A 72,089-nucleotide genomic window follows, 5' to 3' on the forward strand; every position below is an offset into this window, starting at 1 on the left:
GATTAAAAGTGAGGATGCCAACAAATGAATTGAGTCTTTACATTGATTGATTTGTAAATCAACAACAATAATTAATTTAACAATAATCTCTAGATAACCAATGAAGAATCTTATTTAGAAAAAGCAGTGGAATTGACCTATTTACTATTACTGTGTTTACAATGTTCCGTGTCATTTTCTTTGCACATCAAAATCCCCCTATTTTTATAGTTGCTAGTTTTAATTGCATTTTTAAGAATCAAATATTTGAGATCAATTCCGTATTCGTTGTGAGACGACTCAGGGTTATCTTAACCCTAACTATTTTGTTCACTACTAACTAGCAATACTGAAGTTGCTAAAGTAGTGGTAATTTGATCGCCTAACGACAACGATAGGCTTATCAGGCTTGTCTAGATCGTCGAGCCAACCCAACCTAGCCCGTTTGAGTTTCCCGGCTCGGCTAAGTCGTCGTATCGGTGCAACCCATTTGGGTAGTCGAACTCGTTTCCAAAATTATCATGAACTCAAAACATAATTACGCCTAAAATAAATATTTTTAAATGAAATTTTATCTCACATGAAATTCAGTTGTTTTATCCAAACAATAAATTGAAATGTAAGGTATTTTAATTTCTTTATCCAAACAAGTTATTTAGACAATGAAGGGAATTTAATTGCAAGCAATTCAAATACAATGCATTTCAATTTCTTAGCATTGTTGAAATGCTCCATCCAAACACAAGGTTATAATACAGGAAAGTTAAAATTTCACTACTTTTCACTCCACTATCACTACACTCACAAAGGTCAAACCAAGTTGACCAGGCCGAATGTTGAGCCAAGTTGACTTGGACAAAAGATCGAGCCAAGTCGGTCTGGTTTGCGTCCAAGGTCAAACTGAGTCATCCATTGTTGATGGTTGAGTTGACTCAGCTCGTGTCAAAGGACGTGATGAGTGCGTATTTTTGCCCTCATTTAGTGTTTAATTCTGGGTATTTCATTGAATTTGTATGCTTAAAGAGTGATTTAATTGACAGTTCTAATAATTAGGCTATTTGAGCTTGTGTGATAAATGTCTTAAAAAGTGATTTTTAGCTGCATAAATTATTTTTGGATATTTTAACGTTTTTTGATACAGTTGAAGTTAAGATTAAGCTCTTTGAAGGTGGGAAAATAAATTGATTGAAGTTACAGAACACCTTTAAATAAGGTTGAAATTAGCAAAGTTTGGAAAAATCACTTCTGCACCCTAGTTTTTACTTATACACTCCCCTCTTTCTAAATGGGTCTTACCAAAAACCTCTTCTGCACCCCCTAACATGTCTATTTACACCCCTCCTACCACTTAAACCCAACTCACTCAGATCATGCCATGTGGCAATCCCTAACTTTTAAATTTGTTCAATTAAAACATTCCACGTGGCATTAATCCTTACACATGCATATGAACCAATCAGAGCACGCCACATCATCATCTTCAACCCTAGCTTCTTCTCATGGAAACCCTAGCAGCCTCCATCACGTCAGCCGCGGCAGCCGCCACTCTCGCCGGAACAGACCCTCACCTTCACACATCCATGGCAGTACCACCATCTTCATCACCGTTCCACCTTCGAGAAGATCTACACCACCATTACTGCAACACCCTCGTTTATCATCACACAACAGTAGTCCAGCACCTTCTTCAACCTTCATCTCTGTCAACAACACCACCGCGAGCCATAGGAGAGGAGACGCGCACCAACCATGGCAGCTTCACGCACATGGACCAGCACCGCATCTGCACTGCATTCATCAACACAGATCGCGTCCATGGCAGCAACACTCTCCATCTTCTGCAACAGCGAACACGAATCCCATTGCTGCACCTGCACCTCAACATTGCGCAGCCGTGAAACGAGAAGAAACACCAACATGCACCAGATTCCATCACCTTCATTGCAGCACTTCGTTGAAAAACATGAATCAGTCGCGGCACCAGCAACCATGGCATCCTTCAACCATGGCATCCTTCACTGCACCTACATCATAAAGCACACAGATCCACGCGTGCAAAGCAATTGCTCGCCGGAGTAGATCAGAAAACAGTCACCAACCTCGCCGAAAACTGCACCACACAGCCGTCAGCCTCAATCTCGCCGGAGTAGATCAGAAAACAGTCGCCAAATTTGATAATGTTGTCGTTGACGCGATCAAATTAATACTACTTATCTATAACAACTTTAGTATTGTTAAGAAAATAGTCAACAAAATAGAAAGGGTAAAGTAACCCAAAGTCGTCTCTCAACGAACACGGAATTGATTTTTAACAAGTTAGTTCTTATAAAATCTATACAAAACGGTTAGTCGAATAAAATAATAAGAATATGAGAGGATTAAGATAAAAAGATAAAATAAGATAGAAATAATAGTAAAGAAAAATAGATTGATTCCATTGCTTTTTCAAAATAGATTCATCATCGGTTATCTAAAGATTATTGCTCAATTAATTATTGTTGTAGATTTACAAATTTATCAATGTAAAGTCTCAATTAATTTGTTGGCTTTCTCACTTTTAACCAAAGTACAGTCTCAATTAAAAGTGAGAACTTTTAGATTATCCACAGTAAATTCAACCAAAGTACAGTCTCAATCAAATTTTACTATGCCTAATCATGTCTATTCTTTTATCTCCTTACCAAATAAAAAGCTTAATTAATCAAAGTAAAGTCTCAATTAATTTTCGTTAGAGTAAATACCTTTAATCAAAGTAAAGTCTGAATTATTGGTAAAACTCATTTAATCACATGAAAGTTTCTAAATAAAATCAAAGTAAAGTCTTAATTAGATTTTAAAACCCTTATACTCATATGATCAACATGCATATAGATTTAAAATCATTACTTTTTATGTGATTCAAAGGATTTAAAATAGAAGAATGGAGAGAGAGAAAGGAAACGAAATTAGGCCCCCCTAAGGGTTCCAAACTCCGAAGTCCCGAACTTTTTTTTTCTACTTCTCCCTTGGTCTCTTTATATAGGAATTGGACTAGGTTTTTCGGTTGCTAAAACCTCTCAAATATCTTTTAAAATACAGATAAAGATAAATATTCAAAGATATTTGGAGAGATCTAAACTAATTGACAAATATAGTTTGGTTAATAATTTATGATATAATTAAATAAATTAATTATTTAAAGATATCTGATAAATTACCACCAAATAATATTTGAATTAATTTTCTCAATAAGCCATTTTTAATCATGTAGTCCAAATTTGCAGAGACATCCAAAAATATCAATATTTGTAGTTAAACCCCTATTGTTTGACTGTGTAATGAGAAGCTAACACATGGCAGTGCACTTGCTCTCTCCAAAATTAGGGTTTCTGCATATTGGAGATGCAATGATGGCTGCTCCTCTGTTGTCGGCGCTGGCTCGTGGTTGCCATGGCTGCACTTCCATTTTATTCTCCAGCGAGGTGAGTGAACGTTGTAGTGTGATGCAAAGACGAGGTGTTATCTTCTTCTTCTTCAATCTGGTGCGGGTTTGTGGCTGGCACAAGTGCGGTGGTTTTCGCTCTTGTTGGATGCAGGTGTTGCGGCTGGAGGGACTCGTGGACTGGCGCTGCAATTGCGTTCTGCTTCGATCTGGCTCAGGCATGGAGGTTCTGGTGCTGTTGCGGTGCTGCAGGCGCGGTGGTGATTCTCGAAGTGGCGTTTTACGCTCTTGTTCATGGTGGCGATGGCAACATGAAGTTGCAGAAATGGTGCTGCTGCTACAATGGCGCTTTCCATAGTGAACTCCGACGCGGTGCAGAGATAAAGAAGATGGAGGTTGAAACCTGCAACTTTTGCGCGGACAGGTACGGGATGGCGCGGTGTTGCTGTGATTGCTCTAACGAGAGTGGCGACTACGGTGGAGGGTGGTCATGGTCGCTGAAATTAGGGTTTCTCATGGAAGAGATGAAGATGATGACGTGGCAGTGTATAATTGGTGCATATGTGTTTGCAAGGATAATCACACGTGTTAGCATATGGTTGGCCTGATTTGAAAATTAGGGATTGCAACATGGCATGATCTGAGTGAGTTGGGTTTAAGTGGTAGGATGGGTGTAAATAGACATATTAGGGGGTGCAAAATAGGTTTTTGGTGAGACCCATTTAGAAAGAGGTGATTGTATAAGTAAAACTGGTGTGCAGAAGTGATTTTTCCAGAACTTGCTAATTTCAGCCTTATTTAAGGGTGTTCTATAACTTCAATCAATTTATTTTCCCACCTTGAATGAGCTTAATCTTAACTTCAGTTGCATCAACAAATGTTAAAATATCCAAAAAATAATTTATGCAACTAAACATCACTTTTTAAGACATTTTTATCACACAAGCTCAATAGCCTAATTATCAAAATTGTCAATTTAATCACTCTTTAAGCATACAAATTCAATTAAATACCAAGAATTAAACACTGAATGAGGGCAAAAATATGCACTCATCAGGACGAGCCGAGACAACTCGAGCCGAAGATTGAGTAGAATAGGCTCGAGCCAAAGGTCGAGTAGAATAGACTCAAGCCAAAGGTCGAGTTAAGTCTTCCCAAGCTAATGGTTGAGCCGAGTTAGCACATGGTGAAAGTCGAGTCGTATTAGCACATGGAAATGGTGGAGCAAAGTCAGCCCAAGCCGATGGTCGACCCGAGTCGCCATGTGCTGATGATCAAGTCGAGTTAGCTCAAACTAAAGTCTAGTCAAGTCGGCCTGAAGCGATGGTCGAGCCGAGTCAACTAGACCAATGGTCAAGCCAAGTGGCCCGGGATGAAGGTCTAGTCGAGACGGCCGAGGCCCAAGGTCGAGCTGAGTCGGTGCTGACCTATGGTCGAGCAGAGTCGACCCTGGCTATGGTCAAGTCGAGTCGGTCCATGTCAAAGGTCAAGTCCTATCAACACATTTCGAAGGTCGAGCTAAGTCGACTTGGGCCGAAGGTCAAGTGGAGTAAGCCTGGGTCAATGGTCGAGCTAAGTTGACTGGGGTAGAAGGTAAAGACAATTCGGCTCGGGCCAAAGCTTGAGTCAATCTAGCCTATGCCAAAGGTCGAGTCAAGCCAGCTTGTTTGGTCTAGTGAAAGATCAAGACATTGGTGTTGGGGAGTATCCCTCTTCAAACTCTTGTTTGCCTTGTGTAAGAGCCAGAAAAATAATTAAAAAAAGCAAGAAAGGTAGGTTAGACATGGAAGGTATTGTTTAAATTAATAAAAAAATAATTCTATAAAAGTGACGTATAATATAGTTTGTTAGAGCCTTAGTCATGGGTTTCTGGTTAAAGGTTTGATTCTTGATGTGTGCAATTATAGTGATTTATATTCTATCATTTTTTATAAAATATTTTGAATGAATTTATTGTGTGGATAGTATTGTAATATTTGTTAAGGTATAACAAAACAATGGTAATTTCAACAATTTGTAATAATAGACGATAAAACAAATATAAAAAAGTGTACAGAAAACCCCAAAATGCCACAAAACTTAACCAAACATAGAAACCAATAACAGAACTCACGTCGCCTGGTGGATCATAATAGCCCCAAGGCAGTTCCTAGGCAGAACCCAGAAAATAAGCATACACTGTATGAGTCGTCTAGCGGGGCAAGAACACCACCAGACAATTTCTCGGCAGAAACCTAGAAACATGATTCAATCATACAAAATTTGATGGAAAGGACACATAGGGTTCCAGAAATCACTAAACACATATAGATCATACAAAACATGTAGGTCCAGCTCTCCTTACTTGGATTTCCTACTCCAATTGCACTCTTAAGTATGTCACAAGTATGTCCCTATTTTTGCCTTCACTAGACTCCTTTTTCTCTCATTTTTCAGTCTAAGAAAATAATTAAATAAAAAATGAAAATCGCTGCACAATAGTTAATGGCTATTCAAGTGCCATTTACTTTGAATTTATGGCATCTTAACTATCACTCTTCTCCCCTTCTAATTTCTCAAAGAAATTCTAGGGTTTCTATGTTTCCTACCGCTTAGCGAAAAAAAATGTGAAAGGAATTATTTAGCGCTAGAAATAAAATAAAAGCAAGGGATATATACAGAGATAGTAACAATCTTTCACCACATCTCGTTAACAAACATTCAAAAACTAAAATTAAACTAAAAAAGATGAAAAATGCAAAATGAATACATTAGAGTTATTAAGGAGATGTTAATAAAAGAGAAAATGAGTAGAAGGAGTCTAAAACATGTATAGAGATGCAACGATACTATGTGACAAGTGCTTGTTCACAAACTAACACAAACAGAGTTAAACTAAGACACAAAAAGTGCAACATTACATTATGCAAAAACCTAGGAAAACTGGTTATGTTTGTAAAAATTAAACTTCAAATATGATTAAATAACACAACATAATGCAAAATGAAAATTACCAGAACCATAATCTAATCAATGAAAATTAAACCCACACTATAATAGAAAAATTATCAATATAGGCATAAATGTAGTATATAGGAGTTAGAAAAACAAAACTCAAACATCTATAGAGAGACATGAATAATGTGTGACAATTGCCTTTTGACAAACATGCACAAACAATATTAAAACAAAACATATGAAAATCAAATAATAGTACACTGAAGTAAGGAGATGTAAATAACAAAGAAGATTAGTAGAAGGAAACCAATAGAAAAACTAGTTAACTTTGTAAAAACTAAAGTTGAAATCTAATTGAATGAAACAAAATAGTTCATAATGAAAATAAATAGAACAATAATGTAATCAATGAAAAATAATTACACAAATTATTGTAACTTAACATAATTATCAATGTAAAGAAAAGAAATGTATAAGAGTTAGAAAAACAAAATTGAAATGTTGATAGAAAATTAGTAACAATTTATCACTACTACTTGTTGACAAATCTGTAAGAATGGAATTTAACCAAAACAGATGAAATTAAAATGTTAGTACACTAGAGTGGGTAAGAAGATATTAACAAAAGAGAACATGTAGCAAAATTGGTTATGTAAGTAAAAATTAAAGTTAAAATATGATTAAATGACACAAAATAGAGCAAAATGAAAATCACTAGAACAATAATCTAATTAATGAAAATAATAAGGTTAAATTATGTCTTTGGTCCCAATTTTCGTTCAAAAATAGCGATTAGGTCCCTCTTTTTTTATACACCTCAATTAGGTCCCTATTTTCAAAAAATGCTATCAATCATTCCCTTTCTGTTAAATTTGGTTAAACGACGTTAAAGGAATAGTGAATAGGCATGGTTTTGTCTAATTAAACAGTGATTAGGCAAATCAAATTATTGATGTGGATTATTGCTTTTTAATAATTAATGTATACTAAAAATTAGGATTTTTGTAAGATGGTGGAATAGACATTAGCATTTTTCAAAATTGAGATTTTCTTTTTGAACGGAAATGGGGATTGAATACTAATAAAAGATTGAGGTGTTTAATGAATATGATCATCTCTGGGAATGTGTTAGATGGAATCGCATTTTTGTTGTAATTCAAGGTTTTGAGATGAGTAAATATTGTGGTTTCAATCTCCCATGTTGGACAGTTTGCTTCTTGTTCAAGGAGCTCGACTCTTCTTCCAAAAGCTCTGGACTTTGCAATGAATTGCTTAAGGGGTATTTTAAATAGGGTCGCATTCATGATGTCGCACTTGACTAAATGCTTGAAAAGGGTTCTGATTCCTCATGATGATTTAACGGCTAAAGTTGTTTTTGGAGTATTGGGGAAGAAAGAGCGCCATTAAAGAAGCTTTGTTGATAAACAACTTGCGGGGTTTGTTACCATGATGTGTGAGCATGGGGTTTTCCTTGATGAGTTTAAGCTAACCTAAATGATAACAAGCATGTGCTGGCAACGAAAGAATGGTGTGGCGTGGCAGGTTTTGCAGATTGGGTGGTGCAGTTACGGTTAAAGTTGCGTCTTGTAATGCTCTGTTAGTTGGGTTGGGAAGGGAGAGGGACACTCAGTGAATGAATAAACTAATGGCAGAAATGGAAGAGATGGGGATAAAGCCCACTGTTGTGACCATTGGGATTATTGTTAATTAGTTGTGCAAAGCTAAGAGAATTGATGAGACACTGGAGATGTTTGATAAGTTGAGAGCCAAAGGAGAAGGTAATTTCTAATATACGCTAATTATCAAAAAACAATAATTCACATTAATAATTTCATTTGGCTAGTCATTTTTTAATGAGATAAAATCATGCCTACTCATTGTTCCTTTATTAACATAATTTAATATCAAGGGCATGATTGATACCAATTTTTGATATTTGGGACCTAATTGAGACTTACAAAAATAGAAGGACTCAATCAATATTTTTGAAAGCAAATGGGGACCAAAGACATAATTTAACCAAAGGTACAAAAGTATAAATAAAAGAGTTAGAAAAACAAAACCACAACATTTGTAGAGAGACAACAATAATGTGTGACAACTACTTCTTAGCAAACTTGCACAAACATAATTAAGCCAAAACAGATTAAAATGTAACGTTAGTACTCTAGTGTAAGTTAGGAGATGTCAATAGAAGAGAAAATTAGTAGAAGGAAACATATGGAAAACTTGGTTAAGTTTGTAAAATAGTACCGAATGAAAATAACTGGAACAATAATGTCATCAACGAATAATTGATTACACAAATTGTTGCAACAAAATGAAAATATGAATGTAGAGAAAAGAACAGTAGAAGACTTAGAAAACAAAGAGCAAGACATATGTACAGAAACAATAGCAATCTTTCACCACTTCTTGTTGACAAACATACAAAAATAAAATTAAACCAAAAAGATGAAAAATGCAACATTACTACATTAGAGTTAATAAAAGAGAAAATTAGTAGAAGGAGTGTAAAACGTGTATAGAGAGGCAACAATAAAATTTAACAAGTGCTTGTTCACAAACCTACACAAATATAGTGAAACCAAGACAGATAAAATGCAACATTGGTACCCACTCTTGTTTATTAACAAACTTTCACCATAGTTTATTAACAATCATTTAAAAATAAAATTAAACCAAAATAGACTATAAATGCAATGTTACTAAATGAAAGTAAGTATAGAGATGTTAATAAAAGAGAAATATATTATAAGGAAACATGTAGCAGAACTGACTATGTTTGTGAAAACTAAACTTCAATTTTTTATTAAAGAACATAAGATAGTATGAAATGAAAATAACTAAAACAATAATCTAATGAATGAAAACTAATTACACACTATAATAGATTGGAATTATCAATGTAGAGAAAAGTAAAGTAGAGGAGTTAGGAAAATAAATCTAAAACTTCTATATAGAGAGGCAACAATATTGTGCGACAAGTGCTTCTTGACAAACATACACAAACAATATTAAAGATAAATAGATAAAAATGCATCATTAATACTCCATATTAAGTAAGGACATGTTAATAGAAGAGAAAATTAGTAGAAGGAATCTAATGGAAAAACTGGTTAAGATTGTAAAAATAGTGTAGAATGAAAATAACTGAAACAATAATCTAATTAATGAAACTTTAATTACAAAAACCATTGCATTTGAATGAATTTATCAACGTACATAAAACAAAAATAGAAGAGTTAGAAAAAAAGAGCAAAGGGTAAGTACGGAGGCAATAACAATCAATCACTATTGCTTGTTAACAAACCTGCATAAATAAATTTAAAGCAAAACAAAAGTAAAATGCAATGTTAATACAATAGAGTAAGTAAGGAGATGTTAATAATGGAAAACATTAGTAGAAGGAAACATATAAGGGAAGTTTTTATGTTTGTAAAAGACAAACTTAAAATTTGATTGAAGAACACAAGATAGTGCGGAACGAAAATAACTAGAACAATAATCTAATCAATGAAAATTAATTACACACTATAATAGATAAGAATTATAATGTAGAGAAAAGTAAAGTAAAGGAGTTAAAAAAATATAACCCAAACAAATCTATTAAGGCGATAATAATGTGTGACAAATGCTTGTTAACAAACCTATACAAGCATAATTAAACCAAAACAGATGAAAATGCAACATTAGTACTGTAGACAAAGTAAGCATATGTTAATAGATGAGAAAATTAGTAGAATTACACACTTGGAAAAACTAGTGAAGTTTGTAAAAACTAAAGTTAAAATCTAATTGAGTGAAACATAATAGTGCAGAATGAAAAGAAATAGAAGAATTATGTAATCAACCAAAAATTAATTACACAAACTATTGCAACAGAACATAATTATCAATGTAGAGAAAAGAATGTATAAGAGTTGAAAACCAAATTAAAGTGTCAATACAAAAGCAGTAAAACTCGTTTAGTATTGCTTTTTGACAAACCTACAAACATAGATTTAAACCAAAACAGATGAAAGAGGAAATTTGTAGAAGGACACACATGGAAAAATCGGTTTTAAGAACTAAAGTTAATATTTGATTCAAGGACACAATATAGTGCATAACGAAAATAAATAGAATGTAATCAATGAAAAATTAATTACACAAACTATTTAACATAACGAAATTATCAATGCAGAGATAAGAAAAGTATAAGAGTTAGAAAAATGAAATCAAAATGTATGTAGAGAAGTAGTAACAATCTTTCACTACTGCTTGTTGACACACCAACAAAAATAGAAATTGAACCAAAATCATATGAAAAATGCAACGTTACAACACTAGAGTAAGTAAGGAGAATTTAATCAAAGAGAAATTTAGGAGAAGGAAAAACCTAGTTGAACTTGTTATGTTTGTAAAAATTAAAGTTAAAATTTGATTAAATAACACAACTTAATGAAAATGAAAATAACTAGAACACATAGCAAAACCAATTTTCATTCAAAAATATTGATTTGGTCCCTCTATTTTTATAAGCCTCAATTAGGTCCCTATTTTCAAGAAATGATATCAATCATTCCCTTTCTGTTAAATTGGGTTAATAAGGGAACAATGAGTAGACACGATTTTATCTCATTACAACACTATGATGATTCAATTTCTTTTCTTCCTCAATTACTTATAATTGTGCATTCATTGTAGTGTAATTTGCAAACCAGCTCATATGAGTACGATTACTATGTAATGCAATGAATATCAACCGTTGTACGTGCTCGTATCACAAGTAGTTGAGAAAAAGTAATAATTTCACCATATCAAATACTTATCTGCAATTTTGTCTTAGTTCATATACTAACTTAAATTATTTTCTTATGTGCAGAGATTCAGTACCACTACATCAATTCCTGCCAAGTCCATCAAATGTTTAAGGATATCTCTGGAAAAGTACATTATACAAATGTACAATAGTACTTAGTATCTTTGTTTATGGCAGCATATGATACTGTAATGAATGCTACATTAATATGAATAGTATTTAAGTATTTTCCAACATTTTTGTTTGAATAGCATTTGGCTTTTGTTTATGGCTGGTTTTGGTTTTCTGGTTCAAAATTTGTAGGTTAAATGTGTTATATATGAATGAAACAAAACTAGAATAAAAAAAAACAATACCTTTAGGCCTCGGTTGTAACCAAAATCGAGGCAGAAGGTTATTTCGAATTTTTCTTTTTTTTTAAATGTTGATATGCCTCGGTTGGAGCAGACTTAAGGTAGTAAATATAGCTTTCTACTTCGGTTGGACCAAACCCTAGGCAGAAAGTATATTCAGTTTTCTATTTTTTAATTTCTAATATCCAATTAGGCCTCGGTCAGGCGGAAACTGAGGCAGTAACTATTAAATATGCCTTGGGTTCATAACCAAGGCATCAAGAGCAACCTTTTTTTGATGGAAATAACCATTGTCGTTTCCCTTCCCTGCACTGGTGACAAGTCGACTAAGGTTAAGAAGAAGTCAGCCAAAGTAGAGAGCAAAATGGTCATGGAGAATGAGAAGATCAAGTTAGTCAAAGAGAGAAGCAAGTTGGCTATGGAGATAGTAAAGAACCCGACTATTAATTTAAGGGACAAGCATGGTGTGGGCTACACATGGCTAAGTCAGGATGAAGGGAAGAAGGATGAAAGATAGAAGAAGCATTTTTATTTATAGGAGGATTTTTTTGGGTAAACTTAAATGAGGGTAGTTGGGAAAATCCAAAAGATAGGAGTGCTTCACATTAATAATTACGGAGTTCATTTAATTATGTGTAGGTAGTAATTGGGTAGCTGGATTTAAAACAAGAAGTTCAATAATAGGATTTTTTTAGTAGTTAGGTAACTCTATTAATTGTGGTGTGATAGTAGTTATATTTAATGTATGTGGTTGAAGAGTAGTTAAAGGTCCTATAAATAGTGCATGTAGTTTTCATTATAAAATACAACAAGTCTTAATTAATATACAAAGTATTCATCGAGAGAGACTTAGTTGTCGACAACACGTATCTAATAGCTTATGTTTTAGTTGTTTTGTAGTCTCTTTTCATTATTCATTAATGTAAGAAAAAGTTACTCAAATCAAATGACATGTTTTAAAAAAACTGCTATAATTTTTCAGAAAAAAAATCGAGTTTGATTTTTGTACACATTAAAAAATTTCTTTTACGTATATGCTTAAATTATTATTGGGACCATGTTTGAAAGAACAACCTAATCCAATCTAACATTCATGTCAAATAACAAACATATTTAGAGGCTAGACATATAAAGTTCTAGTTTTCCGTCATTTTCTCTCAATCTTTCTCTGACTATTACGATAAATAAAGTATCGTAGACACATATATATTTCTCTCTCTCTCTCTCTCTCTCTCTCTCTCTATATATATATATATATATATATATATATATATATATATATATATATATATATATATAACTCCAATTTAGGAATAGAATAACAAAAATAACCAACAACCTATTGGAAGAAATATTGTTCGAGTTTCTTTACATTGGTTTGATAACTTATTGCTGCACGGTGCACACAATAATCAATTGTTGACAATAAGAACACAATTCCAAGAATATGATGTTCCCATATCCTTTGCTGAAAATAAAAAGTAAACTGATTTATGTAGTCAGAGTAGTTTATAAATAACACAAAGGTGCTAATTCCGAACAAGAGAGACCCTTTCGTATTGAGATCCTCATTTTCAGCATGCTAAGCATACCAACGAAATTAAATACGGCGCAAAAAACAACAACCACATCCCGTTTCAACGCATGGACATGCTGACAATAAATAAATCATCAGCCAACCCATGTAAGCTTCAAAAAATGATATTTGACTCGATCGTGGTGGCAGAAAGTGGCTATGGGGGAGCAACCCACACTCATGTGTCCTGAATAGTTGATGTATGAATCTGTGCTCTTGCTCGTAGCCATAGATACCATCGAATACAAGTCATTTATAGCTGTAGATTTTCTATGCTACCTAAAGAGCCCATTTTATAATTAATTTTGAAAAGTGAGTTTTTCTACAAACTCCATCAAATTTTACTTTGTGTAGATGCTTTTTCCAACTTCTAACCTTCTAAAATAGTGAATCCCTGATCCACTTTTTGGAAGCCAATGCACCTTATTGCAGTACCATCCTATGAAATCAAGGTAGCGTATTACACCAGATTGTTATTAGTGATACACATTTCAAAAGAACTACCCTTACTTTGGCAGGATAGAAGAGGCAACGTGACCAAACTAAAAATAGACATACTTACAAGTAAATCATAATGCATGAGGTGGTAATGTTATGGATCTAAAACCAAAGATGCCCTACCTATAATGCACAAATACAATATGTGTATTGGATACGACATGTATCTGATATGTCGATATGTTTATTTTCAAAATAATAGGATACAGTACGTGAACGATACGTGATATATGAACATGGAAAAATGTACAATAATTCTTACAAACATATTAAATATACGATTGTTAATGTGTGAATCCAAATTTCCTAATTAGAGACCAATTATTTTGGTAGCCAAAACCTGGTAGCTAATGGTAGTGACCAATTTAAAAACCAATTCATAATTGAAACTATTTTAATTATCAATTTAGAGACCAATTATAATTTTTTGGAACTATTTTAGTTGTCAATTTGGTCAATGTATAGTGACTAATTATTTTTTGTTACTAAAATTGGTCATTATTCAAAGATTTTATTGTAGCGACTTTATAAATTAGATACTTCATTGATAAGTATCATTAAAGTATCCTAAGTATCAGACACGATACATGTCGAACATGGATACATGACCAAAATTGAAGTATTGGTGCGTCATAGTGGCTCATCCATGAAGTTTAAAGTGACTTGAGGAAATATATCACCTACGCTGATTATGTATAAATTCAAATCGGATCATCAAACTATAATAAGACAAAAAGAACTATGACGAAAGAATTGAAAGATCTTCGTTTAAAAGTTAACTTTAAATTGAAACAACCTGTTTGATACGAGATAACACTAGTTTCCTTTTGAAATAAAGGGTTTGTAGATCTGTGACACAACAATAGTTATCCAGACATTCCTTTAGATATTCAATATCATGTGGCCAAGCAACTTTTTACAACAAATGAAAATATGGAGGGTCAACAGATTGTTTTTATCGACAATTGTTAATTGTTAGTTTTTGTTAGCGGGGGAGTCACTACATGGGATTTTTCTCATATTACATGGGATTTTTCTTGCAAATTTATTAAAAAATTTGCAAGAAAATACTCTTTTCTACCATTTTTTCTACGAATCTTAATTGGTAGGTAATTTCCTCGTGGGTAATTATTTTCTACAAAATTATAAAATATTTCCTACAAAATTTGTTGCGGAATGTGTTTTATACAAAATATTTTTGCAAAAAAAAAATTGGTAACAATTTCTTGCAATTTGTTTTTCACAATAAAATTTGTAAGTATTTCTTACGAAAAAAATTTCAAAACAAAATTGGCAAGAAATATTAATTTTTTTATTAGTGAGTTAAACTAACAACCCCTCCCACCCTCTCTTCTAAATCCCACCAAACAAACCTAATTTCTCCATATTAATAACAGGAGGGATCAAACCCACATCCTTCCCCTCCCTTTCCTTCCGTCTAACCATTAGGCCACCTTATCACTCCTAGTCAACTTTTAACGACACAAGGTAAGTGTGTAGATAAGGTTCATAAGGTAGATAGTAGGGCATAGTGAGACAAAGTATTGTGTTTGGGATTTGGTAGGTAATAAAGTAATAGAACTACATAATCTAGATAGATAATTTGTTTATCAAACATTTCTAAGAATCAAATTCCGTAACAAAGTTCACTTTATGGATACTCATGACTGAACCTCTCTTACCACCAACAACATAACTTTATACGCCTCTGTATAACTCATCTATATGCCTCTTTACAACAATAACTACTTGATAGACAAATTGTCTATCACATAGACAATATTTTTTTTCATAAGAATGTTTGACTCTTAATTTGTAGTTCTTCTTTTTGTTAATGATGATGCCAATAAATTTTTAGAGTTTATGGCCAAAAAGAAAAAATCTAGAACTATAGTTACAAAAACGGAGTTGGATTATTAATTAGAAGAAGATAATTTGTCAGTTACACCAGAATTTGATATCCTATCATGGTGGAAAATAAATGGGTTAAAGTTTCTAACCTTTCAAGCAATTGCAAGGGATGTTTTAGCTATTCCAATAACAATTGTAGCTTCTGAATCTGCTTTTAGTACTGGTGGTAAGATATTAACTTCTCACCGTAGTCGACTTCATCATATTACTATATAGGCTTTGATGTGTACAAGAAGTTGGATATGGAACTCAAACCATCTAGGTAAGTTACTCATATTTATTAATATTTATTGTTAGTATTTTTTTTATGAATTCTCATTTAATATTCTACATTTGGTGTTTGTAGGTGCTAAAATATTAAAAGAAAAAAATCTTCTCATGAGTGAAAATGAATCTGATGAAGAAAGTACATTATATTCTAGTAATTAAAATTTTCAATTTCAATTATTATCATATCTAATTTGTTTCATTTATTTTTCTATGTGTAGGTGGATCGAATGAAAATGAAACCACTGTTCGTTTGTAAAATTAATATTTTGGTTATTATAAAATTTTAGTAATGTGTAATTGTTTAGTTTTATATAATTATTTGAATTTTCTCTAATTGTTATTTTAATATTGAATATTTTGATAGTATCATGATTCCCTTGTGTTTCTTAAAAATTTTTTATAAAAATTATTTAATTCATATTTGGAACAGTAAAACAAAATGGGTATAAAAATATACTTGTTTCTCGGTGGAGATGAGGATAGGTCAAAAGTTGTATACTTGCTGGATTTGAGGATGAGGATGAGGTTGAGTTTTTATTATGGGGATGGGATCATGATACTCGTACCCGCCCCGTACCTTTGCCATCCCTAAGTGTCAATATTTAATTATTTATTTATTGTTTTATATTTTAATTAGTACTACCATTATTATTGTATTAGTGCTAATATGTTATTATATTATTATGTACTATAACATATTATTATTATTAAAAACCATCAAAGCTTTTGAACTCTTTATTTTTAAGATTTTGTTTCCAAATAATATATTATTTATTTATTGTTTAATATTATATATTTAATTTTTATTATTTTTAATACTAATTATTCAATTTTTAATCTCCAGATTTTGTTCATATCTATAATACGATTTTTTTTCATAAATTAATAATATATTTAGAGTTGTTTAGAGACATTAAAATAATCCATTAAAAAGACTTCACTTTTTTACAACCTTTCTTTTGAATTTAAATTCAAACTTCAGTATGTTTCTATAGCCTTTTGAAATTTCAAATTTAGATTTTTAATTTTATTACTATATGTATTTCGAATTTCAAATTTAAACTTAAGCTTGAAATTAGATTGAAATTGAAAAGGTAAGTATTTTCATATCTTTAAAAAATTAAAAAAATTATAATTTTTATTTTGTACATTATATTTTAAGTATAATTATTATATTAAAATTGTTATTTTGTATTACAATTACATTGTTATTAAATATTACTATATTTTATAATATATTATTATATTGTTATGTGTATCACACCTAGCCAAACTCGACCATATAAGCAAACAATGCATGTATCAAGGCAGCCAAGTAGTCAGCCTAGGCCGAGTTAGCCTAACTTATACCAGTTTTAACCTATATCTAGAAGAATAACCTACACCTCGCCAAGGTAAGTAATCGGTCCAAGCCAGCTACTCCAGCAGACCCGATAAGATTAGAGCCCAGGCCGACAACTCCCATAAACTTAGTGAAAATAGAAGCCCCCACATTCAATAGGTCCTAAGGGCCTGGGTTAGGGCCCAAGCCCACTCATGGCCCAAGCCAGAGCCCAAGTTAAGGCCCGACCTATGAGGTAATCAGACACCATTAATGCTCTTTAAATACGCGTGGACCCTAATAATTAAAGGTACGCATTCATTAATCACTAATTTGACTCTCTGAGAGCTTTGACTTACTTGAGCTTCGGAGACTCTTCTACAGGTAACCCCTTCTGGGTTCAAGCTGACATGTATCAACCGAGAAGAAGCCAACTGACGAGATAGCGGACTACATGGTAAGGTGACACTTGTGCCTAACTCATCTTATTTGTTCTCTGCAGGAACAATTGGCGCCCACCGTGGGGCACGAGACGAACACCTTCAATACCCGTTTTTCTCTGAAGATGGTTTCCACCCGTAGCAAAGCTGGAGCGAACAAGCAAGCGGATACTGGTCCCTCTGGACCTCCTGGCATCACCCCTGATCTGGCTGCCATCCTAGACGGCCAAGCAAAGATGCAACAGGAACTCGCAGATCTGAAGAAACGCAGTGCTGAAGAAACGGAGGCGTTGAGACAAGAAAACTCTCGCCTCAGGCGAAGGATCGAAGCTGATCCGAACCTGAAGGGAAAAGCCAAAGAAACATCTGAAGCTGTGAAGTCCCCGGTTTTCCAGCCTACAGAGGAAGAAAGTGAGTACAATCCCACCCCCCACACCTTCACCACCACCCAACAGACACATGTTACCTCTACCCATCCCCATCACTTTCCATCTGGTCAACCGGGGCTTACCGCACCCCCAACCCCCGCCGCCACCCTTCCTACCACCCAGATCCCCTACAACATACCCACCACCCTACACACCACACATATTCCACCCTATAACCCACAATATCTTCCCACAACACGTATTCCCCCTCACAACATCACCTTCACCTTTCCTGCTATGATCAACCACCCCGTTCCACCTCACATGCTCCCTCCTCACCAGCCCAGACGCCGTCACCCATTCACGGACTTTATCGCCAACACCCCTCTCCCAGCCCAGTGGGAACCTTTCACCCTGGATCGCTATACTAGCGAAACCGACCCTGACGAGCACCTGAAAGTCTACATCACCCATGTCGCCTTGTGCACATCTCAAGACGTAGTCTTTTGCAAAGCTTTTCCCACCACACTCAAAGGCCTTGCCCTAGAATGGTTCACAACTCTTCCGCCCTACTCAATTGACAATTTCGACATCCTCTCCCACATGTTTTCCACCCACTTCGCCGAAAGCCGTCCCCATCAAACCACTACCATATCCCTACTGGGCATCAGACAAGAACCTAACGAACCACTCAGAGCGTTCATCGATCGCTTCAGTAAAGCCGCCCTTCGTACACCACATCTCAATCAGGATATGATTCTCTAGTGCATGACTCTTACCCTACAACCCGACCCCTTTGCCAACAACGTTTATCTCCACCCACCTGCCTCCATGCACGAACTCAAGTTGCGTGCAGCCGACTATGTCCGCATGGAGGAAATGCAGACACTTCACACCAAATTCTGCAACGACTACGCAACCACCACCGCCAACCCCACCCCGCAACCTAACCCACGCCTTGATACCCGCCCACGCGAACCCCGCCAACCTCGCTTCACCAGATACGCCCCCCTTACAGTAGCCCGTTCCCGCATTCTGGACGAAGCCCTCCAAGCCGATCTAATCCCTCCACCACGCAAGACAACCACACCCCCCAATGCCGACATGACCAAATTTTGCCGTTACCCTTCGCAACCATGGCCACACTACAGAAGAATGCAAAGCACTCCAGGACAAAATAGAAGAACTGGTCCGTGCTGGCCATTTTCGCCACTTCATCCGTAGAGACGACCATTCCTCCTCCTCTCGATCCCGTCACCCCCCGCGACCTGACCACAAACATCCACCAAATGACTCCCATCACAACAACCACCCCGCCCAACCCAACAATCAGCACCCAGAGCCCGCCCGCACCGACATCACACCTGCCGACCCCCCCCCCTTACGAGGCACCATTAACACCATCTCTGGTGGCTTCGCAAGTGGAGGCTCCACCTCTTCTGCCAGAAAAAGACACCTCCGCCTTATACAATGCATCAACCACATCACCCATTCCCACCACACACGCCGTATGCCTCCTATTGTATTCACAGAAGATGACTTCCACGGCCTCGACCACCAACAAGATGACCCCATGGTCATCACTGTTGAAATCGAGAATTATACCGTTAAGAAAGTCCTTGTTGATCAGGGCAGCTCTGTTGATATCCTCTACTGAGCCACTTACCAAAAACTCCAACTTTCGGACACCGCCATGGTCCCATATGACGAGCCAATATATGGCTTTTCCGGCGAACAGGTATCCACCCAAGGCTACATAGACCTCCACACCGTCTTCCGGGATGGAACTCAAACCAAAACCATCCTCATCCGCTTCCTTATTGTCGATGCGCCGTCCTTCTCTCAATACCCTTGGCGCAGTCGTCTCCACCCCTCACTTGGCCATGAAATTCCCTACCCCATCCGGCGACATCCTGACCATACACTGCGACCAGCGCTTGTCATCCACTCCTCTAGAGCTTCCCAATGGTCACTCTGTTAACCTAGGTACCGGTTTAAACTCTGACAAGCGTGCCACCATCACACCCATCCTCATCAACAACACGGATCTTTTCACCTGGTCGGCCGTTGACCTCCCTGGAGTAGACCCCCAGGTGGCATCCCACAAGCTGTCCATATATAAAGAAGCCTGCTACGTATCCCAGAAAAAACGCAAGCTTGGTGAAGAGCGTCGACAAGCAGCCAAGGTCGAAGTCGTCAAGTTACTGAGCGTGGGGTTTATAGAAGAAGCTCAGTACACCACTTGGCTTTCTAACGTTGTCTTGGTGAAGAAAGCCAATGGCAAATGGCGGATGTGCGTAGACTACACGGACTTGAACAAAGCTTGTCCTCGCGACGCCTACCCCTTACCCAACATTGATCGACTCGTAGACGGCGCGGTAGGAAACAAGGTGTTTAGTTTTTTGGATGCGTATTCATGGTATAACTAAATCCCCATGGCCGCAGCAAATATGCACAAAACTGCCTTCATCACGGACGATGCCAACTACTTCTATAGGGTCATGCCCTTTGGCCTCAAAAACGCCGGGGCAACTTACCAACGGGGCACTATGTCGAAGTATTTGTCGATGACAGGGTTGTCAAGTCCCTAAGTCATCACAAACACGCTGAAGACCTGCCAGCAGTGTTCTCTGCGCTGTGCCAATATAACCTCCGCCTCAATCCCGACAAATGCGTATTCGACGTTGACCCGGGTAAATTCCTTGGTTTTATGTTAACCCAACGCGGCATAGAGGCCAACCTAGAGAAAGCAAGGCTATCATCGAAATGCGCAGCCCCACTACTGTCAAGGAGGTCCAACGTCCCATTGGCCAGCTCATAGCCATCTCTCGTTTCCTACCCAAACTAGCCGAACAAACCCAGCCCATAATCCAACTCCTAAAGAAATCCACCCGGTTCACGTGGACTGATGATTGTGAACAAATCTTCCAAAAAATCAAAACAACCCTAACCTCCCCACCTATCCTCCACAAGCCGGATACCAGTCAACCCCTGCTGGTATACATCACGGCCACTGACTATACCGTCAGTGCCGCGCTTGTTCAAGAGATAGAAGGAACGCAACATCCTGTGTATTTTGTGAGCAGAACATTGCAAGATCCTGAAACCAGATACCAAATGGTAGAAAAACTGGCCCTATCTTTGGTCCATGCGGCACGCCGTCTTCGCCCATATTTCCAAAACCACACCATAACCGTTAAGACCGACTACCCAATCCAAAAAATATTACAAAAACCAGATCTAGCCGGACGCATGTCATCATGGGTCATGGAACTATCAAAATTCAACATCCGCTACGAACCCCACGGCCCCATCAAAGCCCAATGTCTGTTAGACTTCGTCAACGACCTACAACAAACACCCATAGAGAACCAGTGCACACTTCATGTAGATGGTTCCTCAAATCCAAGGGGTGTCGGCGCCGGCATCGTCTTAGAAGGGCCCAACGACATCCTCATCGAAAAATCCCTTCATTTTGCTTTCAAAACGTCCAATAACCAAGCTGAATACGAAGCCATCGTCATTGGCCTTTCCCTAGCTCGCGAAGTAGGCATCAAGAAGTTAACGTGCAAAACCGACTCCAAACTCACTGTAGGTCATCTAAACGACGAGTTTCAGATCAAAGACCCCATCCTTCTACAATATTACCATCTGGTCCGTGCAGTCATTCAATCCGCCTTCGAACAAGTCCGCGTCGAACACATCCCAAGAACCGACAACGTCACGGCCAACATCCTCTCCAAATTGGCCAGCACCAAGCTCAAAAACTGCTACCGATCCTTACTACAGCAAACACTGTCCACACCTTCCATCACACACACTTGCCAAAACTTAACCCACACCCCAGCTAACAACGTCACCCCCTCCCAAAGCCAAAACTGGACCACCCCCTACATTCAATACCTCAAAACCGGCAACCCCCCCTCGACGCAGACAAAACTTGGCTAGCTAAGGCTGCTAGGTACACCATGATAGGCGACGACCTCTACAAACGCGGATACGGCCAACCCTTACTTAAGTGTGTCACGGCAGAGCAAGCCCAATATATCATCAAAGAGCTACACGAAGGAACTTGTGGTTATCATTCCGGTGCACGCACCATGGCTACAAGAGTTCTCAGAGCCGGATACTTCTGGCCCACTATAGAAGCAAACTGCCAGGATCATGTCAGGTAATGCAAGCCATGTCAGAAACATGACAACCTTATTCACCAGAAACAGGAACAATTACATCACATAATATCCCCATGTCCCTTCGCTAAATGGGGAATGGACATCCTCGACCCTTTTTCACCCGGCAAGGGGCAGGTAAAATTCCTAATTGTAGCCGTCGATTATTTTACTAAATGGATCGAAGCCAAGCCGCTAACTACCATCACGGCCCAGCAAGTCTAGAAATTCGTGTGGAAGGACATTATATGTAGATATGGTGTACCACATACCATCATCACAGACAATGGCCGACAATTTATTGACAAGGAGTTAGCCAAATTCTACACCGGCCTAGGCGTCAAACACATCACAAGTTCTGTAGAACATCCACAAACCAATGGGCAAGCCGAGGCAGCAAATAAAGTCATCCTCGTAGAGCTGCGCAAGAGGTTGGATACCGCCAAAGGACGATGGCCTGAAGAGTTAATAGAAGTACTATGGGCTTACAGATGCACCCCCCAATCATCAACAAATGAATCCCCATTCAGCTTAGTCTACGGCGCAGACGCCATGATACCAGTAGAAATTGGTGAACCATCCCTGCGCCGAGAACTATACGACCCAACCCACAACCACCAAAACATGGCCTTGCATCTCGACCTCCTACCCGAACTCAGAGAAAAATCCCAGATACGCAATCTAGCTGCCAAACAACGAGCTGCCAGGAAATATAATGCAAATATACACCCACGATCATTTGTCGTCGGGGACCTAGTATGCAGAATGGCCAGCAGTGCTAGAAAGAAGGATGGCAAGTTCTCCACCAATTGGGACGGCCCATACCGCATACGAGAAGATGCAGGAGGAGGAGCTTATCGCCTAGAACAATAATCTAGGGAAGAAATTCCCAACACTTGGAATGTATCCCACCTCAAGTTCTATTTCAGCTGAATGTGTATTGTAATCGAACCAATACTTGTAACCCTGGGTGTACTCTTTCCTCACTTGGTCTTTTTTCCCTAAGGAGGGTTTTGGCCAAGGAGGTTTTAACGAGGCATCCCTATTCAATAAATAAAAAGAAGGGTTCCCAACTGTACAACTTTCTATGTATTTTTTTATGTTAATTCGTTTAAGTTCCCCACCCTTACCCCAAGTAAGCGGTCTGGGACAAACACCCTCTACTCGTGGTTAATTCGTTTAAGTTCCCCACCTTTACCCCAAGTAAGCGGCCTGGGTCGAACACCCTTAACTCGTGGTTAATTCATTTAAGTTCCCCACCCTTACCCCAAGTAATCGAACACCCTCTACTCGTTGTTAATTCGTTTAAGTTCCCCACCCTTACCCCAAGTAAACGGCCTGGGTCGAACACCCTTAACTCGTGGTTAATTCGTTTAAGTTCCCCACCCTTACCCCAAGTAAGCGGCCTGGGTCGAACACCCTTAACTCGTGGTTAATTCGTTTAAGTTCCCCACCCTTACCCCAAGTAAACGGCCTGGGTCGAACACCCTCTACTCGTGGTTAATTCGTTTAAGTTCCCCACCCTTACCCCAAGTAAGTAGCCTGGGTCGAACACCCTCTACTCGTGGTTAATTCGTTTAAGTTCCCCACCCTTACCCCAAGTAAGCGGCCTGGGTCGAACACCCTCTACTCGTGGTTAATTCGTTTAAGTTCCCCACCCTTACCCCAAGTAAGCGGCCTGGGTTGAACACCCTCTACTCAATTCGTTTAAATTCCCCACCCTTACCCCAAGTGAGCGACCTGGGTCGAACATCCTTAACATACAATTCATCACGTCACACATACATCACATATCATCGAAACTCAGCATACACATAACATACAGAACATTAATTGCATTGAACATAAACACAAGTATACTGACGTAACATAATGTACCGACTATTACAGACATAAGCTCAAATATTTTCAAATCAATTAAAACTGAGATCCTATTCCGCTGCATCAGGCGCCACCCCCTCGGCATCACCCGCCTTCTTCTCGTCCTCAACCGCCTTCTCCTGCGCCTCCTCGTTCCCACTCTCCTCATCCTCCTGGACCAACTTCCCATCAATAACATCCTTATTTACATCAAACCTCGAGTTCGTCACGTCCACATCTTGATGGAAAAAAGCCGCCTGTCGCAATCCCTTCTCAAAACCATTGATGTGCTCCTGTATGATGTTGTTCTTCAGATCATCAAGCTCACTAACAGCTCCATCATACTTGTCCTTCAAATCATCGTAGTCCTCTTCAAGTTCCCCTATACGTTTATTCAGTTTTTCCTCAAAGTCCAAGCGACGCACCCTCCACGTTGCCAACCTTTTCCTCTCGATTTCCCAACCTTCTTTTGCCTTTTCCAATGCAGCCTTCTCCTCTTCCAGCTTATCCACCTTCCCCTGCAATTCCTCCACTTTTTCCTGACCACCCTCTTTCACTTCCCTCCTTTAAAGCGACCCAACACGCCGGCTCGAAACTAAAGCCTTGCTCCCAAATTCCACCATTGTTCTCACAATGTGCTCCGCATCCATGTTGTCAATAGAGTTTACGATAGTGTCTGGAAGGGTAATCGAGATATCCTTCCTCACGGATATCTCCGGCAACTCAATCAGCACAGTTTCCGGCCCCTTCTCCCCGCTAGCCGACCCCGTTCCAAGTAGAGCCGCCCTTACCTTCTTCACATCTTTTCCCTTCCCGGGTCGAGGCGGAAGCTCAGCCTTCCTCTTTGTCCCACCGTGGACGTGCACCTCCACCACCGATTCTTGTAAGTTGCAAACATCAGTCTTCCCAGCCGCCTTGGCCTTAGCGGCCATTTCTTTCCTTAACATTTGAAAAAGTGCCAGATTTTTCTTTCCAGACTACGCCATATGCCCTACAATAACACATCACAACTCGGATCAAAACAACTTAGCATTATTAACGCAACTTAAGTAATAATTAGATACCTTCGAAACCATTGTTTGTTTGTAAAATTAATATTTTGGTTATTATAAAATTTTAGTAATGTGTAATTGTTTAGTTTTATATAATTATTTGAATTTTCTCTAATTGTTATTTTAATATTGAATATTTTGATAGTATCATGATTCCCTTGTGATTCTTAAAAATTTTTTATAAAAATTATTTAATTCATATTTGGAACAGTAAAACAAAATGGGTATAAAAATATACCTGTTTCTCGGTGGAGATGAGGATAGGTCAAAAGTTGTATACTCGCTGGATTTAAGGATGAGGATGAGGTTGAGTTTTTATTATGGGGATGGGATCATGATACTCGTACCCGCCCCGTACCTTTGCCATCCCTAAGTGTCAATATTTAATTATTTATTTATTGTTTTATATTTTAATTAGTACTACTATTATTATTGTATTAGTGCTAATATGTTATTATATTATTATGTACTATAACATATTATTATTATTAAAAACCATCAAAGCTTTTGAACTCTTTATTTTTAATATTTTGTTTCCAAATAATATATTATTTATTTATTGTTTAATATTATATATTTAATTTTTATTATTTTTAATACTAATTATTCAATTTTTAATCTCCAGATTTTGTTCATATCTATAATACGATTTTTTTTCATAAATTAAAAATATATTTAGAGTTGTTTAGAGACATTAAAATAATCCATTAAAAAGACTTCACTTTTTTACAACCTTTCTTTTGAATTTAAATTCAAACTTAAGTATGTTTTTATAGCCTTTTGAAATTTCAAATTTAGATTTTTAATTTTATTACTATATGTATTTCGAATTTCAAATTTAAACTTAGGCTTGAAATTAGATTGAAATTGAATAGGTAAGTATTTTCATATCTTTAAAAACTTAAAAAAATTATAATTTTTATTTTGTACATTATATTTTAAGTATAATTATTATATTAAAATTGTTATTTTGTATTATAATTACATTGTTATTAAATATTACTATGTTTTATAATATATTATTATATTGTTATGTGTATCACACCTAGCCAAACTCGACCATATAAGCAAACAATGCATGTATCAAGGCAGCCAAGTAGTCAGCCTAAGCCGAGTTAGCCTAACTTATACCGGTTTTAACATATATCTATAAGAATAACCTACACCTCGTCAAGGTAAGTAATCGGTCCAAGCCGGCTACTCTAGCAGACCCGATAAGATTAGAGCCCAGGCCGACAACTCCCATAAACTTAGTGAAAATAGAAGCCCCCACATTCAATAGGTCCTAAGGGTCTGGGTTAGGGCCCAAGCCCACTCATGGCCCAAGTTAGAGCCCAAGTTAAGGCCCGGCCCATGAGGTAATCGGACACCATTAATGCTCTTTAAATACGCGTGGACCCCAATAATTAAAGGTACGCATTCATTAATCACTGATTTGACTCTCTGAGAGCTTTGACTTACTTGAGCTCCGGAGACTCTTCTGCAGGTAACCCCTTCTGGGTTCAAGCTAACATGTATCAACCGAGAAGAAGCCAACTGATGAGATAGCGGACTACATGGTAAGGTGACACTTGTGCCTAACTCATCTTATTTGTTCTCTGCAGGAACATTATGAATGATGAAATATTTTGAACTTTTGAATTTCTTTATTTTTTTTATCCGACATATTAAAAATATTTATTAATATTTTAAATTTTAAATTTAATTTTGTTTACGTTCTTTTACGATTTCAAATTTTAAATTCAAACTTTATTATTTTATATATTAAAAGAGAAAGAGATTTCTCCTTGGCTAAATTAAAAAGTAGAGAACATCTCGTTTTTCAATGAAGTAATTTTGAAATTTATTTAAAAAAAACTTTAAAAAGCACTATAAAACCATTTTAGAAAGTTAGAATAAAATATGGTAAGGTTTCTTGTTTACAATATACTTAGTTATAAAATGGTGAGAATACATGAAGAATATTACCAATTTACTATGTAGCAAATGAACCTTCAGTGCGAAAATTATAAACGGATAAATTTGAATTGGTATGTGTGAATGTTGTATACATTTAAATATTTCAATTCAATATAATTCTGATTTTGTATATGATTCTTATTTTGATTTTGATTTTGTATATAATTTTTGTATTGATATTGAAAACCACAAATGACAACATTTATGATTTGTAAGTTTAGAAATCTATATGTTGTAGGTAACATTAAATTTAATAAATATATGTGTGATTTATTATTATTTAAATTGTCTTATTTATTTAAAATGTAAATTTGAAATTAACATACAATCTTCCGAATGTGATTGAATAATGAATTGAAGATTTATAATCTGAAAATTTGATCAAAACTTTGAAACAATGATTACAAATAAAAGTAAATATAAATATAAATAATCAATAATCAATAAATAAATAATGAATATCAAAAAAATGATATTTGAAATTCTAAAGTAGCAGTATAGTCACTTCCCAGAAGTCTCTAGTCTAATCCAATTTGAATATTAATATTCGTATAAAGAAGTACAAATAATATTTTAAAAATTATTATTAACATTAATATCTTTTATGTGATATTTACAAAAGTTTTTCAAGTGTGAATATTGAACCATATATTATTAATATTTTGAAAATTTAATGTTAATTCATTTCTATTTTAAAAGTAAATTTATAACAATAAAATTTTAATATTAATATTATTATTAAAATTTGTGGGAGAAGTTGGTCAACATTCAACTTTAATATTAATATTATTAATCCATATAATGTTAGACGATGCAAAAATAAAAAATAAAAATTGTAAATAATTTAAAACTAGAAAGGGTTAAATATGTTTTATGTCCTTCAACTTTTAGTGAAAATTGAAATTAGTCTCTCTTAGAAACTCTGAACCAATTTAGTCTCTCAACTCTGTAAATGCGAGGATTTAGTCCTTTTAACCAAACTTTTTGTGAAAATTGGAATTAGTCTCTCTTAGAAACTCTGAACCAATTTAGTCCCTCAACTTTGTAAATGTGAGAATTTAGTCCTTTTAACCAAATTAAATTTTATTAAGTTTATTTGACGTTTTAAACATATTTCATTATAGTATTTTAGTTTGTTTACACCGTTTGACACATGTTCACTTCAATGTTAGCTGAGAAACACATTTAAAATGTCAAATAAACTTAAAAAAAAAAATTTGTTTAAAAAATTGGTTCTAGGTTTCCAAGAGGGACTAACTCCAATTTTCACTAAAAGTTGAAGGACAAAAAACATATTTAACCCAATTAGAAATGATACACCATGCAAAAACAAAAAAACCGTAGACTTGTCTGGTAGAGGTGTCATGTTTTGGCACAAATTAATAATTGACTTTGGTTGAAAATACAATTGCATTAAATACAATAATTATTTATTTTTAGTTTAGTAATGGTGACAAAATATTATCTTGTTTCCTTTTAGATTTATGCATATGGTGATGAGTTATTTAAGAAAACTCAAGGAAATCCCCATTGGACATTAAGATAGAAAATTATCTAGATGTGAAGGTTCCTTTCCATGAGCTCAAAGGAAGAAGGGGATGGATTGCATTTTTTAACGCATACATGGCTAGAAACTCAAAACGTAAATGCAATAGAAACAAAGAAGAATAAAAACAAAATGGAAGAGAACATAGTAATGGCTATGGAACTGGAGCACGCCACTCTTAGAGGGGGGGAAAGCCAAACCAAGCCCTTGAAATAAGTGATGTGGTGCCGCCACTTTCATAGGCAAGATAAGGCAAAAAGTTCTCCACTCCTAGAAGGCGGGCTACCTTAAGGAAATGATGGTTGAAACAAGAGTGTTTAATTCAAAATGTTCAACCCTTTTACAAATGGTAGAGTTCCCCTTAAATAGATAGTCTTAGGGGCCTCTAAGCAAAATACAAAAGATGAAAAAGGGATAACTAGAAAAGAAAGGAAAACCCTAATTTTAGAAGTATCTCCAAGCTAGCACAAAATGAAATGGTGGTGTATCTTCCCATGTGTATTCTCGGCCTAGAAGGGAGAATGAGACAAAAGTGGTCTCCAAATCATGCTAAAGGGGCATAAAGAAAAAAAGAGACAAAAGGTACAATGTCTACTTTTGCTTTATGCTTTTTGCTTTTGCTTTACTCTCTCGTTCACATCATTCATGCTCCCTAATCACCATGCGCCACCTCTCATACTCCTTTCTACTAAAATTAACCTACAAAGCAACTTAAACAAGGATTAACATGTTGGCTTAAGTTCAGTCAACTTTGGTCAATGAGTCAACCCTGGACAAAGGTCAATATGTCAACCAAATTTGAGTCAATGAAGTCAACTTAGGAAAATCACAAAATTATGATGGAAAATAAAGAAATAGACATAGAAGAAGGATCATCCCCTTTGGTCATGCTTCTTGTAATTCTTCTTGGAGGAGTCTCCATGGGTCCTTGAGTGGTCAATCCTTCATCAAACAATGTCATTATTTAATTATTTATTTATTATTTTACACCATATTCTAGTGGGGTCACATCATCCCCTCCCCCTTGAAGAGGATTTGCCCTCAAATCTTGGTTGTCATCCTCATCAGCTACAGTACCTGTAAAAGGAACTAAGTCACTGATATTAAAAGTAAGATGTACACCAAATTCAGTTGGAAGATCTAATTGATAAGCATTATTGTTGATCTTCTTTATGATTTGGAATGGACCATCACCACGGAGACTAAGTTTGGATTTTTGTAATTAAGGAAATCTTTCCTTCCTTAGATGAAGCCAAACTAAGTCACCCTCATTGAATGACCGAACTCTCTTACCCTTGTTTTAGAGTTGGCAATCTTTTCCATTTGAGCTTGAATTTGACTTTTAACCTTCTCATGAAAATCTTTGATAAATTGAGACTTAGAAACCCTTTCTTTATGAACAAAGTCAAAAGAAGATGGAAGAGGTAGCAAGTCTAGAGGAGTGAGAGGGTTAAAGCCATAGACAACCTCAAAAGGTGAGAGTTTGGTGGTGCTATGGACCACTCTATTGTAGGCAAACTCAATGTGGGGAAGATACTCATCCCAAGATTTATGGTTCCCCTTAAGCACAACCCTAAGCAACGTGGAGATGGATCTATTGACTACGTCTGTTTGCCCATCAGTTTGAAGGTGACAGGAAGTAGAAAAAGAAAGTTTAGTTCCAAGCCTAGACCACAAGGTCCTCCAAAAGTCCCTATCAAACACAATTGTTTTGGGTAAGCCATGAAGACGAACCACTTCTCTAAAGAACAACTTTGCAATGTAGCTTGCATCATCGACTTTGTGGCATGGAATAAAATGTGCCATTTTCGAAAACCGGTCCACAACCACAAAAATCGAATCAACACCTCTAGAAGTCCTTGGAAGCCCTAGGACAAAGTCTATGCTAATATCCTCCCAAGGGGTGGAAGCCACAGGCAAAGGAGTATACATCCCAGTAGGCATTGCGCTAGACTTAGCATGCAAACATGTCAAACAACTAGCGCAATGTTTTTGAATATCACGTTTCATGTGGGGCCAAAAGAATTTTTCTATAAGCATGGCCAACGTTTTGGCGACCCCAAAATGGCCCATAAGTCCCCCCTCATGCATCTCAATGATTAAAAGTTTACAATGAGAACCACATGGAACACATAGGCGAGCTTCTTTGAAAAGATATCCATTTGAGACATAGAAGCCGCCTTGGGACTTATTTAAACAATTAGAATAAATAGGGGCAAAGAAGGGATCTTGACTATACAATTCACATATATTGTCAAATCCAAGAATTTGAGATCCAAATTTGGTTAAAAGAGTATATCTTCTAGAAAGTGCATCAGCCACAACATTGGATTTCCCTTTCTTGTATTTGATGATATAAGGGAATTGTTCTAGAAATTAAACCCACTTTGCATGCCTCTTGTTGAGCTTGTGCTGGATTTTCAAATACTTGAGAGTTTCATGATCAGTGTGAATTATAAACTCTTTAGACACAAGATAGTATTCCCCAGTATGAAGAGCTCGCACAAGAGCATACTACTCTTTGTCATATGTGGGGTAATTACGAGAAGGGCCATTGAGTTTTTCACTGAAATAAGCAATTGGATGACCTTCTTGTAATAAAACCGCACCTACTCCAACCCTAGAAGCATCACATTCTAGCTTAAAAGTTTTCTCAAAGTTTGGAAGAGCTAGAACTGGTGCTTGGGTGAGTTTAGCCTTAATATCCTCAAAGGCTTGTTGTTGCTTATCACCCCACACAAAAGGTGTGTCTTTCTTGACAAGTTCATTGAGGGGTGAGGCAATTGTGGAAAAGTGGGGTACAAACCGTCTATAGAAGCTAGCTAGCCCATGAAAGCTATGGATGTCCCCTACATTCTTTGGCACAGGCCATTCTTGGATGGCTTTGATTTTGTCGGGGTCAACATGTACCCCACTTTTATTGACCATAAACCCAAGAAAGATGACACTCTCTACATAGAAAGTGCACTTGTCTATGTTGGCATAGAGTTGAAGGTCTCGAAGGAGAGACAATACTACCCTAAGGTGTCCTAGATGAACTTTGAAGTTGTGGCTATAAATTAAAATGTCATCAAAATAAACAACCACAAACTTCCCCAAACAATCCCGTAAGACATGATTCATTAGTCGCATGAATGTGCTAGGAGCATTGGTTAGGCCAAAAGGCATGACTAACCATTCATATAGACCAAATTTAGTTTTGAAAGCGGTTTTCCACTCATCAGCTTTGGCAATTCGAATTTGGTGATAACCACTTTTAAGGTCTATTTTTGAAAACATTTTGGCCCCATGCAATTCATCCAACATATCATCTAGTCTAGGGATGGGGTGCCTATACTTTATGGTAATGTTGTTGATGGCCCTACAATCTCAACACATGCGCCATTTGCCATCTTTTTTGGGCACCAACAACACGGGAACAACATAAGGACTAAGACTCTTTTGGACCCATCCTTTGTCTAACAACTCGATCACTTGAGTCTCTATCTCTTTAGTCTCAATTGGATTTGTCCTATGGGCTGATCTATTAGGTAGACTGGCCCCTGAGATAAAATCAATTTTGCGCTCTATTCCTCTAAAATGTGGGAGGCTTGGGGGACCATCCTTAGGGAAAAGATTCGCAAATTCATGGAGAAGAGCACAAACAGAAGGAGGTAGGTCCTTAAGTGAAGGATGTTGGAGACATGTAAGGACAGCATGACACAACAAAAGGTAGGAAGGGTGTTCAACATGAAGAGTTTGTAAAAGAGTTTTATGAGTGAGAAACACTTCATGATGAACATCCTTAGAAGGAGAGACTTCCTCTATCTTTGTCTTAGAAGCCTTGGATAATTTAGTAGAGTTGGTGGAACTCTCTTCTTCCCTCTTAGCTTTCATTTGAGCTTGGTCACTAGCAACTTGAGTAGGAGTGAGGGGATGTAACACAAAAGTTTTGGAATGATGTTGGAGGGTGATCTCATTGGTATGGCCATGGTGGGTGGTTTTGCGGTTAAATTGCCACGGCCTACCTAAGAGAATATGGCAAGCTTCCATTGGAATTACATCACATAAAACTTTGTCTTTGTACTTTCCAATAGAGAACTTAACCAACACTTGATGCTTGACTTCGAGATCCCCATCTTCATTAAGCCAATGAAGTTTGTAAGTTTTGGGATGGGGTAACAAAGTCAAGTTCAACTTCTCAACCATTCTTGTGCTACAACAGTTGCAACAAGACCCACTATCAATGATCAAAGAACAAGTATTGTTCAAAACGTCACAATGAGTGTGAAAAATGTTTTCTCTTTGATCATTGAGAGGAAGGGTTGGTTGGTTATTGAGAAGCCTCCTATTCATTAAGAGAGACCCTTCTTGAGGACTTGTCAATGTGGGAGTCACTAGAAGAGGAAGATTCCTCAGAAGACTCCTCTTGACTACTGTAGAGGTCTTGGCCCTTTAGCACAATGGTGCACTTGGTAGGACACTGTGATGCCACATGACCTCTACCTAAACACTTAAAACACTTGATCTCACTACCTCGCTTGGAGGTCTCACCCTTATCTTGACCTTTTGCTGGGTGTATGAGCGGTCTCCTTGATATGAGAAAAATCTTTCTTTTGAAAATCAGATTTTGAAAAAGAGAGTGAAGAATCCTTGCGAATAGGTTTCCTCAAGAGTTGTTGCTCCACTTTGATGCACATTTGAACAAGTTCATTTAAATTTTGATATGGGAGCAACTCAACTCTATTTGTTATGTTGTAGTTTAGACCACTCAAGAACCTAGCAATGGTTAGATCTTCTTCCTCATCTATCCTAGCCCTCAATATGTACAACTCCATCTTTTGCCTATATTCCTCCACAGGCATGGTTCTTTGTTGGAGCCTTTGGAGTTTATCCATAAGCTCTCTTTTGTAGTATGAAGGAACATGACGAGCATGGAGGGCCTCTTTGAGATCAAACCAATATTCAATCTCGGGAAGGCCTTTCTTTCGCTTTTGGAGGACAAGGGTTGTCCACCAATTTAAGGCATGACCTTGGAAGCTGAGGACAGCAAGAGAGACACGTCTCTCTTCCTCAACCACGTGGTTGTCAAACAGTTGTTCAACTTTTGCCACCCAATCTAGATATGCCTCAACATTGTCTTTTCCATGGAAAGGAGGCAAATCTATTCTTGTTTCTTTAGGGTGAGGAGGAACACGCCTTTGTCTCCTAGTGTGAGGAGATTGCCTTGGAAAGGGGCGTTGTAAATCCTCCTCCTCGCCACTAAGATCATGATGATGTCTTGATGGGGGGCGAGAAGATCTAGGAGAAGCACAGTGAGTGTGTGCAGGATTCCTTAATTGCTCAGATATGAAGTGCAAATTGGCTTGCATGGTAGCCATTTGAGCCTTGATGTCACTCACCTCTTTGGTGAGTTTGTGAAGCATACGAGGGGAAACATCACCCTCATCATCCGCACTAGTGTTATGTTGTGTGGGTTGTGGTAAATTTTGTTGGGTCTGCACCCGTGCACGTGTAGCCCTTTTAGTGCTCATGATTGACACGATCTAGCACTTGAGACAAAGTGTGAATAAAAGTTTTAAGAACACAAGTGAACCTCCAGGTAGGCGAGGTGAGTCTAAAAAGACCACTTAATAACCAAAGCAAATCCTAACCAAGGCACACTTGGGGAAGTTTGAAAGAATTTCACACAATGGCTAAGTGCTAAATGATGACAATCACTAGACACTAGTTGTCAACAAAGAACAAAGAACAAAGAAATCTATAAAACACTAAAGACGGACCCCTAATTGGCCAAAAATATGTAGAGACTTTGGTCTCAAAATTTTAAGTCACTAAACAACGTGAAAACTTGAATATAAGCTATGCGGCCTAATGTAAGGTGAGAAAGCACTTAGAACTTTCAACACACTTACAACTAAAAGCGAATTACTAATGGAGGAGAAAGGTTCTGTAACGTCCCATTTAATTTAATACGTAAAATTAAAGGAAACGTCACGTGATAAAAGCATAACAGCGCAGTCCTGGGGTCCTTAACATTACCCCTACGAAACTAGGCACACCACGATGCCGAAAAAGGGAAGCTGAATACGAATACAACGTAGAATGTAGCATAAAAAATACGGAAAGAAATACATGGGCCATAGCCCTAAATAAAACACAAGAAAACTCCAGCCCAGATGGCTACGCTGCGGAATCCCCATTCGCTTGTTGACCATGAGAACCACGCCCGACTGCTCCCATCAACCAAGTTGATGATCATCGCAAGGAAAAACGGCCACATACAACACAAACAGGTAACGAAACGGGTAAGCTAGAGCTAACAACATAAATCATACAGTCAAACATATTTTCATCATCTAATATCCACATAGCAACCAAACATGTCATGACTCTTCATCCAATACACTACGACTCGACTCGACTCATCCGGATACGTATAACTTGGTCGGATTCAGCGGATGCTTGCACTTGTGTGGGTACCTCTGCTCGAACATGAGCTGCTCGATCCTGAGCCATGTATTACCAGTGTTACAGTGAAACAAATCTCTCCCATCACAAGGTTAGCCCTTAGTGAGTTTCAGGCCTCCTGCTACTCCCACCACAAGAGTCAGTCCGCTCTAAGTGAGACTGACTGGCTCCTCGGAGCGTCAGGATGCAACCTTACCTTGAATCCTTACCTAGTTATACAGAAAGGTCAATAAGTCAAAAGTTGAGCGAGTCGCCTGGGCGAGATCTCGTGCAGAGATCTCCCTGTTTCATCTCGCCTAGGCGAGATAGACTCGCTTGGGCGAGATTAACAGGTCTCGCCACTGTTCTTCACTGAAGCAGCCATGAAAACGAACCAAACCACGCATGCAAAGCAATCTTATCCATCCGAATGACAGATCCGACCATACATTTAACAAATAATGCACAAACCATTAAAAAAAAGACTCCAAACCATAACCCTAACTTCCCGTACCTGGGATTCAAGCTAGCAAAGCGCTCCGACACTCCCTCGACACCGAACACACGAGCACAACAGCTCAAGGGCGAATGGAAGAACTGGAAAGATGGCGAGACAGAAGCACAGTATGAGATACATGGAACCCTAGCTATGAAAAGGAACGGAATGAACGATAGAAACGAGTATGGGCTAGCCTCCGCACTTACCTGGAGTAGGAGAAGACTTCGAACTGGCTCAACAACAGTGTGGCGGAACCCTAGCAGAAGGTGTGGCGGCTGCGGCTCAAGGTAAGGGCAAGGGTCCTGAAAATGTAGGGTACCCTAGGTTTAGGGCAGACCTAGAGCTTATATGCACTGGGCCACCCTTGGGCCCATTAAGGGGGCAGCCCACTAACCTTTAGGGCTGGAAAAAGAAAAAGAAAAAAAGGTTCTTACATTCTCCCCAACAAGAAAATTTTCGACCTCGAAAATAAAGACTTACCAGGTAAACAGATGTGGATGTGATTTTCTCATGTCCTCCTCTAACTCCCAAGTCGAGTCACCCGTCCTCCGATCCCAGATAACTTTGACAAGACTGACGGTCTTTCCACGGCGTTCCTCAACCTTGCTATCCTCAAGAGCGATGGGTGGCACTTCCACTGTGAGGTCTTCCCTGATCTGTATATCCTCAGCTTCCAACACATGAGCCGGGTCAAAAACATACTTCCTCAGCTGTGACACATGAAACACTGGATGAAGGTTCGCCAACTGCGGGGGTAAGGCTATCTCATAAGCCACTGGTCCAATCCTCCTCGTGATCTGATATGGACCAAGGAATTTAGGCGAAAGCTTCCTTGAGCGGAGAGCCCTTCCCACACCCGTGGTTCGGGTCACCCTCAAGAATACATGGTCTCCCGCCGCAAACTCCAGAGGCCTCCTCCTGCGATCCGCATAGGCCTTCTGCCTACTCTGAGACGCCAGCATCCTATCTCTCACCATCCTCACCTTCTCGGTGGTTTGCTCTAACAACTCTGGTCCAACTAATACTGCCTCCCCATCCTGATACCAACAAAGAGGAGTCCTACACCTCCTGCCATAAAGAGCTTCGTATGGCGCCATGCCAATGCTCGCGTGAAAACTGTTGTTGTAGGTGAACTCTATCAAAGGCAATACCTCGTCCCAAGCACCCAGATGGTCCAATATGCAAGTCCTCAACAAATCCTCTAACGACTGGATCGTTCTCTCAGACTGCCCGTCGGTCTGAGGGTGATAAGCTGAACTCATGGTGAGCTTGCTACCCATAGCACTCTGCAGCGTCTGCCAAAACCGGGATGTGAATCGTGGGTCTCTGTCGGAAACTATGCTCGAGGGCACTCCATGGAGTCTTACTATCTCTTTAATGTACAGCTGAGCTAACTTGGCCATGGACATCCTCAAGTTCATCGCCAAGAAATGAGCACTCTTGGTCAACCGATCCACTATCACCCAGATGGTGTCATGTCCCCTGAAAGTCCGTGGAAGATGAGTCACGAAGTCCATGGAGATGCTGTCCCATTTCCACACTAGTACCTCTAACGACTGTAGAACGCCACCGGGTCTCTGATGCTCCACCTTCGCCTTCTGACACGTCAGACAAGCGGATACAAACTGAGCCACATCCTTCTTCATTCCCTGCCACCAGAAAGTTTCCTTGAGGTCCTGGTACATCTTAGTCATGCCAGGATGCAAGCTAAGACGGCTCTTGTGTCCTTCCTCAAGGATCAACTTTCTCAACTCGGCGTCATCAGGTATGCATACTCTGCCTCGAAACCTCAGTATGCCATCATCACTCACAGCAAAATCTCTAGCCTCATCTGATCCAAGTTGTTCTCTAACTCTGTTCAGACTAGCATCCAACAACTGTCTCTCTCTGATCGAGCCCAAGAAGTCACTAGATATAGTAAGGGTACTACACCTAATAGACTCAGACTCCAACTCCACCTGTAGCCTCATGTCTCTGAATTTCTCTAGTAGCTCTGCCTCTTTTATCATGAGATGTGCTGTGTGTACCGTCTTCCTACTCAAAGCATCTGCCACTACATTTGCCTTCCCTAGGTGATATAGGAGTTCAAAGTCGTAGTCCTTCAGGAATTCCATCCACCTCCTCTGCCTCATATTCAGCTCCTTCTGATCAAACAGGTACTTTAAACTTTTGTGGTCGCTGAACACCCGAAACTGAGCACCATACAGATAGTGCCTCCAGATCTTCAAGGCAAAAACTATCGCTGCCAACTCAAGGTCATGAGTGGGGTAATTACGCTCATGCACCTTAAGCTGTCGTGAAGCATACGCCACTGCCTTCCTTTCTTGCATCAAAACACATCCAAGTCCAAGGCGAGAGGCGTCACAGTAGACCTCAAACGGCTTTCCGACCTCCGGAATCACAAGTATCGGTGCACTGGTCAGTCTCCTCTTCAGTTCCTGGAAACTCTCCTCACACTTATCCGTCCAAATGAAGGGTTGATCCTTCCGGGTAAGCAAAGTCAGAGGCGCCACTATCTTGGAGAATCCCTCTATGAATCTCCTATAGTAGCCTGCTAACCCCACAAAGCTCCTAATCTCTGTGGCTGACTTAGGATTTTCCCACTTTACCACTGCCTCGACCTTCGTCGGATCCACTGCAATCCCATGGGCGGATATCACATGCCCCAAGAACTGAACCTCATCCATCCAGAACTCGCACTTGGACAGCTTGGCATACAGCTGCTTCTCTCTCAAAACACCAAGCACCAATCTCAGGTGTTTTGCATGTTCCTCCTGAGTCCGGGAGTAGATAAGGATGTCATCTATGAAGACCACGACAAACTTATCTAGAAAGGGTCGAAAGATCCTGTTCATATAGTCCATGAACACTGCTGGGGCGTTGGTCACGCCAAAAGGCATAACCACATACTCATAGTGGCCATACCTGGATCTGAAGGCTGTCTTCTGTACATCATCCGCCTTTACCAAGATCTGGTGGTAACCTGATCGCAGATCTATCTTCGAGAACACTGATGACCCATGCAACTGATCCATCAAGTCATCAATCCTCGGGAGCGGGTACTTGTTCTTGATAGTCACCTTGTTCAGTTGCCTGTAATCTACACACAGACGCGAACTTCCGTCCTTCTTCTTCACCAACAACACTGGTGCTCCCCAGGGTGAAGTGCTGGGTCGGATGAACTGTTTCTCCATCAGATCTTCTATCTGTTTCTTGAGCTCTACCAACTCTGCCGGAGCCATACGATATGGGGCCATCGAGACCGGGCCTGTTCCTGGAACTAGATCAATGGAGAACTCCACTTCCCTACTGGGAGGCAACCCTGGTACCTCCTCCGGAAACACATCCACAAAGTCCTGGACGACTGGTATCACAGACGTCGTCTCTCCTCTCTCCACTTCCATGTGTGTGAAGATCACGTAGCACTGCGCACCGTCCCTTAACTCCCTCATAACATCTTGGGAGGATACCAACTCATGCTCCTTCGAGTGGGGAAACAACAACTTCTTCTCCCGACAATCTATCAGAATGCGATTGGCAGAGAGCCAATCCATCCCCAAGATTACCTCCAACTCCTGTAGAGGTAGGCAGATTAAGTTCACCTTGTACCTGCGCCCCTCTACCTCCACTGGAAGCCTAACACACAAGGACGACGTCCTGACCAAACCCGACGCCGGAGTAGACACCGCAAGCTCACACTGCAGCTCGCGCACCGGCAGACCCAACCGTTCCACACATGCATTTGACACAAAAGAGTGTGTCGCTCCAGAATCATATAACACACAGCAAGAAGAACCAGCTATCATGCAACTACCCATAACCAAGTTACCTGAGCCTGATGCCTCTGCCCCTGACATGGCGTACACTCTGCCCGTCGCCTGAGGCCTGTTGCCTCTGTCTCTCCCCTGATGTTGCTGGGGTGCCTGAACTGGAGGTCGTGTCGCTGCCCTGGCAAGATTGGGACAATCTCTCCCAAAGTGGCCTTCCTTGCCACAGTTGTTGCACCGACGTAACCCTCCCTACGTGGGCACGCATACCTCGGGTGGGGTCCTCCACATGAGTAACACCGAACTCGACCCTGCTGCGGAGGAAAGCTCCTAGACTCCTGGGGCTGATGGTGTGGTCCATCATATGGTCTCCTCCTCTCCTCATGTCTGGGCCTCGACCCAGATGGTCCACCAATCCTCTGGGGCGGCTGTGACTGCGGTGGGCGCTGGCCTTCCACCTCACGCTTCATCTTCTCCATCACTCTGGCCTTCTCCACCAGAGCGGCAAAATCCTTGATGGACAAGGGTGCCACCATCAAGCGAATATCACCGCGAAGCCCGTTCTCAAACTTTCGGCATCTCCACTCCTCGTCAGGCGGCAGTGTGTAAAAACGGCTGAGGTGTTTAAACCTCTCAGCATACTCTGCTACTGTCTTCCCTCCCTGGGTCAACTGGAGGAATTCCACCTCCTTGGCGTACCGGATGCTGTCTGGGAAGTACTCGGAGAGGAATCTCTCCCTGAAGGTTTCCCATGTCACTGGGTCATCCCTCTCCTCCAGCATGGATCTGGTGCTGCTCCACCAATGCTCCGCCTCTCCCGTGAGCATATAGAGTGAGAACGCCAACCTGTCCTCCACAGGGCACATCTTGGCGTCATAGATGCGCTCCAAGTCCTTCAGCCATTGGTCTGCGGCGTCAGGACTAGCCTTCCCATCAAACTTTGCTGGGTGGTGCTTCAAAAAGTCCTCCAAGCTCCACTCCCTGACCGCAGGTCGTGGCTCAGGACCAACCACAGGTGTCGTCGTCCTGCTCTCCTCCATCTGGCGGAGGGCCTCCATATGCTGCCTATGAGCATCCTCAGCAGCTACCCTTGCAGCTTCCATCTGCTGCATCACTGCCTGCTGCTGCTCAAGCGACGCCGCCTGTCGCTGCATGGATGCCTCATGCTGCTGCATCATCGCAGCACTCTGCTGCGTCATCGCTGCTACCATCGCCTCCATAGCTCTGGCGATATCTGACGTGTCCCCCTGGGATGATTGCGAAGTCCTACGAGGAGGTGCCATAGTCCACTGGCACATAGAAAATCACTTGGTTAGACTCGACAAAGGCAAGAATTTAACTAAGAACACTCAGAAGATACACAGAGAAGCTAAGCGGACATCCAAGTCCACAGACCTAAGGAATGACCGCTCTGATACCATAAATGTAACGTCCCATTTAATTTAATACGTAAAATTAAAGGAAACGTCACGTGATAAAAGCATAACAGCGCAGTCCTGGGGTCCTTAACATTACCCCTACGAAACTAGGCACACCACGATGCCGAAAAAGGGAAGCTGAATACGAATACAACGTAGAATGTAGCATAAAAAATACGGAAAGAAATACATGGGCCATAGCCCTAAATAAAACACAAGAAAACTCCAGCCCAGATGGCTACGCTGCGAAATCCCCATTCGCTTGTTGACCATGAGAACCACGCCCGACTGCTCCCATCAACCAAGTTGATGATCATCGCAAGGAAAAACGGCCACATACAACACAAACAGGTAACAAAACGGGTAAGCTAGAGCTAACAACATAAATCATACAGTCAAACATATTTTCATCATCTAATATCCACATAGCAACCAAACATGTCATGACTCTTCATCCAATACACTACGACTCGACTCGACTCATCCGGATACGTATAACTTGGTCGGATTCAGCGGATGCTTGCACTTGTGTGGGTACCTCTGCTCGAACCTGAGCTGCTCGATCCTGAGCCATGTATTACCAGTGTTACAGTGAAACAAATCTCTCCCATCACAAGGTTAGCCCTTAGTGAGTTTCAGGCCTCCTGCTACTCCCACCACAAGAGTCAGTCCGCTCTAAGTGAGACTGACTGGCTCCTCGGAGCGTCAGGATGCAACCTTACCTTGAATCCTTACCTAGTTATACAGATGGGGCACCACCATGAACACCCACTAACAGGGGCCATGGAATTACGTCCCGACCACTAAAGCGCAACCCCGGAGATCTCACCTAGAGACCCCCAAGGAATTATACGCTGACACGGACCAACATTCATAAATCAGCAATTAAGAGAGTATTAAATTACGTTTTTCAATTCCATAACCATCCATGAGACTTATTCCTCATACGCATCACATTTGAGTCCATACCACTGATCATCACCATTCCATGAGTCCAGAATCTCCTCTCATGTCAATACCATGTTCCTTAGATTTCAACCCACACATTCAATTCACATGCTAAATCCTCACCACACTCATCATTCATCATTTATGAATCATGTCACGCATATATGGCAACCCATTAGGCATATATTCATACATCAGTACATGCATCCAATCATTGCAGTCATACTCAAACAAATCCAAGCACTAGAGATCGAAAACGCATTCCAACCCACACCGTCTCGCCCAAACTCCTCGCTCAGGCTGGGGAATCTCGCTCAGGCTAGACGTCTCGCTCAGGCGAGCCTCCCCCTCGCCTAGGCGAGGGCACAGAATCAGGTGTGTGGGCATCACGGGATCTCGCTTAAGCGAGATCCCTCTCGCCTGGGCGAGATGCCTGCTCGCTCAAAAGTTGAGCGAGTCGCCTGGGCGAGATCTCGTGCAGAGATCTCCCTGTTTCATCTCGCCTAGGCGAGATAGACTCGCTTGGGCGAGATTAATAGGTCTCGCCACTGTTCTTCACTGAAGCAGCCATGAAAACGAACCAAACCACGCATGCAAAGCAATCTTATCCATCCGAATGACAGATCCGACCATACATTTAACAAATAATGCACAAACCATTAAAAAAAAGACTCCAAACCATAACCCTAACTTCCCGTACCTGGGATTCAAGCTAGCAAAGCGCTCCGACACTCCCTCGACACCGAACACACGAGCACAACAGCTCAAGGGCGAATGGAAGAACTGGAAAGATGGCGAGACAGAAGCACAGTATGAGATACATGGAACCCTAGCTATGAAAAGGAACGGAATGAACGATAGAAACGAGTATGGGCTAGCCTCCGCACTTACCTGGAGTAGGAGAAGACTTCGAACTGGCTCAACAACAGTGGGGCGGAACCCTAGCAGAAGGTGTGGCGGCTGCGGCTCAAGGTAAGGGCAAGGGTCCTGAAAATGTAGGGTACCCTAGGTTTAGGGCAGACCTAGAGCTTATATGCACTGGGCCACCCTTGGGCCCATTAAGGGGGCAGCCCACTAACCTTTAGGGCTGGAAAAAGAAAAAGAAAAAAAGGTTCTTACAGGTTCTACTTAGGAAATGGGATTGAACACCTTGTGGTTCCCCAAGACACCTAAGTAGGCCAAAATACAAGTTCAAAGAGAGTTAAAATTGGTACACAAAATTTAGGCAAAGAGGAGCAACCTAAGAGCACCAAACTTTTAGAGAACTTTAAGTAGAAAATAAGGCACAAAGGATGCTCCAAATTGACCAAAAGAAGTGACCAAATTGTAGAAAAACTAGTAAACTAAAAGATGCAACAATTACAAGCCACAATGGCCAACAAAAATGCTTGAAATTGGTGTTGGAAGCTACACCCAAGGCCAACTTGAACACCACAATTTTGGACAGCAAAGTGATGCACTCCCAAGAGCACTTTGGTGCCAAATGAAGCCTTAGTTGATGGCTTTGAAGTATACACAAATTGGAGGAATATTTGGACCCCTTGTGGATGCAAAATGCAACACCAAACAGCAACAAAACCTGGCCAAAATAATGAACAAAAATAGCAAACAAACTATGCGAAAGGCATTGGTTAGCTCTCACTCAAGCAAGAAATTGATGGCTCAAAACTTACCAAAATATGGTGAAGGTGAGAGGAAGAATTCAAGCACACTCTCTAGAGTTTTACTTCTCAACCACCGCCTAAAATGCTACCTTAGACTAGCAACCAATTTGGAAAACAAAATCACTTAATTCACAATCAAGAGCATTGAAGCCAAAACTACTTGCCAATTGAAATGTATAACACAAGAAAAGCTAATTAAGAAAGCTAAACCACATTGAATATGATTTGACAAGACTGAATTGAATAGTCAAAAACAAGGACAAGCAAGAAATTAAGGCTTGAAAGAAAGGAAAGCACAACAAAAGGAATCCTAGAACGGAACTAGAATTGAGTAAAAACCAAAAACAGAAACTGCAGTGCTCATAAAATGCTTATGGTATTCATTGCATGTATGCCAATGTGAGGGAAGTAATCCACTCCAAATGAAAGCAATTGATGGCAATATTGAATACACACATAAACTAGCAAATGTATAGACCAAGAGCACTGAAATTCTGAAGCAAAACACACCAAAAACGCACTAAACAGTGATTTTCCCGAAAACAAAGCACCAGAAAACGCTGACAGATGCCTTAACTTTGAAGATTTTTCATATTTTTTGTACTGGACATATTTGAATGATTCTTTTTGCTACTTTTTCGTCCAGATGTTAAGAAAATTAGGAAAAACTCAGAAGGTGATTCGGTGCTATGAATCGTTACAGTTAAATCACACAAGAAAAGTGTACGTCAGGACACAAGTGAAAACAGCAGCAAACTGGCACTGAAAAACACAGAAAGTTGCCTCTACTTCAAAAATTTGTATAGAATTCAATTCTCAACATAATTGAATGATTCTTGTTGGAGAATTTTCGTCTATGACTTAGCTTTTCGAAGCAACAATCAGCTTAAAATTTGGTGCACTGAGTCACTCGTGACACTTCTCAAACAGAAGGTGTGCAGTGGAAAAAAGTTGAAAACAGAAGCAAAAGCAGAGTGAAAGGGGAAGATGTTCAATAGACAAATCAAATCGATTTGGAGCTTGATTATGATCTAGAATCAAGCATAGGTGAAGATTAACATCTTAGGACACTCTAAGGCACAAACCAATTGGTTAAATGGCATTAAAACAATGAGGAAAGTTGACTCAAACAACCACACGCATAGCATGAAGCTTCATTGCGTTTTGGAGTGGAGTTTGGCACGGTTTCACTCAAGCAAGTGCAGAAAATGATTTTAAATGGTGGAAAATTGAAGAAACATGTAAAAGAAAGCATGAACAAGACATAGAACACAACTTGAACGATGGAAATGGAAAAGAAAAAAGAATCACAGAATAAAAATGACAAGAAACACAATGGAAGCAAAAAAATGGTGCTGAAATGTAAAGGAAAGCTAGTAAAATATGTGAACCATAGCAAGCAAGGAAATCTACAAATAGAGTGTAGAACACTCTTGTAGTCTCATAGTTGCATGGAATCAATGGAGAAACACAATATAATATACAATGAACGATAAATGTGAAAGAAAAACAAAGAAGAAGAAGAAGAAGATGAGAACAAGACGGAAAATGAAGGAAACACAAGACTAGGAAAGAACCTTACCAAACCTTGAGAGACCATGGTTTGATGGCTCTTGATACCATTATGGTGGAGCTCCAAAGGTGCATGAAGAGCTCCGTGTGCAGCGGAAATGGATGAAGGAATGGAGGCAAGTTGGAAGGCACTTGCAAGCAATGGAAGGTGAAAGAGGTGATAGGATTTCCTAATCTATGCTAGCCTAAGGAAGGTGGCTATAGGTAGAGAGAGGAAATCTCTAGAAAGTGGTGACTCTCAAAGGAAATAAAGGGAGGAGTGCTCTCAACTCAAGTTGCATCTATTGCATAAAATTTTAAGAGTGTCTACAAATGAGTGAAAATTTGGCTTTTATATGAAGCCATTTACACATAAGAAAGGAGAGCCATTGGATGGAGTGGGCCTTGATCTTGGCCCTTAGATCAAGCTAGGAGAAGGAGAGAAGATCACGCCCCTTGGATCTTGGCTCGAAGAACAAGAAGGATTCTTAGCCTTTAGATGTGATGACCAACCTTAGTCAAACCATGAAGCAAAGGAGCCTCCTTGTCTTGATAATCTCGGCCATGTATAAAGAGAATTGGGCCGAGCCCAATTTTAACCCATCCTATGTTCCTCTCATGTCTTATGTATTATTGGAAAGCAAAGCCCAAACAATGCCCAATTTAAATCTACACTACTAGATTTACATGCACTTCTTCAAGTCTTTGTGATCTCTTTGGCCGATGTAAAGAATGTGAGAAGCCCATTAATTTTGTGATCATGTAATGGGAGGCCCTTTTGAATCTTTTTCATCATTGATTTTGTAATTGGGGCTTTTAATGGGCTTGGGCTTAGGCTTGGGCTTGGGCTTGAAGGTGCAATTGGGCTTGGTGGGGTCACATCATTGATTGAGATCAATAGGAAGCAAATCATCCCTCCTAAGGTGATTCGCATGTCATGGCTAAGGGCAGAAAACTTTGGCAACGTTGAGGAACATCTCAAAGCTAAAAAATTGAAGACTTTCCTTGAGCTTTCAGGCAAGGTGTATCTGGATTTGGTGAAGGTGTTCTATGCCAACCTCAAGTTCAATAATGGCATTCTCAAAACAAGTGTCAAAGGTGTGGAGATGGAAATCACTAAGCAAACATGAAAGGATATGTTGGCCTAAGGCAAAGAGGTGTGCAAGTCCGAAAAGGTGAAACTAGTGCATTGAATGAATTCAACAAGGTGCAATGCTTCAACCAATGTGTGCGAAATCAAGTTGAGCAAGCTACAAATTTCCATGTGGGAATGCTTCGTGTGGAGGAAAGGTTGCTAGCTATGGTGGTGACCAAAATCATCATGCCTAGGGGGATCAATCATGCTACCTTGAATGAAGGTGATCTAGTGGTGATGTACTGCATTCAAAATGGAGTGATGATGGACTGGACATACATAATCTGTGACCATATTATGAAGGCAAAGAGGCTCACAAATTTCAAGCTTCCTTATGTGGTGCTCATCTTCAAGTTCATTGAGCATTTTGGTGTGGATGTGGAAGGAGAGCTTCAGGAGTCAACTGGACTTCTAAATCATGTTTCTAAACTGAATATACACAAGATGGGATTCACTAAGATAGGCAACATTTGGCTGGTTGAAGGAGATCAAGGTGTTAACATTGAAGTTGGAGCAAATGACCATGAAATAGGAACTAATGGAGGAAACCAAGATGACGATGAACCTCAACCAATGGCAATTGAGCTGTACAACCCTCTTGAGAATGCTGGACCTGCATATTCCCAATTTGAGAGAATGATTCTCAATCAACTTCAAGACCTCAACATGGCACAAAATGCACATCATGCCTATTGCACAACAAGGTTCCAAGACTTGGATGGCCAGTTGCATAATGTTCATGACGTCCTCTCTAATGTCAACAATAGAGACAACTCTAGGAATGAGTGAAGGGGATGGCTCATAGGTCATGCATTGCATTTTCCTATTGCATTTTGTGTGTTTGTATGTTTGTTCTAGTATTTTAATTGGCTATTTTTTCATTTCAATTGACTGATTATATCAGTTTTTAGCTTCATGAAGTATTTGTATTTTTGTTTCTGTTCTAATCTGTTTGTATTATGTATCAGTTGCCCTGATACACTCCTATGTTATTGTTTTAATGAAAATTTTCATCTTTCCAAATTGATCTATGCATTTACTTTCATTTGATGAATCCAAAGGGGGAGAAAAATGAGTTAAAATGAGCAAAAGTTGTTGGCAAAAGCACTACAAGTCTAAATGCTGAAACAAGATTTTGATGATGATAAAAGAAGCCATGAAAGCCATCTGGAAGTCAATATGAAGACCATGTGTTGTTGTGTTTAAAGCTATCTTGTAAAATGTAATTAGATTAGTTAGAATCAGTATTGTACAAGAAAATTCTGGTATTTCTCGAAAAGTCAAGGTGATAATCGATTATCACTTAGAATAATCGATTATCCTGAGCTGAACCATTTTTTTCAAGAAAGCACTGGAATAATCGATTATCAGCTCTGATAATCGATTATCTGCTCAAAAATTTGTTTTTCATAAACCACACTGGAATAATTGATTATCACTAGTGATAATTGATTATCATGGTCAGTTGGGCGCGACTGTTCAACTTTTTGACCTAATTTTTGGAACCTCTATTTAAGGAACCTTAAAGTTACTTCTTAGACACCTTTTTGAGAAGTTAGAGTGCTAGGATCCTAATGTTATCCTGCTCAAGAGAGTTCTCTGAGTGTTCTCAATAGAAGCTTTGAAAAACCTAGTGCGGGTAGAGCGATAACTTTTCCTGAGAGGTGTTCTAGGAGATTTGAGAGATTAACAACTAGACGTAGGGTCTTTTAATCCGAACCAGTATAAATACTTGTGTTCAATCTTCTTCTCTATCTCCTTATTTCATCTATTATTGTGTTTAAAGAAATTAATTATTAATTTAATTGATAAATTTTGGAAAAATTTTAAAGTATTAATTTTATTACTTAAAAACCAATTCACCCCCTCTTGGTTTTGTCCGCACTCTCAAACATTCCGCTGCGCGATACCAACAATTGGTATCAGAGCTTGCTTTGATAGTTATTCAAAATTTTCGAAAATGGTTGGACAAAATCAAACCTTTGCTGAAGGTGCGTCTATCAACAAACCTCCTCTATTTACTAGTGAAAATTATCCTTTCTGGAAAGTTAGGATGCAAATTTTTTTGGAATCTGTTGATAGAGGTATTTGGGATGCTGTTTTAAATGGTACATTTGTTCCTGTTAATATTGTAAATGATGTGCAGGAACCAAAGCCATTTTTGCAATGGACAGCAGACGAAAATAGACGAGCCTAGTATGATGTAAAAGCTAGAAATAAAATTTCATCTGCTTTAACCCTAGATGAGTTTTACAAGATCTCAGTCTGCACTAGTGCACAAGAAATGTGGGAAATATTGCGTGTAACCCATGAAGGAATAGACGATGTGAAAAGAGCACGCAAGAACTCCTTGATCCAAGAACAAGGAGAAACTATATACGATGTGCAGAAACGATTCACACATATCGTCAATCATCTCAAAGGTCTAGGTAAAACTTTTGACACTGATGAATTAAATATAAAAGTTCTTAAATCCTTGAACATGACTTGGCAGTCGAAGGTGACAGCCATCACGGAGTCACAAAATCTTGCGACAATGACGATGGCGGCTCTGTTTGGAAAGTTGAGAGAACATAAGCTTGAACTGGGCAGATTAAATGATGAAGAAGATATTGGAAGAAAGAAGAACATTGCCTTTAAAACCAAAGTGGTTAAAGGCAAAAGGCAAAAGGAAGAAGAAGATTCGGATGACGATGAAAATCTTAGTCTTATGATTAAGAAATTTACAAAATTCATGAAGGCCAAAGGTAAAAATCAATTCAAGAGCAACAAGAAGGATAATCAAGGATCATCCTCAAATTTCAAATGCTACGGATGTGGAGAATCTGGACACGTCAAAGCTAACTGCCCAAATTCAAAGAAAAGTGAAGAAAAGAAGGGTAGAAAATTCTTTAAAAAGAAAGCATACATAGCTTGGGAAGACAATGCCTCAAGCACATCAAATTCTAGCGATTCTGAAAATGAAGAAGCAAATCTATGTTTGATGGCTAATCATGATGATTCTGACAGTGAGGTAAATTCTACTTGCCATGAAAATGACTATGATGATTTGTATGATGCTTTTCAACAATTACTTATTAAATCTAGTAAATTGGATACTACACATAAAAAGTTAAAATCTGATTTTAAAGATTTACAAAGTAAATTCGAAAAATCTCTTGAAGAAGAAAAACTTTTGAAAAGTAAAATTTCAAATTTAGAAAATAAAGAAACTGTTGAATGTGCTTCATGTAAAAGTTACATGTTTGATATATGTATTTTGGAAAAACATCTTGAAGATGCCTTTGAAAATAAAAACTGTGAAAAGTTTGATCTCAAGAAACACCCAAATAAAACCAAGCATGCTCATAATTATAATTTTAAAAATAAAACTAAAAGAACTTGTAGAGTTTGGGTAGAAAAAGGAACATACCATGTTATGAATACATATGCATGTACTGCTACATGTTTTTATTGCATGAAAAAGGGTAATACCTCAAACAAATGTAATATTAAACATTTTGGTGTTCCAAATGGGAAGTATCATTGGGTACCTGTTCATACTTAGATATTTTTATTTTAACCCCAAGGACCTAAACAAGTTGTTGGGGACCTAAATGAATTGTTTCCTTATTTTGCAGATGACTTCTAAATCCAGAAGATCAATGTGGTATCTTGACAGTGGTTGTTCAAGACACATGAGTGGAGACAAAAAGAAGTTTAAGAACTTTAAAAGAATGGAACAAGGATTTGTCACTTATGGGGATAACAACAAAGGAAAAATACTTGGAACATGTGATGTAGGTGGAGGAAATACTTTGGAGATCAAGGATGTACTGTATGTAGAAGGACTAAAGCACAATCTTCTTAGTATAAGCCAATTATGTGATAAAAGACTCAAAGTAATATTTGAGAGTGACTACTGCACTATTCATCAAAAGGACTCCAAAGAAGTAACCTTAAAAGGTATGAGACACAATAACATTTACTTGATTGATCTTGATACTGCATCATCTAGTGATATAACTTGTTTGGTTGTTAAAGAAGAGAATCCTTGGTTATGGCATAAACGAGCTGCTCATATTAACATGCAACAATTAAACAAACTGATTTCTAAAGAATTAGTAATTGGATTGCCAAAAATAAAGTTTGAAAAAGATAAACTATGTGATGCATGTCAAAAAGGAAAACAAGTAAAATCTTCATTTCATTCAAAAAATGTGATTTCCACATCAAAACCTTTAGAACTTTTGCATATGGATTTGTTTGGTCCTTCAAGAACAAAAAGCTTTGGAGGAAATTATTATGCTCTTGTTATTGTTGATAATTACTCAAGATATACATGGACTTTCTTTCTCACACTAAAAAGTGAGGCATTTAAAGCTTTCAAGAAGTTTGCAAAAGTAGTTCAAAATGAAAAAGATTTGAAAATTAAAGTTTTAAGAAGTGATCATGGTGGAGAATTTCAAAATCAATTGTTTGAAAACTTTTGTGAAGAAAACGGAATTATGCATAATTTTTCTGCACCTAGAACTCCTCAACAAAATGGAGTTGTAGAAAGGAAAAATAGATCTTTAGAAGAATTAGCTTGCACAATGTTAAACGAATATGATGTGCCTAAATATTTTTGGGTTGATGCTGTGAGCACAGCTTGTTATGTATTAAATAGAATGCTCATTACACCAATTTTAAAAATTACCCCCTATGAATTGATTAAAGGAAGAAAGCCTAATGTAACATATTTAAAAATATTTGGATGCAAATGCTTTGTTCTAAATAACGGAAAAGAAAATTTGGGTAAATTTGATTCTAAAGCTGATGAAGCTATTTTCTTAGGATATTCATTAACTAGTAAAGCCTATAGAATTTTCAATAGAAGAACCTTGAATATGGAAGAATCTGTGCATGTTGTTTTTGATGAAATTGTGGACCTTGAGGAGAACCCTCTTGAGTCAAGTAAAACAAATGCAGGTGATGAAGAATATTTTAAAGAAGCTCTTAATGAGATGTACCTAAATGAGAACCCATTGACTGAACCTGAAGATCTTTCCAAAAGCTGGAAATCACCTAGAGGATTGTCTATGGAAAATTTCATTGGAGATATATCAAAGGGAGTAGTTACAAGAAACATGTCAAATTTCTGTATGATTGTTGCCTTTGTTTCATAGATAGAACCCAAAAATGTAGAAGAAGCTCTTCAAGATGATCAATGGTGTATAGCAATGCAAGAAGAGCTGAATCAATTTGAAAGGAATGAAGTTTGGGAACTCATTCCTAAGGAAGATTCACACCAAGTCATAGGAACAAAATAGGTGTTCAGAAACAAGCTGGATGAAGATGGAAACACCACTAAAAACAAAGCCAAACTTGCAGCAAAGGGGTACACACAAGAAGAAGGTATAGACTATGATGAGACTTATGCTCCAGTTGCTAGGTTAGAAGCTATACGTTTACTTCTTGCCTATGCCTCTCTCATGAAATTTAAACTATATCAGATGGGTAACAAAAGTGCTTTCCTAAATGGATTTATAAAAGAAAATGTGTATGTTGAACAACCACCTGGATTTGAAGACTATAAGTTTCCCAATCACATTTATAAATTAAAGAAAGCATTGTATGGATTAAAACAAGCACCTAGATCTTAGTATGAAAGATTAAGTACATTTTTGTTAGAAAATGATTTTGAAGGAGGTAAAATTGATTTAACTTTGTTTATTAAAAGAGTGAATGAGCATATTTTGCTAGTTCAGATTTGTGTAGATGACATAATATTTGGGTCTACTGATAATTCATTATGTAAAGGCTTTGCAACCATAATGTAAGGAGAATTTGAAATGTCAATGATGGCAGAATTGACATTCTTTTTGGGTCTTCAAATTAAGCAAATGGAAAATGGAACTTTCATTTCTCAATCAAAGTACTATAAAGAAGTACTTAAGAAATTTGGAATGGATACTGCAAAGGAAGCAAGTACTCCTATGGGAACCTCCTGCTACATAGACAAAGATGAATCATGAATAGAGGTAAATCAAACTATGTTTAGAGGCATGATAGGTTCTTTGTTATATCTTACTACAAGTAGGCCTGATATTATGCAATTTTTATGTGTGTGCTCGTTTTCAAGCCAATCCAAAAGAATCACATCTTACTGCAGTAAAAAGAATTTTAAAATACTTAAAAGGAACTGCATGTTTTGGACTTTGGTATCCTTCAGGAGCATCTCCTAATTTGATAGGCTATTCAGATGCTGATTATGGTGGTTGTAAAATAGATAGAAAAAGTACTAGTGGTACTTGTCACCTCTTAGGTAGTTCATTAGTCTCTTGGCACTCGAAGAAACAAGCTTGTGTAGCTTTGTCAACTACAGAGGCTGAATACATAGCAGCTGGAAACTGTTGTGCTCAAATTCTTTGGATGAAACAACAACTAGAAGACTATAATATCTTTTTAAATCACATACCTCTGAAATGTGATAATACCAGTGCTATTAATTTAACCAAAAATCCCATAATGCACTCGAGGACAAAGCACATTGAAATAAGGCATAATTTCCTAAGAGATCACATTCATAAAGGAAATTGTGAGATAGAATACGTGGATACAAAGCACCAATTAGCTGATATCTTTACCAAACCTTTAGCTAAAGATAGATTTTATGAACTAAGAAGAGACTTAGGCATATGAGAGATCTCTTAAATTGCCAAAAACTCAAATTCCTTAAAAATCCGAAAAATAGCGTCAATAATCGATTATCAGACACTCAAAAAAAAATTCCAAAACATTTTGGAATAATCGATTATTTGGGGACATAATCGATTATCCTTAATTCTGAGCCAAAATCAAAAACTCACTGGAATAATCGATTATCACTTAGGATAATCGATTATCAGCTCGTCAAACTTCATATTTTGCCAAATTCATGAACCAATTATCACTTTAGGATAATCGATTATTACACGTCATTGGACCAAATAAATTCAAAAACTAGTTGTTGTAACAGCTAGATTTGCATCAAATCACATGTATATGGCTGTTGGAGACTCTTCTCTATAAATCTTAGCCATTTTTGTCACCAGAACACTCTTTTCTCTCCATCAAAACTCAAGAAACTCTCCTTTTCTCATTTTCTCAAAAACTCTCAAAAGCTTCCCTCACCTTTACCTCAACCATGGCTGAACCCTCTCATAGAAAGATTCCTACCCGCAGAAGGACTACATCTCGTGCTTCTCAACCCTCAAATGCACCTAGGACTGCTTCCATTGAAGTATGGATTACGGATGAAGAAAGAAGATCTGAATTCATCACATTGTGGAAAGACAAACCCCTCATCACTCCTAAATTCATCTAGTCTCAATGGTTTGTCAATCGCCATTACACAATTCAAAATTTTCTGGCTGAACAAGGTGTGAAATTCTTCACAGAGATGCAAGGCACCTACTACCCCGATTTGGTACGAGCCTTCTACTTCAATTACAAATTCAGAGATGGAGTTGGGTTCACAAAGGTAAAAGGTGTCAACATTATTCTAGATAATGATATTTGGGAAAATGTTGCACAATTTCCCATTCATGATGGCACATCTCCAATCCTCACGACTGGCATTGAAGGGTTCAACAGAATTTTTGCATATAGATCCTTTATGCGATGCCCAGATCAAGAAATAGGCCGCCAATTGTTAGTCGGACCTCTCAAAATTAATGAGCGTCTACTTCACTATCTCATTGTTTGGATTTTATGTCCACATGGTACAAACCACGCACAGTGCAGTGAAGCAGATCTTATGATCATCTATGCCATGCTCAACCACATTCCTATCTATTGGCCAAACATCATTCTTGACACCATGCTCAAAGCCAAGAGATTGCCTCAATATCCTCTCCCGTATTCCTTGCTCATCTCTCGTATTTGTGAGTACAAAGGGGTCAATGTCTCTGATGAACAATCTCATAAAACCACTGAGGCAAATAAAATTGCAGAAAACTCCTTGAAGCAGATGAAATTTATTCCTTTTGGGAATACCTACATTCACAAGGATGATATGCCTTCCTCGGACAATGAAGCAGAAGAGAATCCTTCCACTGCTTCTATTCCTCCTGTTGACACACATATTGGATCATCCAGTGGTGTTGGTGGCTCATCCTCTTCTTTAGAGGATCACATTTTAAATCTCAACCAAAGACTTGAAGAATTCTTTCTTCTCTCCACTCACAGACATGAAGAAGTCATTGGCTTAATTAGAGGATTAGATTCTAGGATTTCCAACTTAGAACATAAATTTGATAAGTATGATGAAGATGATGACATGAGTCAAGACTTTTAAAAGTCTACATCATAGTTATTTTTTATTGTAATATGTTTTCTAGTTCTATTATTTCTCAAATAAACGTCTCTTTTTATTGCTATTCTTTACCATTGTCTCATTGAGGGGGAGTTTCTCTATTAAAACTTTTTTTCATATGATCAAAACAAGGGGAGAAAAAGTTTAAACGTTTAAACCCAACAGTGCTACCGACAAATGTACTAGTAAGATATTTTGATTGCAGATACTTTAAACATATTGTTTTGATCATCATAAAAAAGGGGGAGATTGTTGGCAAAAGCAATACAAGTCTAAATGCTGAAACAAAATTTTGATGATGATAAAAGAAGCCATGAAAGCCATCTGGAAGTCAATATGAAGACCATGTGTTGTTGTGTTTAAAGTTATCTTGTAAAATGTAATTAGATTAGTTAGAATCAGTATCGTACAAGAAAATTCTAGTATTTCTCGAAAAATCAAGGTGATAATCGATTATCACTTAGAATAATCGATTATCTTGAGCTGAACCATTTTTTTCAAGAAAGCACTGGAATAATCGATTATCACCTCTGATAATCGATTATCTGCTCAAAAATTTGTTTTTCATAAACCACACTGGAATAATAGATTATCACTAGTGATAATCGATTATCTTGGTCAGTTGGGCGTGACTGTTCAACTTTTTGACCTAATTTTTGGAACCTCTATTTAAGGAACCTTAAAGTTACTTCTCAGACACCTTTTTGAGAAGCTAGAGTGCTAGTGCTGTGATTGCAAGAGAGTTCTCTGAGTGTTCTCAATAGAAGCTTTGAAAAACCTAGTGCGGGTAGAGCGATAACTTTTCCTGAGAGGTGTTCTAGGAGATTGAGTGTTGCTGCTGTTGCTAGGAAAGCTAAGGTCAATATTCTCTGTGTGATTTAGAAAAAGGTGTTCATCTCTTGTGCGATTCAGGAGAGGTGTTTTCTTAATATCTGATTGTAAATCTATTACTTGTTAGTGATTTAGTTAATCTCGTTTTTGAGAGATTAACAACTGGACGTAGGGTCTTTTGATCCAAACCAGTATAAATACTTGTGTTCAATCTTCTTCTCTATCTCTTTATTTCATCTATTATTGTGTTTAAAGAAATTCATTATTGATTGAATTGATAAATTTTGGAAAAATTTTAAAGTATTAATTTTATTATTTAAAAACCAATTCAGCCCCCTTTTGGTTTTGTCCGCGCGCTCAAACATTCCGCTGCGCGATACCAACAAAAGTGTGTTAAGATTGGAAAATCTAAAATAAATCTGCTAGAACCATATAATACTGCAAACTTAATCTAGAATGTGAAGTTAAATCATGTTATTAATGATAGGGGGAGCATATGCATATGTAATATGTATGTATGCTTGTGTGCTTTTGCTTGGTTTTATGTTTGGAATATTGGTATCTTGTATGCAAAAGCTTTTTTAGGTTTCTCTATGGATCTTAGCTCATCAATTCAACTCGAGGATGTTGGCTTCATCAATTTAGGGGGAGATTGTGGGCACAAGCAAGCTTGAAGCAAAGAATTGATAAAGCCATGTGCATGAATATCTTAAGTGTTTGATGAAGATTAATGAAGATCCTTTTGAAGATTAAGTTGTAGTGTGTTAAATCTGTATATAACATGTTAAATGTAATGTGTTAGTGTTATATCTTGTTGGTAGGCTATATGACATAAATTAGATGTCTTGGGTGCCTTAGTGTGTCTCTTTTAATCTGTTAAAATAGGTTTTAACAGGTTAAAAGGCTTGCTGTATATAGTTTCTGGTATTAATGCATTCAGTCAGTTGAATTATTTTTCAATCAACTGATTTCACTTAAGTCAGATGAAATCAGCTGACTATATGAAAAATTCAATCGACTATTTTAACTTAAACCATACTATATAAGCTGTGTTTTCGCGAGCAAAGGTGCGATTCTGAGTTTTTGAGCATGAAATTCTGTCACTCATCTTTGGGAAGCTCTTTCCCTGTAATTCCATCTCCACCTAACACCTTTTTAATTCTTTTTACTATTCTTAACAATTTACAATTCAAATAATTGAAAATATGTGTAAAAATTGCTCAAAATTTCATAACAAACATGTTGGCGGATACTCAGATGGGATTAGTTTCTGAAATTTAAAATATTCAATCTCTCGAAAACAATTTTTCAATTTTTTCGTACTACTTTTTACTATTTAAAATTTAAATAACTCATATTTTCTACATAAAAAATGCTCGAAATTTCACAAGAATTTTGTTGGCCAATACTCAAATTGGATTATTGATGTTATGAATTTTGAAAAATTTCGGCTTTTTGGGACACGTTACGTTTTCACTTTTCTTAGTAACTTTAACTATTTACAATTTAAATCATTGATATTTGAAATATAAAAATTGCAAAAAAAGTTGGCCAATACTAGGATAGTAGTTGTGTTCTTAAATTTGACAAATTCCATCTCCTCCTAATGCTTTTTTTAATTCTTTTTACTATTTTTAACTATTTATAATTCAAATAAGGTTAAAATACCTTTTTGGTCCTAATTTTCGTCAAGTTTTTTGAAACAAGTCCTAATTTTGATTTTGTGTTCAAATAGGTCCCAATTTTCGTCAATTTTGTTCAATTGGGTCCTTTTTTGCTAACATCGTTTAAATCATTAACGGCCATGAACAGTGACTGCCACATGTCACTTCCTGGTTTTTTTGAATTTTTTTTATTTTTATTTTTATTTTTTTAAATTTTTTTTTTAATTTTTTTTTTAAATTTTGTTAATTTTTTTTAAATGTACACGTGTCAACCTAGGGGTGTGCCACGTGTCACTTCGTGGTTTTTTTGAATTTTTTTGAATTTTTTTAAAAAAAATTTAAAATTTTTTTAAATTTTTTTTCTAAATGTCCACGTGTCAACTCAGTAGCGTGCCACATGTCAAAGTCAATGTTCTAAATTCAATTTGGTCCCTATATTTGTTATTTTTGTTCAATTAGGTCCAAATTTTTGTTAACATTAACCAATTTGGTCCCTCTCCAAATTAAAACCAAATTTAATTTTTATATTAAAATTCATATTTTTTATTAAATATCTTTATTTAATATATTAAAATTCACATCATTATAACTTTGATATAAAAATTAAATTTGGTTTTAATTTAGAGAGGGACCAAATTGGTTAATCTTAACAAAAATTAGGACCTAATTGAACAAAAATAACAAATATAGGGACCAAATTGAATATAGAATATTAACTTTGACATGTGGCACACTACTAGATTGACACGTGGACATTTAAAAAATAATTCAAAAAAAATTCAAAAAAACCACAAAGTGACACGTGGCACACTCCTGGGTTGACACGTGTACATTTAAAAAAAATTTAAAAAAAAAATTAAAAAAAAATTAAAAAAAAATTAAAAAAAATAAAAATAAAAATAAAAAAAATTCAAAAAAACCAGGAAGTGACACGTGGCAGTCACTGTTCATGGCCGTTAATGATTTAAACGGTGTTAGCAAAAAAGGACCCAATTGAACAAAATTGACGAAAATTTGGACCTATTTGAACACAAAACCAAAATTAGGACTTGTTTCAAAAAACTTGACGAAAATTGGGACCAAAAAGGTATTTTAACCTTCAAATAATTGACATTTTATGTATAAAAATTTCTCAAAATTTCATAACAAACAGGTTGGAGGATACTCAGATGGGATTAGTTTCTGAAATTAGAAAAATTGAATCGCTAGGTAACAATTTTTAAATTTTTTTACTACATTTTACTATTTACAATAGAAATAATTCATATTTTCTACATAAAAATTGCTCAAAATTTCACAAGAAACCCTCTGGTCAATACTTAAACGGGATTATTGGTTTTATGAAATTTGAAAAATTCTTCTTTTTGTGACACTTTTTTAATTTTTTTACTAATTTTTACTATTTACAATTTAAATAATTGTCACCAGTGCAGGAAGGCCTTTTGGCAGTGGTTATTTTTCATATTCTGCACCGGTTCCCGGACCGAGGCATATTGGGGCGAGGCCAAAAGAGGATAGCCTTTGGCCTCAATTGTAAACTGAAGCCATAGAGCCCCTCTTCTGCCTCGGTTTCCACGTACCAGAGGCCATAGAGTCCCTCTTCTACCTCGGTTGGTAGGTCTAACTGAAGCCATATGTGCTCACGTTTTTACATTTTTAAAAAATTCGCTCACGTTTTGGCCTCGGTTTTAGTATGACCCGAGGCCATATGTCCCTTTTTGGCTTCGGTTTGCGTAGTACCCGAAGCCATATGTCACCATTCTCAACCGCATTCCATGGCACCCACAAATCCGCATGCCTCCCCAAAGCCCTATCCCAATCCCCCACCACCACGGCTCCCAAATCCGCTTCCCTCGCCCTCCTCAACATCTCCAAAAAATCTGAATCATCCGAAACCAAAAACACCCAATCAATCCCTCTACTCATCGAATGCACCATCTGCCTCTTCAACGCCCAATCCACCGCTTGCGGCTTATCCTGCACCGTCTTAACAAACACCCCCGCCCGCCGCAGCTCCGCCGCCAGCCTGTACCCTACCTTCGGAACCAGCAGCGTCCTTGCCGCCTCATTATACTTATGATTCCTGCGCAAAAATTGTTCCTTGAAACAGTCCTATTTCTTCTTCCCCTTCAGTGACTTCAAGTACTTCGTCAGGTCCATGTGGGTCTTGCACTTGCGCCCACACATCCCGCACGTGTAGGGCTCCGAGGGTGTGACCACACCCTTCCGTTCGAGGATGTCGAGGTTCCTGCGTTCCCGGTGCTCTTCTAGGACCCACTAGGGAGGTGGACGAAGGCATGGCGGTTGGCGTAGGCGGAGAAGTCAGTCACCTCGCCGAAGCGGGAGGCGAGGGTTTTTGGCGAATAGAGGCCCGCATGGGGGCGTGTTGTCGAGGTCCCAGAGAACAATGACCTTGTCGCTTTTGGGGGCGTAGATTCCTTGGGAGTTCTTCACCATGTCGATTTCGATGCAGCAGCATTAGATACGTGGGTAACGCTGAGACGAGAATTTGTTGGAAGTAACGTGCCTGCGTTGTGTTTGTGAAAATGCGGAGTGGAAAGTGAAGGGATTGGGTTTGCGTTGTGGAGAAAAAGTGAATATTTGCAGAGAGAAATGGAGGAGCAGCGCGCGCGAGGAAGTAAGGGGGTTCAGTTTTGAGCCCTAATTAAACTATATGGCCTCGGTTCAATTTAGAACCGAGGCATATAACCCCTTTTGGCCCCGGTTCCCTAACACCTGAGGCCTAACATCCCTTTTGGCACCGGTTTTTTCCCAACCGAAGCCTATAAGTCAAAACGAGAATGGCATTTTTGAAAATTTTGGCAACCTTTTTAGCTTTGGGCCTTCTTAACCGAGGCCTAACACCCCTTTTGGCACCGGGTTTTTTGTAACCGAGGCCTATAACTGCTTTTGGCTTCGGGTTTTAGGTGAACCGAGGCATAAAAGTTGCCTGTAATTGCAAAATTGCCACTGCGCCATTATAGGCCTCGGTTTCTTGCCAACCGAGGCCTATAAGGCGAGGTAAAAATGCAATGCTGCACTAGTGTGTATTTTATATATAAAAATTTCAAAAAATTTCACAAGAGACAAGTTGGCCAATCCTAAGATAGGAGTTGTGTTCTTAAATTTGACACATTACATCTCCTCTTAACACTTTTTTAATTCTTTTTACTAGTTTTAACTATTTACAATTTAAATAATTGACATTTTATGTATATATAAATTGCTCAAAATTTCATAAAAAACAGGTTGACAAATACTCAGATGAGATTAGTTTCTGAAATTCATACTTCATTAGATTAGTTTCTAACTTTTACTATTTAAATAATTCATATTTTCTTCATAAAAATTGCTCTAAATTTTACAACATTCATTGGCAAATACTGAAAGGGGATTATTGGTGTTATGAAATTTGAAATCAAGCTAAAAATTTTCATATTTTTTTTGACACTTTTTAAATTTTTTTACTAACTTTTACTATTTACAATTTAAATAATTAATATTTTATATATGAAAATTGCAAAAAATTTCACAAGAAACAAGTTGGCCAATACTAGGATAGGATTGATGTTCCTAAATTTGACAAATTCCATCTTACGGTAACACTTTTTAATTCTTTTTACTGTTTTCAACTATTTACAATTTAAATAATTGATATTTTATGTATAAAAATTGCTCAAAATTTCATAACAAACAGGTTGGCACATACTTAGGTGGGATTAATTTCAGAAATTAAAAAAATTCAATCGGTAGGTAACAATTTTTAAATTTGTTTACTAGTTTTTACTATTTACAAGTTAAATAATTCATATTTCCTACATAAAAATTGCTCAAAATTTCACAATAAACCCTCTGGTCAATACTCAAAGGGGGATTATTCGTGTTATGAAATTTGAAAATTTTTTCTTTTTGTGACACTTTTTGAATTTTTTTACTAACTTTTACAGTTTACAATTTAAATAATTGATATTTTATATATAATAATTGTAAAAAATTTCAACAAAAACAAGTTGGCCAATACTAGGACAGGAGTTGTGTTCTTATATTTGACAAAATTCATCTCCTCCTAACACTTTTTTAATTCTTTTAACTATTTTTAACTATTTACCATTCAAATAATTGACATTTTATGTATAAAAATTGCTCATGATTTCATAACAAACAAGTTGGCGGATACTCAGATGGGATTAGTTTCTGAAATTAAAAATTTTCCTGCAGAGAACAATAAGATTAGTTAGGCACAAGTGTCAGCTTACCCATATAGTCCGCTATCTCCTCGGTTGGCCTCTTCCCATTTGACATATATTGGCTTAGACCTGGGAGGGGTTACCTAGAGAAGGGACTCCGAAGCTTAAGTTAGCCAAAAGCTCTCAAAAAGTCAAATCAGGTGATTAATGAAGTAATGAATGCGTACCTTTAATTCGTCGGGTCCATGTGCATTTCTAGATTATTAATTTTGTTTGCCCACTCAATGGGCTAGGCCTTGGCTTGGGCTATAGGTGGGCCTAGGCTTTGGCCCAGGCTCTTAGTCTCGACTGTTGCGGGCTTTAATTTCATTAAGTATACCAGGGTGGTCGGCATAGGCCGATTACCTCTTTGGCGGCTCGTGCCGCTATTCCTAATATGTGGTATTAGGCTGGTTTTAGTGTCTTGGGTTACCGGTTTAGGCTGGTTAGGGTTAGGTCAGCCTAAGCCGGTTACCTGAATAACTTTGCGTGTAGATATGATGGATATTTATTATTATTACTTGGTCGAATTGGCCAGGTGTGGTACACCAGTCCCCCAGCCTTTGCCGATATAGGTATGTCGATGAAGGATGATATGTGCGGATATGCTAGCGAAGCCGGCTAGGTGTGATACACCAGTCCCCCAGCCTTTAAGTGTGATGAACAGTGTTAAGACTAAAGATGGGAAAAGGTAGGTAGCTGGTGAAGGGGTGTCAGAGGTCTAATCAAAGAAGGGTTTTTGCGCCGTCGTTTTTTATACTCATGGCCATTGGGATGATTGTGTCGATTGGTATGGGTTGTGATTTTGGCGGGAAGAAGATTTATCGTTTGGGATTCACACTTATAAATTTGAATTTCATGATGGGTTTATGTTTGTTGGTTCATTTGCGAGAATTTCACAATCAGAGATCTTGGGTGCGTTATACTTGTCTGACTAGTTCCTTGTTCCTACCGTCAACTTTTCAGAAAAAAGGTATGTCTAGTAGTAGTGATAATGTGTCGTTGTCTTCTTCCAATAGTGCGAGTATGGAGTCCAAGAGGAGTGTAGGTAGACATGTTGAGGAGGAGAGTACTAGCCCTACGACTATGGTGGGCAGAATTCCGATGGAGACGGTGACTGAGGTGCGAGAAGACCCTCTAGAAGAAATAGCGGAGAGTAATTAGCCGGCCAAGGGCGGTTATGCATGGGTGGCTGCTGATGTTCGTAACCAATCATCTTTGTTTTGGTGGTCTCGTTTGCTGAATTCTTAGTTAAATTGTACCCTTGTTATCGCGAAAGGTGTAAAATGGGTATCGTTTCCTTGGAGCGGGTGAGCGCCATTGACTGCGTATGCCACGAACAAGAAGGGGCGGCCGAGAAGTTCTTTTATATGTATATGTGTCATTTCTCCCAGTTGCATGTGAGGTTACCGCTGGACGACTTTACCATGGGGGTACTTCGTGAGCTCAACGTTGCACCTACACAGCTGCATCCGAACAATTGGGCCTACATGAAAGCTTTTCATGTTTTGTGTCAATCACTATATCTACAACCTTCTCCTCGTGCATTTTTGTACTTTTATGACACTAGGCCCCACCAGCCGACTACTTGGTTATCTTTAGTGAGCCGCCCTAGCATTAGCAGATTGGCGCGTTCTCAAAGTCCTTCAAGCATTTCAAGGACGGGTACTTTAAAGTTGTGGTGAAGGAGGAGGGTCGGTCCTATTTCCTTAATGCAAATGGGAATACAAAATTCCTGTTTAGTTGGACAGGCAGCCCTTCTCGGTACAAGGACATGGGCACCGACGAGTTGTCGACGGTGGATAAGGAGGTGGTGGAGGTCTTGATGAAGTTTTCTGATAAGTTGCCCACTAAGGGTCTAGTTAGGGTTTATAATTCGATTCACCCGATTATTAATATTGAAGATATTTGTTTATGACTTAAACTGTATTAATGTTTCTAAGTTGACTTAATCGGGTTTTGGTGTGTTTTTGTAGGGCACATCGCTCAATCCGGGATGATGAAGGATTATCTTATTTCCTTTTAGAGTTATGAATATGGTGAAGTTGTTTAAGAAAGCTTTTTGAAAATTCCCACTGGACATTAAGATAGCATGTTATCTAGATGTGAAGGTTCATTTCTCAAGCTCATGGAAGGAAGAAGAGAGTTGGATTCAAGCTTGAACACACATGACAATAACAACACTTAAAGAGCAAAATGAAAGAAGAAACAATAAAAATGGAAAGCATAGAAGATGAAGAATGGAAGAAGCACGCCACTCATAGGGGGGGATCTAAGCCAACCAAACCCTAGAGATGAGTGATGGTACCGCCACTTGCAAGCAAGATAAGGCAAAGGTGAGTTCACTTCTAGGAAGGAGAGCTCACAAAAATTGGTGGTTGAATGCATAAAGTTTATAACAAAATGATCAACCCTTTTACAAGACAATGAGCACCCTTTAAATAGGAGTTCATAGGGGTCCTTTAGCAAATATAAAAACATGAAAAAGGATTAACTAGCAAACCCTAAACTTAATGTGAGAGTGAGTCTTGGCCAAGTGAAGGGAGATGATTGGTGGAGGCATTCCCATGAGGATTCTAGGCCAAAAGAGGAAGGAGACCAAGTGACCTTCTAAGGCATAAACCAAAAAGGCAAGAGGAGACAAGGTACATGTCTACTTTTGCTTTTGCTTTATGCTTTTTGCTTTCCTCTCTCTTCCACTTCATCCAAGTGCTCCAATCACCAAGTGCCACCTAGCCATGCTCTACTTTCTTCTAATTACCTACAAAACAAGACAAACAAGGATTAGCATGTTGGTTTAAGTTAATCTAATCTTGGTCAAAGGTCAACTTTGGATCAAAGTCAACAAGTTAACCAAAATAAGTCAACTAGAAACCAACTTAGGGAATTCAAACTAAAGTAATGCAAAACAAAGATAAAGGTGATGGAATATAAGACTCCCCTCTAGACATGCTTCTAGTGATCCTTCTTGAGGGAGCATCTAAGGAGGTGGTCACGCCTTCATCATCCTCCCCTTCTTGCAAAGAATTCGACCACGAATTCTTAAACCCTATATCAAAAGGAGAAAGGTCACAAACATTGAATGAGTTACTTATGTTGTAGCTTGGGGGTAAGTCTAACTCATAAGCATTGTTGTTAATTCTCCTAATGACTTGAAAGGGGCCATCCCCTCTAGGGAGGAGCTTACACTTCCTTGTAGTAGGGAATCTCTCCTTTCTCAAGTGAAGCCAAACCCAATCTCCCTCTTGGAAGATGACTTCTTTTCTTCCCTTATTACCATGCTCTTGTTGTTTCTTAATTCTCCTCTCAATGGTTTCCTTGACTTGTGAATGCAAGTCTTGGATGTACTTGGCTTTGGCCTCACCATCTTGGAAAGTCCATGCCTCATGAGTGGGAAGGGAAGGAGGTCTAATGGAGTTAGGGGATTGAACCCATACACAACCTCAAAAGGGGAATGAGAAGTAGTGGAATGCACAACCCTATTGTAGGAAAACTCTATGTGGGGAAGAAGTTCCTCCCACTCTCTAATGTTTTGCACTATCATACATCTTAGCAGTTTCCCTAGGGTTCTATTAACCACCTCGGTTTGGCCATCACTTTGAGGATGGCAAGTGGTGGAGAAAAGAAGCTTAGTGCCAAGTTTACCCCACAAGGTTCTCCAAAAATGGCTTAGGAACTTGGAGTCCTTATCACTTACAATGGACCTAGGTAGGCCATGTAGTCTTACCACTTCCTTGAAAAAAAGATTTGCAATATAAGTTGCATCATCAATCTTATGGCAAGGAATGAAATTGGCCATCTTAGAGAACTTATCCACCACTTCAAAAATGGAATCCCTACCTTTTTTGGTCCTTGGGAGGCCTAAGACAAAATCCATAGATATGTCTACCCAAGGCTTGGAAGGGATAGGCAAGGGAGTGTAAAAGACTTGGCTTTCATGCATGCTATGCAACTTTTGCAATGCCTATCTACATGCTTCCTCATGTGAGGCCAATAGAAGTGTTCTTTCAAGAGTTCCAAAGTCTTGTTGGCCTAAAATGCCCCATTAATCCTCCCTCATGTGCCTCTCTAATGAGTGAGGCTCTTAAGGAACCTTGGGGAATGCAAAGTCTCTTACCTTTGAAAAGATATTGATTGAGAAGGTAAAAGTCTTTGTAAGCCCCTTGGTGGCACTCACTAAGAATGGAGGAGAAATCAACATCCCTTGGATACAATTCCTTAATATGATCAAAACTAAGAAATTTAGTTTCAAGAATTGAAAGGACAGAATGCCTTCTTGAAAGTGCATCTGCCACAATGTTAGCATTTCCTTGCTTATGTTTGATCACATATGGGAATTGCTCCAAGAACTCTACCCACCTAGCATGTCTCTTGTTTAACTTGCCTTGGCTTTTCAAAAATTTGAGTGACTCATGGTCACTATGTATCACAAACTCCTTTGAAAGAAGATAGTGGTGCCAAGTTTGCAAAGTTCTCACAAGAGCATAAAGCTCTTTGTCATAGGTGGAGTAGTTAATGTGACTCCCCTTGAGTTTCTCACTAAAATAGGCTATGGGGTGCCCTTCTTGGAGAAGCACGACCCCAATGCCTACATTGGATGCATCACACTCAATTTCAAAAGTTTTGGAGAAGTTAGGGAGGGCTAAGAGTGGTGCATTGATCAATTTTTGTTTTAAAGTTTCAAAAGCCTTTTCTTGATCTTTGCCCCAATTATAGACCACACATTTCTTGACCACTTCATTGAGAGGGGTGGCTATGGTGATAAAGTTTGGCACAAACCTCCTATAAAAACTAGCCAACCCATGGAAAGACCTAAGCTCACTTACATTCTTTGGGGGAGGCCAATCCTTGATGGCCATCACTTTTTCTTGGTCCACATGGACCCCATGTTGATTTATTTTGAAACCTAGGAAGATCATATGATCCATCCCAAACACACATTTCTCCATGTTAGCATACAAGGATGCCTTCCTTAAGGTCTCTGACACACTCCTTAAATGATGCAAGTGGTCATCTTGAGACATACTATAAATGAGAATGTCTTCAAAGTACACCACAACAAACTTCCCTAAGAACTCTCTAAGAACATGGTGCATGAGTCTCATGAATGTACTAGGTGCATTGGTCAAGCCAAAAAGCATGACTAACCACTCATATCATCCAAACTTAGTCTTGAAAGAGGTTTTCCATTCATCACCTTCTTTTATTCTATTTTGATTGTACCCACTCTTCAAGTCTATTTTGGAAAATATGGTTGCACCATGTAACTCATCAATCAAATCATCTAATCTAGGAATAGGATGCCTATACTTGATGGTTATGTTGTTGATAACCCTACAATCTATGCACATTCTCCATGTTCCATACTTTTTGGGGACAAGAATCACAGGCATTACATAAGGACTCATGCTATGTTGCACCCACCCCTTTTCTAACAACTCATTCACTTGTTTTTGAATTTCCTTAGCCTCCTCGGGACTAGTCCTATAGGCTGGCCTATTAGGCAAAGGTGAGCCTTGTATGAAATCAATTTGGTGTTTTATACCTCTTAGGGGTGGGAGACCCTTTGGAGGTTCTTGAAAAACATCTTTGAACTCATCTAAGACTAATGACAAGTCTAAAGGGACATCTAGAGTGAGGGTTTTGGAAGGAGGGGGAAGATTCACTAGGATAAGTTAGGAAGATGGGTTTTTGGGCAAGCATTACCTTCTTCACCCCTTTGAGGGTGATCATGCTCTTCTTGGACTCATTGCCATGCCCTTACGCCTTCTCTTCTTTTCTTTTCTTTATCATTTGCAATTGGTCCTCATTGACTTCTCTTGGTGAAAGAGGTAGTAATGTTATCTTTTTGCCTTAGAAGCTAAAGGTAAATTTGTTGGCATGGCCATCATGAAAAGCTTTCCTATCAAATTGTCATGGCCTTCCTAATAAAATGTGGGTTGCTTCCATGGGCACTAAGTCACATAATACCTCATCTTTGTAGTTTCCAATGGAGAAGTTAATAAGGACTTGTTTGTCCACTTTCATCTCACCTTCCTCACTAAGCCAAGAAAGCTTATAGGGCTTGGCATGAGGGATGGTTTTCAAGCCAAGCTTGTCCACAACCCTTGTGCTAGCCATATTAACACAACTTCCACTATCAATTATGAGGGAGCAAGTTTTGTTGTTGATTTGGCACCTTGAGTGAAAAATATTTTCTCTTTGGTTTTCAAATTCTTTAGGCACTTGGCCTAGCATGCGCCTAACCACCAACAAACCTCCTTCATTAGGTTTGATTTCATCCTCACTTGAAGATTGGGAAGAAGTGTGGGAGGAAGAACTTTTAGGGGAAGGGGGAGAAGAATGTTCACTTTCAACCTCTCCTTTAAGGTACAAGATCATGTTCCTCTTTGTGGGGAAATTTGAAGCAATGTGACCATAGCCCAAACACTTAAAACATTTGAAGGCACTAGTTCTTGAACTTTGAGAAGAGTTTGCACTTTCATGGGAGGTTCTAGACGAATTAGTCCTAGGTGGGTGTTCTTTGGAAGGTGGTTTCTCATCCTTTCTTTCCTTTCCTTTCCAAGTTCTAGAGTAGTATTCATTGTATGAAGTATTCCTCTTGGCCTCTTGTTTCTTTTTCAATTGACTTTCAACTTTTAAGGCCAAGTGTAAAATTTTGTCAAGAGTGGAATACTCATATAACTCAACTATATCTTGAATTTCTCTTCTAAGACCACTCACAAATCTAGTTACCTTTTCTTCTTCACTTTCAAATTGGAGTCCTACTTTGAAAAGCATGGACTCCATCATTTTAAAATATTCATTCACACATATAAACCCTTGTTAAATCCTTTGGAGCTTCAAAAGAGTCTCCCTCCTATAGTATGAAGGAACAAATCTAGCGCGCATCAAAGTTTTAATGTCCATCCAAGAGGCCGCGGGTGGCTCTTGGTTAATATTGTCCATACACAATTGATGCCACCATGTCATGGCATAATCTTCAAATTCTAAAACTACTAAATCTACATGTTCTTGATCACTAACTAAATGAATATTGAAGATTTGGTCCACTTTTTGCTCCCACTATACGTAGAGGTTTGGATCATTCTCTCCCTTGAACTTTGGAATCATGATTGGTGGAGGTTGTCTTTGTGGGATTGGATTGCGCCTTCCACCACCATCATAGTCGTGCCTTCTTCTTCTTCCACCACGGCTGGAGTCCTCAGAAGAGGACTTCCTCCTTCTCCTCTCATCTTCCCTAAGCTCAAGTCTTTGGATGTGCTCTTGTAGGAAAATCTCACTTTGCCTCCTATCCGCCCTCAATGGGTCAAAAGTTTCTCTCCTACTCACTTCCATCTCACGTAAGATGTTGGTAAAGGTCATTTGTTCACTTTCTTGGGCCATAGGAGTCACCATGGGAGGGGAATAAGGTGAGGCCGACTCCTCCTCTTCCTCTACCTCCAAGATTGGATCCATATTCATGTTCGTACACCAAAACTCACCAAAAACCGAGACAAAGAAGAGGTTAGCTAACAAACAATTCCAAACCCGAGACCAAGTGTGGTCTTCTCAAGCACCCAAGTGTTTTTTATCACACTCCCAAAGTACACAAGCAAGGCTAGCACTCAAAAACCTTCCACACAAGTGAAAACACCTTTAAAGAGATGAAAACCTTTTCAAAACTCCAACAAGTGGCTCGGCCACAACACTCTAGGAAGACAAGGAAAAGAAAACTACTAAGACAAAACAAAGATTACCTAAAGACAAGCAAGCAAAGCTCAAAAAAACAAGAAAGTTTAACTTCTAAGGAAACTTGTTTTTAAAGACAAAATTTGAACAAGACTAAAACAATGAAAAACACTTTTAAGGACTCTATGGAAAGCATTTGAACAAGCCAAGATTATACCTCAAATCATGCATACACCTTGAAAGATCATAACCAAGTCAAAACATGGAACTAATTTGCCAATATCACCCAAAATCCAAGTATAAAATTTGGTAGCATATCACCTAGTAAAAATGCCCAAATGGATTCGCCAAGCATTGTAAAAGCTCTCGGCCACACTGTTTTTGCTCTTGAAAACACTTTTTCTTTTCAAAACTAGGTACTTAAAATGATGAGAAGGATGTTTTAGGGTGTCTTGAACACTTAGTTCCTTAAAATTAGGTCAAAATCAATTTCAAGGAGCATACAACAACCCAAGGCATAAATCTCATGCAATAGTTCAAAAACTTAGAAACAAGAACAAGAAAACTCAAAGAAGCATATGACAAGAGACTCAAGCAAAAGTTAGACACATTTAAAGACTCAACATGACATACACAAAGACACAAACATGTAGCTATCATGCATTTAAACTCATGGATTTGAGGCTCAAAGACTAAGCATCAAAAGACATGTTATCCTACCACATTTAAGAGCAAAAGAGTCACAAACCCGAAGCCAAAATTGCCACAACATAACCTGAAAACGTTGTTTTTCGTATTCTCGGCAGCTTTGACCTTTGCTCACTCATTTGAACGTAACTCTCTCCACATGACTCCAAATGCGTTATTTCTTTTTTTGTTGGAAACTAGACTCACAAAGCTTTCTTTGGATATAAAGAACGTTACTTTTGGACCACTGTGTGACAACCATTTAAATAGAGCAATCTATTAAACAAAACATCGCATAATATGGAACAACAGAGTTATCAGATGAAACAGTACACATAATGAACTACCATTACAGTCATCCAAGGAGTTCTTAAAGGAAAGGAGGCATGTCTATCACACATGCCTCTAACAAAACATACATTATAGGGGTTCAGCAGTACACAAAAGAAAAGCTCTAGAGCTCGGAAAACAAAAAAAACATTGATGCCTTAAAATGCTCTGTTGAAAGCCAGAGGTGATAGGACCTTCTATGCCGCACCATTGTTACCATCAGGTCCACCTTCAACGTGCTTCCCATCTGCTCCCACCAAGAGGCGATCATCGCAAAAGAGGTAGCCAAAACAAGAACACAGAGAACGAAAGGGTAAGCTAGTGAAAATAACATTTAACATATTATACAACATGTACAAGACCAGGCAGATTATCAACAATCGACTCATAAACATTTCAATCAAAAGAGGGCAGACAAATGCAAGTTACTACAACTCGATATCCGGATCATACACTTGATATAGGATTCTAAAGGAAGTATGCGCCTGTGCCAGTTTCTAAACCCTGCAGAGTTTAGACGCAAGGGGTATTCACCCAACCACACACAGGGTTAATCCTCTATTGTCTTGGGCCCAAACCGTCCCAAGACTAGGACCTCCTGCCACTCTCACCACATTAACCATTCTGCTCTACGTGAGCGTGAACAATTATTAGAGTTCAGGATACCCTCCTTTATCTAGACATCTCCTATATCAAGGTATACACTAGGCATATATATATGTCACCAAGAGTTTCCCATGAAACTCCCTCCCCAACACATTCCACATGCCTTACAATCACCCAATTCTCATGAAATTTCACCAACAATATATCATGTTTCTCATTTCATACTTATCACATGTATACCAGCATTCAACCCAACAAAATCATAGCTTATTACCTAACAGCTCTTTCATTCCAAACCCATTCAGGCATACACACCAAGCATGGCCAAATACTATGAGCAAAGAAAATAATTAACTCAAATATAGAGTCACATCAGCCAACACAACAGTCCCTATCGCAACATCTCGCCCAAGCTAAAGGTCCTCGCCCAGGCGAAAGGGTTCCTTTCTCTCAGGCGACCCCTCCTCGCCTAGGCGAGAGCACAACAGTGGCCACTGCAAGGTTCCAGCGGGTTCTCGCTCAGGCGACAGCGTCTCGCCTAGGAGAGACTGCACCTCGCTCAATTTTAAAACCCGTCGCCTAGGCGACAACACGAATTGAAAACCAGGGGTGAGTCCCTACTACTCTCGCTTAGGCGAAGGTCACTCGCCTGGGCGAGATTAGTAGGTTTCTCACCTGTTAGCACATGCAACTCCTTGCTCAACCAACATACTCACGCACCAAACATTCATACATAACCAACATACATCATTCCAACATCACAAACCCAAAGACAGTCCAGAAATAAGCAAAAAAAGAATTTAAAACACCAATTTTCTAGCTTCCCTTACCTTTTTGGGTACTAACATAGAGAACAGCAACCCGAGCAAGAGCAAACGAGTTCCAGAGAAGCTTACAGAATTGAAACCTACATAAAGGGTATTAGGGAAAACCTAAGACAAACCCAGAGTCTTTTAATTGGAAAGAGGAAGGATGAAGTCAAGGAAAGGGAACTTATGCCCTAGCAGAGCCTTAACTGGAGTTCAAGGGTGAGTGAGGGGGAAACCGTTTCTGCAAAAGGGACAAGTGAGAGTGAATGAGCTGGTAGAGGGCAGGGGTTCCCTACAAGGCTGACCTTGGGCCTACGAAAAGGCCAGGCCCAAAACTCACAAGCTGAAAGAAAAGGGGGGCTTACACACTAAGCTAGCTGCAGTATTTTTTTTCAAAAATGCACACATTGCTTCCAACACTGTTTTTATGTGGACCATTCAAAGATAGCTACACAAGACAAGGTTAGAACATGAAAACACCATATTCAAGGACAACCAAAGCTCTAGATACCAAATGATGAAGGATTATCTTGTTTCCGTTTAGAGTTATGAATATGGTGAAGTTGTTTAAGAAAGCTTTTTGAAAATTCCCACTAGACATTAAGATAGCATGCTATCTAGATGTGAAGGTTCATTTCTCAAGCTCATGAAGGAAGAAGAGAGTTGGATTCAAGCTTAAACACACACGGCAATAACAACACTTAAAGAGCAATATGAAAGTATAGGCGTATGCGGCGAGCTGCGTGTACCAAAGATAGGGCCAACTTTTCCACCATTTGGTATCTGGTTTCAGGGCCTTGCAGCATTCTGCTAACGAAGTAAACAGGATGCTGAGTGCCGCCTACATCTTGAACTAGTGCGACACTGACGGTGTGATCGGTGGTTGTGATATAAACTAGCAAGGGTTGATGAGTCTCCGGTTTATGAAGGATAGGTGGTGAGGTAAGGGTGGTTTTCAGCTTTTGGAAAATTTGTTCACAGCGTCCGTCCACGTGAACCTGGCAGATTTTTTGAGGAGTTGTATGATGGGTTGGGTTTGTTCAGCTAGTTTGGGCAGGAAGCGGGAAATGCCT

The 72,089-nt window shown here is 38.6% G+C and overlaps 1 protein-coding gene and 2 pseudogenes across 1 annotated transcript; all 3 read right to left on the reverse strand.

The window, feature by feature from the left end:
- Positions 1–29,528: 29,528 nt before the first annotated feature.
- LOC146882290 (uncharacterized) lies at positions 29,529–33,977 on the reverse strand (annotated as a pseudogene).
- Positions 33,978–34,495: 518 nt separating this feature from the next.
- Positions 34,496–40,271, reverse strand: LOC146882291 (uncharacterized). Its single transcript, XM_085667338.1, has 11 exons — positions 39,430–40,271; positions 38,053–39,340; positions 37,678–37,875; positions 37,168–37,350; positions 36,940–37,041; positions 36,367–36,429; positions 35,934–36,048; positions 35,787–35,794; positions 35,599–35,694; positions 35,408–35,490; positions 34,496–34,526 (listed from the first exon to the last, which is right to left on the reverse strand). The coding sequence occupies exons 1-11, from the start codon at positions 40,269–40,271 to the stop codon at positions 34,496–34,498; spliced, it is 3,009 nt and encodes a 1,002-aa protein (XP_085523464.1).
- An 18,072-nt stretch (positions 40,272–58,343) lies between these two features.
- LOC114172659 (uncharacterized) lies at positions 58,344–59,159 on the reverse strand (annotated as a pseudogene).
- Between the last annotated feature and the right edge of the window lie 12,930 nt (positions 59,160–72,089).

Source organism: Vigna unguiculata, chromosome 10 (genome assembly GCF_037176805.1).
Source record: "Vigna unguiculata cultivar grain cowpea cultivar isolate G323 ecotype 2 chromosome 10, ASM3717680v1, whole genome shotgun sequence".
Lineage (NCBI taxonomy): Eukaryota > Viridiplantae > Streptophyta > Magnoliopsida > Fabales > Fabaceae > Vigna > Vigna unguiculata.

Coding starts and splice junctions, on each gene's coding strand:
- LOC146882291 (XM_085667338.1), bottom strand. CDS start 40,271: ATGCAGCAGATGGAAGCTGCAAGGGTAGCTGCTGAGGATGCTCATAGG. Junction 39,341..39,429: donor TGTGGAGGACCCCACCCGAG/GTATGCGTGCCC, acceptor CAATCTTGCCAG/GGCAGCGACACGACCTCCAG. Junction 36,430..36,939: donor GCGTTCTACAGTCGTTAGAG/GTACTAGTGTGG, acceptor TGTTGGTATCAG/GATGGGGAGGCAGTATTAGT.